At 42.9% G+C, this 72,089-nt stretch overlaps 1 protein-coding gene and 3 pseudogenes across 1 annotated transcript; 3 read left to right on the top strand and 1 right to left on the bottom strand.

Annotated features, from left to right (window-relative positions):
• LOC129493039 (sperm-associated antigen 11B-like) overlaps positions 1–9,813 on the top strand; it is a 15,595-nt pseudogene extending 5,782 nt beyond the window's left edge.
• Positions 9,814–29,335: 19,522 nt separating this feature from the next.
• On the top strand, positions 29,336–30,459 carry LOC129457643 (beta-defensin 103A-like). The gene is made up of 3 exons (XM_055233037.1): positions 29,336–29,392; position 29,810; positions 30,338–30,459. Exons 1-3 carry the CDS (start codon positions 29,336–29,338, stop codon positions 30,457–30,459), a joined length of 180 nt encoding a protein of 59 aa, XP_055089012.1.
• A 9,620-nt stretch (positions 30,460–40,079) lies between these two features.
• On the top strand, positions 40,080–42,390 carry LOC129457531 (defensin beta 4A-like; annotated as a pseudogene).
• Positions 42,391–69,242: 26,852 nt separating this feature from the next.
• On the bottom strand, positions 69,243–69,621 carry LOC134731771 (10 kDa heat shock protein, mitochondrial-like; annotated as a pseudogene).
• Positions 69,622–72,089: the final 2,468 nt, after the last annotated feature.

The following is a 72,089-nucleotide window of genomic DNA, read 5'->3' as shown; positions in this document are numbered from 1 at the left end:
ATATATGGGCACACTCACATGGGGCTGATACCCACGGATAACGAAGGTGTATGAAACTAGTCCTCACATACAAAACCAGAAGCACTGGTAACTTAAATAACCTCTTTGTAAAGCAATCTTAATATGTATGTAAGACATAAAATACTTGTTCTCATTGTTTCAGTTATTCTGCTCAGAAATTATCCTAGGAAATAAAAAAACACTTTGAGAAACCAAAAAAAACTCTAAAAAGTTCAAAATGGAGCACTATATTAGCAAACTATAATACATCTACTCAGAGATATTTCATATTCCTTAGGTATAATAAATATAACACAGTGAAAAACCATTAAAATGCATAACATTTTCAAAATAATTATCTGTCCTAAAAATTATGATACCAATGTTCACATATTTGATATAAAATTAACTGTGAAAAGTATGCTTAAAAACAATAAGGTTTCTAATATTAAAATTGTTGGCGATTCTTAGATATTTGTACCTTTAAAAATACCATCAAGTTATTGCATTAGTCTTAAATGTTAATATACATTTGTAAGAACAAAATTAATGTGCCTAAAAATAAATATATATGTATATACAAAAATATCACTTAATTATAATCACAGACATTCTGTTGTAGACTTAAGTTGCACCCAGAAACTCACAGAGTTAACATAAGAAAGCGCTTCCTAGGCAGTAAGATGATAAGACTCCTTGTTTGTATAGTGGTGAGTAAAAAATAAATAAAAATTTTATAAAAAGATGGTATGACATTAAAGCATGTTACCCAGGGAGATTTTGAAGCCTACCTTGGATTCATAAAAAACAAGTAGAAACTGATTTTTTTCCCTCTCATTCTTTGGTATTATAATATTTGCAGTGCTGGGTTGGGGACAAGGGGAGGGAGAGCATTAGCACAAATACCTAATGCATGCGGGGCTTAGAACATAGATGATGGGTTGATGGGTGCAGCAAACCACCATGGCACATGCATATCTACGTAACAAACCTGCACGTTCTGCACATGTATCCCAGAACTTAAAGTAAAATAAAATAAAAATAAATAAAAATTACAGACATTAAAAAAAAAATGTGCCATCCTGCTTGGAGACAACTGAGTAAATATAATGGGTTCTCAAGGTCAATCTTGAGCCAGCAATTCCATTAGTTATGCATTCTTTGTTCTCACAGCAGCTGTTTAGTACAGGCCCCTGAGGCCTGATGAGGTTTTATGGCCACCAGTCGTACTGCGGTGGGAAGAGGTCCTTAGACAGGAGCTTGCTGGAGGCTGTCTCAGAATCCACTGCAGCACACCTGACTGCCTTGTGTTCCACTCTGCACGCCCACCTTCCGCGCAGTGTCCTTCCCTCCCCTGCACCCCAGCAGCTTTCCCCGGGATTAAATCCTTCTGACTCATCCATTGCTCAGAGAGTCCCTGTCATCAGGAAGCCCGTCTTCTCTTCAATGCCTGAGGTCTGCAGGGCAAGGGACAGGTGGGCAGGCTCAGTCAATTCTACCCCATTGCACCTCGTGTGACATAAGTAATGGGCGCTTCTAATCTTTTCTTCCTGTCCCTACATGTGGTGGTCACCACAACCCTGCAGGCTTGACCTGCTCTCACCTGGCTTATTCTTACCTCTTTGGGTCATGGGAAACGACCTTCTGCACCCAGGGAATCTCCCTTAGTTGATAAGACCAAAATGGAAATAAATAATAAGACCAAAATGGAAAGTTAGTATGCCATCATAAAGAGAGATTAAATTCATGAACACAAACCCTGCCTCTTTCTTGAAAGACCAAGATAAATAAATAAATAAAATCTGTGGAGCAAGAGGAGTAACATTAGCATTGTCCATGAGGATAAAAAAGTGGGGAGAACCCCCAGCTGACTTTTTCATCATCCCAAAAGGAGACACCAGTAAGTAGCCACTGGATTTGCCAGCTGTGCACATTTCATATATATGGAATCATACAATATGTGGTGTTTTGTGCCTGGCTTATTTTACTTAATCTGAGATTTTCAAGGTTCCTCCATGTTGGAGAATGTGGCAGTACTTCTTTTCCTTTCGTGACCAAATAATATCGCATTGTATGGATGCGCCACACTTTGCTTATACATTCATCAACTGATGCACATTTGCATTGCTTCCACCGTGGACTGTTGTGACTAATTCTGCTATGAACACTACACTCATGTACAGGTTGCTGTTTGAACACCTATTTTCACCGCTTGTATGTATACACCTAGGAGTTGAATTGCTAGGCCATATTGGTAACTCATATTGTTTAACTTTCTGAGGAACTGCCAGACTTTTCCACAGCAGCTGCACCACTGTACATTGCCACCAGCAACATATGAAGGTTACAATTTCTCCACATCCTCACCAACACTTGCTGTTTTCAGAAATTTTGTTTTGTTTTGTTCCATTTTGAGATGGAGTCTTGCTCTGGTGCCCAGGCTGGAGTGCAGTGGCATGATCTCGGTTCACTGCAACTTCTGCCTCCTGGGTTCAAGCGATTCTCCTGCCTCAGCCCCTGAGTAGCTGGAATTACAAGCTCCCACCAGCATGCCTGGCTAATTGCCTGGCTAATTTTTCTATTTTTAGTAGAGATGGGGTTTCACCATATTGGCCAGGCTGTTCTCAAACTCCTGACCTTGTGATCCACCCACCTTGGCCTCCCAAAGTGCTGGGATTACAGGTGTGAGCCACTGCTTCTGAAGTTTTATTTTTTTATGACCATCGTAGTAGATGTGAAGTGATATCTCATTGTGGTTTTGATTTGCGTTTTTCTAACGATTAATGACAGTGGGCATCTTTCGTGTGCTTGCTGGCCATTTGAATTTCTTCTTTGGAAAAATCTATTTAAGTCTTTTGTCCATTTTTAAATGTGTTGTTTCTCTTTTTGTTGTTGAATTGTATCAATATTTTTTAAAACACAGAAACATTTTTTCTACTATCAAATGTTTGCAAACCCAAAGGTATCTTTCCTCTCTTCTCCTTACACTCTTCTTTTCCATTCATGAGTATGATGCACATCAGAATAATTATCTTGTGTGTTGGGACAAATTGAACTCTATTTCATTTCAAATCTGCAATTAGATGAACCTATGAACCTGTGACCAGATATTAACAGAATTAGCCAATAAGCTTGATTTCTTAGTTTGATTTCTTTGAAATGATATGCCTTATTCTTCAGAATTATCCACGAAATAGTTCCTTGGGGATTGTTTTCTGGGTCTGTGGTTTGGAAATGGATTCAAGTCTGGAGGAGAAGGTACATGATAAAATTTGATACTATTAATTTATTTATCCCCCAAATGAATTTATTTTCCAACATAGTTTATTGTTTCCAAACTATACAGAAATTTTCTTAACTATAATTTCACAATGATTTGATTAGTGACTGTACTGCTAGAAAAAATATGCCATCCACCTTTACCTTGGATCCTTTCCAAATAAGGTGTAGTGTAAATAGAAAGAATGAATGTAAAGCATAAAATATGCATTTTATTGTTTTATCTATAAGTCATCTTAGTGACTTTTAAAAAATGACTCAAATGTTTGAATATCCAAACTCAGTGTTTTTATCAAACAATTATTCATGTATCATACAGCCACTTTGTCCATGCACAGGATACATTCAGAATTATCATTATTCCTTGGGACCCTTGAAGTTAGGGTATCAACTTGGTGTGGAAGGCAATTTCCCTAAGGGGCAAATGAAACTGCTTTCCTTTCTTTTTTTTTTTAATGAGAGATTTCAGAGATGTCTTCAGAACAAATGATCCACAGAGAAAAAATTTCACATTTTAATCAATTTTTTAAAGTACTGAGTTGGACCCTCACAAATATTCAAAACTACATTACAGTTACTTAGTACATGGCTAACATTTAAGGTAATTTTTTTTTTTTTTTTTTTTTGGCAGAGGATCAAAAGCAGCTTGGAGTGCCCAATTTCCAAGTCCTAACTTCAAAGGTGCTTTTGCAAGGTACAGAAAGGTCTGTGAGTCAGAGAGTCCCTGCCAGGGCACATTGTCCTGCTTAATCTCTCCAAACGTGGAAAGTTCAAAATGAACACCCAGCCCCTGCCTCTTTGAGATGCTCGCACTGTTCACCCATGCAGAAAGTCCAAGGCCACTGATTGATGTCTCTTTTTCAAAATCCATGTCTAGGTAAGACTCATGGTGACATATGGTTGTTGTAGACGGGTTAAATAAGGCAGAAGACAGCTTGCAGAAAATGTGATGAAGCTGCTCTGAAGAATAACAAAGCTCTGCAAGATATAACAAGTAATATAGGCAAGTCCAGAATAATATCCAGAGTCTGTAATTACTTACATAAAAATGGGGTATGGATTCATCTCTGCTTCCATACACATGGGGCACCTCTGGAAGGATTAATAAGAAGCTAACAGCAATTGTTATGAAGCCTAGGGGGATAGGAGAGAAGACATCCTTCTCACTTGCCCCTTTTGCTTAAGAGAATTTTAAGGGAAATAAATCTAAGTGATCCCGGGACTAAAATCAAATAGGGGCAAAATGTGCAGCTTTATCAACTGTGTGTTTTAATACCACACATTATACAAACCCACACACAAAAATATCGTGTCCTTGCAGACTCTGTTTTCCCAACCCCCGGCATCCCAGAGCCCACAAAGCTCCCTCCGGCCCAGGATGACACAGCCCTACGGTTGCCGGGGGATCTCTGCATCCCTCACTAGACTGTCAGCTCCAACAGTGGATAACTTCATCAAATGAGAGAAGAGCCTGTCATCTTCCCCCAAAGTGGACAACATCCTGGCTCTTCATAAATAGATGCATTTTGCCAAATTTTTGGAATAATGTGGTATGTTGTCTCTGTTTTTTTTTTTTTTCAGCATAGCATTTGTGAGATTCATCCACGTTGTTGTACACATCTTCTTGTTTTTCTCTTCTTGTTGTGGTGTGGAAATACATTATGTGTTTTATTGTTGTCATAATCACTATTTGGTTGCATTCTCTTGGCTGCAAGGAACTGTGCTGCAGTGAACATTTGTGCACGTGTCTCCTAATGCACATGGGCCTATGTTTCTGTTGGTAGATGGGAGTCATGTTGCTGGGAAATAAGCTATTTATCTGCTCAACTGTGGTGGACACCACAGCTTTCTGAAGGCAGAAAATATATCTTTACACAACCATGTCTCTAGCACCTAGCACAGCGCTTGGCACTAAGTAGCCACATCTCAACGTTGGTTCACTTTCCTCTTCAGTATTTGTGTATGGAATTATTGGTTGATCCCTGCTTCTCTGCATATCAGGAAGCCAGTCTATTTTTAGGCAGAAAGGGAAGAGTAGTCAGTAACCTTCTGCCCACAGCCTTACTCAGTAGAGAAGATAAATATGCTCATGCTGATCAGTATTCCCAAAAACCTATAAATGTCCTATTTTGTGCCTTCTCCGCTCCATTTCATTCCGTCATTCATCATATTTGCTCTCCTTCATGGGAGAGCAGGGAGGCTCAATCTACCTTAAAACATGAAAGTCTTTTTTTCTGTTTGCTGTTCTCTTTTGTTTGGTCCAAACAAACTCAGGTAAATGTCTCCTGGTTAGCCCTGGGGAAGGTCGTGCAGGAATTCCATTTATGTGTGTGTCTGTATGGACAGCGTGTAAGTGTGTCTGTATGTTGTTAGTGGGTGCAGGTGGGCCACGTGGGGCTCAGCCTTGGACAATTTTGATCTCCCCTGTGGAGTTTTTTAAAAGCTAAATAAGTGTTATAAAGGTCTTGACACAAGACAAAGGGGTATGCTTGCTCTGATACAAGTGGCAAGCACTCACTGCAGTCTGAGAAAAGTTTTCAGAAGAAAGTTATAGTCATATGAATGTCAGAGCTGGAAGGGAATCAGAGATTGTCTATAGCAGCCCCATACTCTACAAAAAGAAATCCAAAGTCCAGAGAAAGTGTTAATTTAACACTGTGCAATGAATCTTTATGGTCATAGTAGGTCTTCAGACTTATAATATTCCCCCTGCTTGCACATATAACACATTTTACAGATGGGCAAGCTGAAGTGTAACCAGTTAAATGAGTTGTCTAAGGAGACATGATGAGATATTGGAAGAAGTAAGACCAGAATCCGGGTCTCCACGCTTCCAGGCTGGGGGCTCTTCTGTCTTGACTAAAGGTGGACCCCCCACCTTCTTCACTTTGCTGTCTCCTCCAAGCTGTGACAGGGCTGAGATGATACAGAATCAGAGATTAGACCCCATTTGGAGGTTGGATGCTGTGCAAGAGTGCTTTCATAATCATGCAAGACCCACACTGTGTTGTTGCTGTTGTTGCTGCTGTTGTTGTTGTTGTTTAAAGTCATTGTATGTGGCGTTTGCAGATCTGACATAAGTAATATCTTTCTTTCAACCATCTCTTGCCCAATGTCCTGTTGTTATAAAAAATTTAGGTGGTCATTCGTGACTTACAAGCCCACAGGTCCTGGTGAGGAGAGAGGTTTTATTTTCTCCTTTTCATTGTAGGACATAAAACTAAAAATTGGGCCATAAGCTGAGAATGGGCTAATACTTCTAATTTCCTTAGAGACCAAGACCTGTCCCATTCTGGACCACTTCTGTTTTCCAAAACTCCCTTTGCTTCCTTCTAGTGCACATCTCTCACCAGGAGGCTCGAGGACCCTGATTTAAGATCTGCATGGGCTTTTTAGGGCCTAGATGGGCCAGGTGAGCATCCATAAAACACACCCTATCATCCTCCTGGCAATATTTCAGATATAAATTATCGTTCCTGTTTTAAAGCTAAGAAGTCAAAGTTTGGTGAAACTGGGACTTGTCCAAAAGTACTTAGCATTATCAGAACAAACAACCCTTGGCTGTGGGCTAGGGTCATCTTCTATTCTCTGCACTATATGAGTTAAATGTCAGCTCTCTTCTGTTGTATCCATAGGGGATGTTCCACCGGGAATTAGAAATACCATCTGCCATATGCAGCAAGGGACCTGCAGACATTTTTTCTGCCATTCTGGTGAGAAAAAGCGTGACATTTGCTCTGATCCCTGGAATAGGTGTTGCGTATCAAATACAGATGAAGAAGGAAAAGAGAAACCAGAGAAGGATGGCAGATCTGGGATCTAAAATATAAGCTCCTGGAAGGCAGGGATCTTGAAGTATCCCAAGGGCTTTAAAGGAATGTGTGGCTTGTAGTAGGTGTTCAATAAATATTTGTTGAATGAATTTAGCACCAAAGGTGAAGAGCTGATAAAAGCCTTTTTTTAACTTCCTTACTTCTCCATGTACTGCCTTTTCAAAGGGATCTCAGAAGTTTGTGATATTCCACTTTCCTTTCCTAGTCAAGGGAATGTCTCCTAAGTATCTGGAGATGGGAATAGACTAGAAACCAAGCTCCAAACTGATTTTCAGAGGGACATAAATGCAGCCAATCTGCTGCTCTGCTTTCCACCTGACGACTTCTTTCTTACCACACCCAGCACTAGCCTCCTCTTGCTTATTCACCTAGATGGTAATGCACCTTATCCCTTTTCCCTTTACGCCTCGTCAAGCAATAACACCAACAGGTCACATTTCAGTAGGACAGTATTGTTTTCAAGCATTTACTCTTACGCTATTTCAATTGATTAATACAACAAGCTGACAATGTGTATAATAAGGCGCAAGCGGGTCTATTTTAGGAATGAAAGAAAAATGAAAATCATCAGGTGAAGCACATTTCCCCCAGGCTAGCAATTCATAAATGGCATTCTTGATATGCTTATCAGCCCACACTCATTCTTCTATGATCCTTCTAAAAAACATATTTCTGTGCAACTGGAGCAAGGCAGGGCCCCTGTTCATGGAGATTCCTGAATGCTTAGCTGCCTTTTGCCTTTCCCTGGATTCTGCTTGAATTTGTTGAATACTAATTCCAAGAGTAGTGAGTGTTAATTACAGGTAATAAATGTAAAAAATAATAAAAACAAAAGTGCTGAGAGATAGAGACCACATGCCAAGCTTTTTCCCAACTGACAGGTGGCTTGGGAAGATGCTCTGTGTCCCTGTTTCTGTCGCTGCCTGAATCCAGTGTGCTCCTGAATGAGCTGAGCTGCTTTAAAGAGCCCCCCAGAATGTACACTTTGGGGCTCCAGTCTCAATTCCCAGCTCAAGTTGCAATGAATATTTGGCATCACGCCTTTGGCCTCTCGCAGCCTCTTCTAAACTCACTCTTGTTTTTTACTTTTCTAAATACAATCAGACAGACCCCTGGAAGTGCACAGAGTAAGTCTCTCTTAGGCACAGGCACCTCTGCAGGGCTCTCTGTCATGGCTCTAGAGGGGAGGGCCATTGTTCCATCCCTGAAGGGAATGACTTCCTGAAGGGCATTGGCCCCTATTAGCCTTGGCTCCGAGTGAAACGCAGTAAATGTCCATGCCTCAGAACCGGCAGACACATTCTCAGCCAGGAGTGCCACCAACCCACAGCAGGAGATCTGTGTACCAGAAACACAAAATAACATGAAGGGCCACTGGGGGGCTGGAGCCTGGTTCCATAAGGATGGGACTTCAGGGCAGGTGCCGTTAGACAGCAGCCCCTTCTTTTGGCCTCATGTTCCTCAGAAATGAAATGAAGGAGCTGGGCTTGATCTCAGACCCCATCAGAGCACAGCAGCCTGGGGGTGTGGAAGCAGAGCCTCACCCAAGGACCAAGGGGTCTCCAGCAGGTGAGGTGGGGAGGATGGGAACCCCGTCCCTCCCTGCCAGGGTGGTGCAGGTGAGAACCCCCAGGGAGCCCTTCGCAGAGCCCAGGGCCGGCCAGGAGGGCGCTCGCATGGGCCCTAGGCTCTGTTATTTAATATTTTTAAGGCGGACCCTGGGCCTGGGCTGATCTAAATTGTGGAAAATGTTATCTCCCTCTTATGTAAAATTGCTCCAAAGAAAGTGTTTGTCCACCTGTAAAGCATGGTAAAAAAAAAAAAAACTGGTACCTGTGGCATTGCCCAGCACAAAACAGGCTGCCTGGGAGTGTTTGCTGAGCCTTTCGGGAAGCAAACATGGAAGGGAAGGGAAGGGAAGGGGAGGGGAGGGGAAAGGAGAGGAGGGGAGGGGAGGGGAGGGGAGGGGAGGGGAGGGGAGGGGAGGGGAGGCGGTGCAGGCTCCTGGAGTCCTCAGTGGCGAGCTCCGGAGTTGCTCTGATCCCTTTTTAATTTTTCTTTACTTTTTGACTGTTTTTTGTTCTTCTTTATTTTCAATGTAAAGTATCTCTGTGAGGCCTGAGAATGAATCTGACTGGATCAGCCCAGAGACAAAATGAGCCCCCAAAACTGGGGCTTACATTCTTGTTCCGCCCCTCTGGGATATTGGGCAGATCTCCATAGCATCCCTGTCCCCGTCTGTAAAGTGACAGGATTGAACTCAGTCCTAAAATGTCCTGGCGTGCTTCTAAGACAGAATCCCCAAAACGCTCTTTTTCAAAGCCTGAAAGGCCTGGGCCAGGCAGGCATCTCGGCAATACCAAAACCTAAAACGCGGGGGCGCGCTGCCCCCCAGTGCCTGCAGATAGGATTTTTTTGACCACTTGTTCTGAAGCTGGGCACTGGGCTAAGGACAGGAGCAGCTGAGGTCACAGCAGAGAGCCAGGGGCCCAGGTTACCAACGCTTCTGGCCTGAATGTCATGGCACTGATTACAGTGCCTCATTCGTCTCTGCCCTGCACAGGGTACCACTCATGCCAGGGGTGTGGAAATGAATTAAGTTCAGACTGAATCCGCCGGGATATTTATTGAGGCATTGTCGTGCATCTGCTCTTATTTGGGAACAGGGACAGGCCAGCAGCACAGACAACGCTGTGGATAAGGAGAGTAGAGCTTCCCTCTTCCCGCCTCCTGTCTTCTGGAGTTGTGACTGCAGGGTGGCCCAGGCGGATCGGCCTCAGAGGCCAGAAGGCAGCTCTCTGCAGCAGAAGAGCAGGAGCCTCACCCACGGTCTGTGGCTCTGACTAAGCCTGGGCTGCCTCTCGGCTGTGCTCCGTGGACGGGCTCCCCCGGAGATCCATGTGGGAGACCGGAGTATGATCCTCAGTGTGAGGACAAATAAAAGTAGTGATTGTGTCCACCCCATCCTGCCCTCAGTCCAGATCTGTTTTCAACTTGAGGATTCACCTGCCTTGTCCTTGCTAAGACACCTTCAGCCTGTGGTCAGGGGAAGCTGGGAAGAGGTGCTGGGAGACGCAGGACATTGCAAGTTGCTTCCCTGGCTGGCACTCAGAGGTGCGTGAACCCTCTGCCCACCCCAGGAAGGGCAGAAGGGTGCCTGGTGGTGGGCCGGAGCTCCAGCCAGTCGGCAGGGGCGGAAGGACTAGATCTGGTCCAATGGGGGCCCAGGATGTTTTTCTTGGCAAATCCTCATACTTGCCACGTGGCTCTTTCTTCTGAGATAAGTATGATCATCTCCACTGTATCTCTAAGGAATCCGCTTCCTGAGATGACACAGTAACCAGAAATGACAGAGCTCTTCCCTCCTCCTACTCAAATCGGCTCGAATTTCAACCCCACTCTGAAGCTTTCCTGGCCCTCTCCCCGCATTCCTGCCTGGCATTATCAATTGCTCTACATCTCTGCCCCTCAGACACTTTGGTGCATCCTATCATAGGGTCTTGTCACTCTGTTACCATCATTTATTTACATATTTATAGTCCTCCCACTAGACCTTGAGCTCCTCAAGGACAGGACTGGTACTCATAAATACTCATATTTACATCTTTAGTAACCAGTGAAGAACAATAAATATGAAATAGAGGAATGAATGAGTGAATTAACCTAAGCCTCAAACACTGGTCTTCTTCAGTGCACCACTACTGTGCTTTTTAATCCAAGCTCTGGGGCAGATTTCACCAGGGGATGCCGGGAAATCCCACTGTGACCACGGCCACATCCTAGTCAGAGCCTGAAGCCTGCATCCCTGTCTTATCTCTCACAATCCCCTGGTTTCACCGCCTTTTTCCTCTCCTCATTCCAGCCACTCCCCCTCCCATTGGGGTACTGGTCTCTAAAATCCGATCAGAAGGTGGGGAGAAGCCTTTATTAGCTCTCCTTTATTATAGGGCCTCACAAAAGAACTTGCAACCCCTTCATTTTCAGGGGCTTAACACTTACCCCACGGGAGGCGGCAGAGCTAACAGGGAGGTTCAACGTGTGGGGGCTGGAGAAGTGAAGAGCCCCCTGGCCCCTGAGTCTCCACACTGAGCATCGGCCTCTGACAGCATGACAAGTGCACCCTCTGTCCCTCCCTCATGGAATCATAGACAGAAAAGGGACCCAGGATGTCATTAAATAAAGCCATGCCCCAGTGAGCCTCATGGCATCCTGGAAAAAGCCCTGAACTAGGAATGAACATGCCTGCATCCTTGTCCCATGTCTGCCGTCCTTGACCTCACTGAGCTTTGGCCCTTCCTTGGTAATTTGAACACATGTTGTGTGCTCTTTGATTCTGAAAACAAAGGATGCATGAAATTCCCTGTGAATCATACAGTATTGGGACTGTACAGGTGATTCATTTCATTATCTAATATTTGAATCTTCTTGATTCAAATAAGACACAGCTGGAGGCATCATGCTACCTGACTTCAAACTATACTACAAGGCTACAGTAACCAAAACAGCATGGTACTGGTACCACAACAGAGACATAGATCAATGGATCAGAACAGAGACCTCAGAAATAATGCCACATATCTACAACTATCTGATCTTTGACAAACCTGACAAAAACAAGCAATGGGAAAAGGATTCCCTATTTAATAAATGGTGCTGGGGAAACTGGCTAGCCATATGTAGAAAGCTGAAACTGGATCCCTTTCTTACACCTTATACAAAAATTAATTCAAGATGGATTAAAGACTTACATGTTAGACCTAAAACCATAAAAACCCTAGAAGAAAACCTAGGCAATACCATTCAGGACATAGGCATGGGCAAGGACTTCATGTCTAAAACACCAAAAGCAATGGCAACAAAAGCCAGAATTGACAAATGGGATCTAATTAAACTAAAGAGCTTCTGCACAGCAAAACAAACTACCATCAGAGGGAACAGGCAACTTACAAAATGGGAGAAAATTTTCGCAACCTACTCATCTGACAAAGGGCTAATATCCAGAATCTACAATGAACTCAAACAAATTTACAAGAAAAAAACAAACAACCCCATCAAAAAGTGGGCAAAGGACATGAACAGACACTTCTCAAAAGAAGACATTTATGCAGCCAAAAAACACATGAAAAAATGCTCATCATCACTGGCCATCAGAGAAATGCAAATCAAAACCACAGTGAGATACCATCTCACACCAGTTAGAATGGCCATCATTAAAAAATCAGGAAACAACAGGTGCTGGAGAGGATGTGGAGAAATAGGAACACTTTTACACTGTTGGTGGGACTGTAAACTAGTTCAACCATTGTGGAAGTCAGTGTGGCAATTCCTCAGGGATCTAGAACTAGAAATACCATTTGACCCAGCCATCCCATTACTGGGTATATACCCAAAGGACTATAAATCATGCTGCTATAAAGACACATGCACACGTATGTTTATTGCGGCATTATTCACAATAGCAAAGACTTGGAACCAACCCAAATGTCCAACAACGATAGACTGGATTAAGAAAATGTGGCACATATACACCATGGAATACTATGCAGCCATAAAAAATGATGAGTTCATGTCCTTTGTAGGGACATGGATGAAACTGGAAACAATCATTCTCAGTAAACTATCACAAGGACAAAAAACCAAACACCGCATGTTCTCACTCATAGATGGGAATTGAACAATGAGAACACATGGACACAGGAAGGGGAACATCACACTCTGGGGACGGTTGTAGGGTGGGGGGAGGGGAGAGGGACAGCATTAGGAGATATACCTAATGCTAAACGACGAGTTAATGGGTGCAGCACACCAACATGGCACATGGATACATATGTAACAAACCTGCACATTGTGCACATGTACCCTAAAACTTAAAGTATAATAATAATAATAAAAGAAATAAATAAAAATCAAATTAAAAAAAAGGAACAGCAAATGTGATTTTAGATTGTTGTCAACATGGAAAGAGTACATATTGCATTGTGACATCATACAGGTGGAGTAATTTAGTGACTAAACTACACACATGCAGATACATGTACACATTTACACTTAGTGTCTCACTATGCAATTATAGACAGAATGGATTTTTTGTTTGTTTGTTTTTTGAGACTGAGTCTCACTCTGTCACCCAGGCTGGAGTGCAATGGTGCGATCTCGGCTCACTGCAACCTCCGCCTCCCAGTTTCAAGTGGTACTCCTGCCTCAGCCTTCCCAAGTAGCTGGAATTATAGGTGTGCACCACTGCACTTGGCTAATTTTTATATTTTTAGTAGGGACAGGGTTTTGCCATGTTGGCCAGCTGGTCTCAAACTCCTGACCTCAGGTGATCCACCCTCCTTGGCCTCCCAAACTGCTGGGATTACAGGCGTCACCCACTGCGCCCGGCCTAGAATGGATTTTTAAACCACCCATGCATGAGCCAATCTCCCACATAAGCTCAATGTCTAAACCTTTTAGAGTTGGTCTGGGCTCTTCAGATCAGGGCAGTCAGGCCTCTCCTGCCACCTTTTGGGACACTTGAATGCGAATAATTGTCACAGAAAGGTGAGGCTCTTGTCCTGCCACCCATCTCTGAAGGTGATTTATTACCACCAAATCCCACCCCCATGACAATGCTGTACTGGGGGAGATGAGCAGGTCCATCCCACTGAAACTCCTCCAAGCCCCTTTCCTTCCTCACATGAGGCAGAGACGGGCAGCATAGCTCTCCCAGGCTGATTATCGACCACCTGAAAATGGCTGTCTGCTAAGATACTGCAACAATAAAAGGATAAGATGGATTTTTAACAAAACAAAGAAGGAAACCTTTCAAAATACTACTCTTGCAGGGCCATAGGCTATGTGTTTTAACAATAACACTGCAATAACTCAGAATACTAAAATTCCTCTCTTGGAATTGCCTTCCACATGCCCCGCTATGCACACAAATAATGTCATCTGCTTGGAATGAACCTAGTCTACTATTTCTCAGCCAAAGACACCTGGACATTAAGAAATTCACCCAAAATTATAAAAGAAATTCACCCAAGGTCCTCAGCTTCCTCCCTCGCTCTGGGGAGAAGCAAGGGTCTGCCACACTGAGAAGACCATAAACAGCATCTCTAAAATCCTGATGGTCCTCTGGATGGTGGGATGCCAGAGCTTCAAGCTGTTTCCAGGATTCCTCCCCATGGGATGCCACGTGTGTGTTAGATCACCTGCAGGTGACTTCACTGGAAGCTTAGTCACAGGTCTCACCTGCAAGTAAACATGTGCCTGTCCTGCCTAAATCTGAGAATGCACACAAAGGAGTAGCCCACCTCATAAACAGGCAGGCAAGGGCTTGGTGGTCACTGTGGTTACCCAGAGGGAGGCCCCTGGGATGGGACAGAAGCACCAGTAGAGACAAGGCCCAGGCAGATGCAGAGCTCAGACCAGATCTGTCCAGAATACAGGTATGGAAGAACTCTGCTGCTAAACTCCCAGGGGCCCAAGCACCTCCTGCAGGTAGACCTAGCAACACCACCTCTCCCAGCTCCTTGGAGCTTACTGAATGCTTTCTCCACTCCAGCTTCTATGCCGAGCACTGCCCATGCGTTGATCCCAGGTCATCTATGGAGTGGCATGAATATGCCTACACTGCAGATGAGATACTTAAGACTCAGAAATGTGAAGTCACTTACCCAGAGCCACACAGCCAGGAGCCAGCAGACTTTTACTATGTCTATTCTGAGGTTCAAGAGGCATGTCTGCACGGAGCAAGTCAATGGTGGACACAGATGGGCCCCCAACCTGGTGCACTTTCCCTTATGCCACATGGTTCCTGTGCCATCAAATATAGGAAACATGCTGTTCACCCACAATGTCACTTCTAGCTCTCCCTCTCTTAATAAATAGTCCTTGTGACAACTACTGTGGTCATAGCAATGTTAACAGAAGACCATGCATTAAGAATTGCCTTTTATATTTTGCACTTGATCTGCAATGAAATGGTTATTACTTGGACATGAAGAAATGGAAACTCACCCAAGTTAAGAAACTTGCCCAAAAGCACACAGCTGGTGAAGTGGAAGAAAGGGGCAGAGTCTCCTGTTCTCGCTGTGGTGGGAATGTGTGAAAGGAGTTTGGGGTTTCTGCCAAATGCGTGTATTCCTGGATTTGGGCAAGGTGGAAAATGACTTGTGGGCTTTGCTCCATGCTGCTCTGGGAAGCCGTCTCAAGGTATTTCAGAGCTCACCTCAAGATTAAGAGACAAGGGACCGCTGCCCTGTCTCAGGAGAACGGAAGCAGACAGGAGCCTGGCAAGATGGTCCTGGAAGGAGGGAGATTTGTGTCTGTCCAAGCAGTGGGTATTGGGAGAAGCTGGTGGATGATTTTACACTCAAAAGTCTCCATCCCTTTGATCCATGTTAGGATAGCAGGCTTCTCCTCCTGTCATTTGAACTTCCAAGGAGAAGTTTGAATCCATTGTTCATATTTCCTACTCAAAAAAATAAATGGAACTAGAGGCACAGTTCCATGCCTCTAGACACTGGCTTAAGCCTGCTGTCAGGCCTTTAATTGCCAGCTTCTCATATCCCAGGACTCCAATGCAGGGCTGCAGGGTGAGAGAAGGGTCAGGCTGAGGCATGAGACCCATCAGTACAACAGGCTCCCCTAGTCCCTGAGAGGGTCTGCGTGGTGCAGAAAAGCAACAGAGAAGCATAAACTCGATGTAGCAGAGTGAACTGGCTTCCTTCCTATGGTGGGATCCTGGGTACAGCATGGAAGCTGAAAATGACAAGTGGGAAAGACTCGATGAGCAAGCACAGGGAGGCCAGCAGAGAGCAAAGCCAGGTCCCAGGCCCTGAGCATGGATTCAGCAACTGGTTTTGGTCTAAAAGCAAGACGGAGACATCACAACCGAAGCCAGGTGGCCCGTAAAGGGGCGATGAGCACCAGACAGGAAGGAATTCAGGAGCCTCCCTGACGCTGAGCCTGGTGCTCCCAGGCCTCCCTAGGTAACAGGCTGACTTTCCTGAAGCCTAGTCTGACCCCCGCATTGACTGCCTAAACCCCATCACAAGCTGCTCACTGTCCTCCTGGTTAGCCCCAAACTTCCCAATAGAGTCTCCAAGACCCCTTGTACAGAAGCCCCTGCTAAACTCCCCAGCCAGAACTGCTACTTTGTTCATCTCCAACCAGCCCAAAGTATTTTTTCTTGTTGTTGTTTTTTGAAACAGGGTCTCACTCTGTTGCCCAGGCTGGAGTGCAGTGGCACTATTACCGCTTATTGCAGCCTCCACCTCCTGGGCTCAAGTGCTCCTCCCGCCTTAGCCTCCCAAATACCTGGGACCACAGGCATGCACCATTGCACACTGCTAGTTTTTTTAGGTGTTGAGCCACCACTTCCAGCCCCAAGGTATTTTAAATTCCTGAACTCATATGCTTTTTTATTTTCCAGTTTTGTACCCTCTGGTTCCTACACCTGGGGCGTTGCTCACATTTTCCCCTATTTACCCTTTAGGTTGCAGCTCTGACTACACTTTCTCTGGGAAGCTGACGCTCAGGCCCGAATGTGGCTGGCTGCCCCTCCTGTGACTCCTCCACTGCTGGGCCCACTTGGAGCTGGAGTCTGTCACCATGCAACTACCTCCTGTGTCTGCTGTCCTCTACAGACTCCTGTGCTACCCAGAGCCTGTGACCTGTGCACCATTTATTTTCCTGAATATTTAGCTCGATGCCTATGTTTGTGGAAAGAAGGAGGAAACAGAGGGAGGAATGAAAGTGGGAGGAAGGAAGGAAGAAATGAAGGAAGGAAGTTAAGGACTAGCCCAGTGGCTGGCACCCGGAACAGTGACAGATCAGCCCCACCAGAATGTGGGGAGAATCAAAGGGACTCTGTCCTCCCTTCCTGCCTCCCAGTTGACTCAGCACCTAGATCCTGGGTGGGGGAGCCCATGGAGGGAAGCATCAGCTGCAAGGCCGGGTAGAGGGGCAGCAACAGGGGGACCAGGTGACAAAGAGACTCTCAGCCTCTCTGTAGGATTGACCAGGCATGTGGTAGTGCCTGGAAGTGGGGAAAGTTGCTACAGCTGAAGAAGTCCTGGAAGGCAGCATTTTGGCATCATTGTGCTTCTCCATCCTTCTTCCTCTAAAGGGGGGTATGTATCTATCCAATTCCTCCCACAGGACTCATGTGTCCTCCTCCAGGTGAGGAAAGCCTGGCAGACTCTAGCATGACTGGGAGTAAAGGTGACCGGGCAATCTCAGCACCAGGAATGCACATTCACACCACGAGACAGGGCAGGGGCTAGGTCCATTCCTGGCAGGGGGATGCACCAGCCTCAGGCTTCCTGGAATTCACATCTGCCTGACCAGCTGATGGCAGAGAGTCACGGCGACTCACAGGACTGAATATTCAGCTGCAATGTCTGATGCTAGGTGTGATGCACGTCATAGGTGAGCAAAACCAAAGGAACTGGAAAAGCTTCACATTTGAGTTTAGCGTTATCACTGAGTTGTTGTTACAGGCAGGAGCCTGAGGTGTAGATGTTATCAGCTACAGGCCAGGTTGTGTCTCTAAGCCAGATGAGCGTCCTCATCCTTAAGGAGTCATCTTCCTCTAATCCTGTGGTTCTCAGCCCCATCTCGGCTGCTTTTGAAAATAAAATATTACGCCAAGGAACCTCCTGCGGTGACCTGACTTCCTTGTCTGGGGTGGATCTTTAGCTCTTTCTATTAAGATACCTCATTGTGCTCATTCTGCGTCCAGAGCTCAGAACCATTGCTTGAAGTACAGAGTTGTGGTTCTTCCTGAGCAAAGTGTTTCTGAGTCCTCCTATGTGTTGTGAGCATTGCCCGGAACTGAGGCCCTGCTGCGGGTCATGGTCTTCTGCTGTGGTCACCTCCATGTAAAAGGTGATGCCCTCTCTCCAGGAGCTCACAGGAGGGTTGCCGTGGACCACAGTGACCCTCCCCTGACCACAAGTTCCTTCAAACTCCCTCACACTTTTGTACGAGATCTATGCAGTACAAACAGAACATTTTACCAAAGTTTCTGGAGATTTCATATAAGAAGGGCAACAAATTAAAGTCTGGAAAATTTATGCTTTTCTCAGATTCCAAAAGGGAAGCTCCTTTGCTTAGGTCCTTTAAAAGACCAGTGGGCTCTTACATGTTCCAGCCTCAGTCTCTTGACCCCAAATTGTCCCCCTCCTTCATTCACCCTCCTTCTCTCCTTCACTGCTTGGGAGTGCAGTCTTGCTTCACTGCTCTCCTTCACTACCTCCCTCCCACCTGCCAGCAGTGAGGACACCACTTTATTGTTCCAGCACCTCTTTCCCTTCGCTTAAACAGGCTGAAGCAGTCATTGAGAACAGCAGCAGGAATATCATGGGTATCTAGTGACACCCAAGCTCCAGAGAACATTAAGCCTGAGGGGCTGAGCTCTCCAAAATGCCTTGTCTACTGGGTACTGGTACAACCCTCAGGCTGTCTCCATGCCTGCCCACCAGGGTGAGTGCAGACAAGCTTATTTCTTAGCTCATGAACCTATTAGATAGAACATCTGTAAAACTCCCCAGGACAAATGTTAGGTTCTGAGGACTGTATAGTCTCAACCCCAAGTGAAGAAAGAAATATTTCCCGATTACTGAGATGCTTCTCACTTCCCCAAGAGCTAGGATCTCATTGTTCACCAAAGTGGCATTTGATTTCTTTCCTGCTCCACCTCATGCCTTCTTGGATCATTAAGGCACACTGTCACCCTCTTTTTGTATCTCATGAGGTGTTGAGCCTGGATTCTTCAAGTTAGGATCAAATTAAATATTTTTTTCTGCCTGGAAAAAAGCAAAAAAAGGTAAGAAGAAGTTGGAACCTTGAAAAAAGAATAAATAGAATGCAGGCTGGGGGAATAAACAGCTGTCTCATTTATTTGGCTGAGTAGCCTTTATGGAAATAAAAAGAGAGGAAAAGACTTCCTTTGCAAAGAGGCTGTCCCCAGAAAATGGAGAAATGCCAAAAACCACCTCTGTGCACATGCTTATATCAGAGATGAATAGAGAAGAGGAGGGTATTGATTTCCACTCCTATAATCTTCCATCTCCAAAAACTAGATAAAGAGATTTCAATATGTTTTGGAGACAAACTAAAACACATTTTTGGTTTGCCATTGCACAGAATGGCATGAGGAACTCATAGCTTGACTTAAAGAAGATGCCCAGTTTTGAGGTTGAATTAATGGGCAACTGCTCAAAGATGTGATATTCTTAAATATACTCTGAGATCTGAAGTTAAGAAAGAGAAAAAAATAGTACATTGATTTTATAAGCAAAGGAACTACAAACACTAAAGAAAAACAATTAACAACATGACAATCGTAAGTCATTACCTATCACTTTGAATGTAAATGGATTAAATTTTCTAATCAAAACATGTAAAGTGGTTGAATGTATCAAAAAGCAAGGTCCAATTGTATGCTGTCTACAAGAGACTCACTTTAGCTAGAAGGCCTCACATAGGCTGAAAGTAAAGGGATGGGAAAAATATTCCATGCAATTGGTAACCAAAAAGAGCAAGAGTGGCTGTTCCTACATCAGATAAAAGAGACTTTAAGTCAAAAACTGTAACAAGAGACAAATAAAGTTATTATATAATGATAAAGTGGTCAATTCATCAAGAAAATAATACAATTATAAATACATACAGCAAAGATTTACAGAACTGAAAGGAGTAACAGCAATTCAGTAATAGCAGAGACTTCAACACCCCACTTTCAACATTGGATAGGTCATCTAGAAAGAAGCACAGTAAAGAAACAATGGATTTGAACAACACTAAAGACCAAATGGACCTGACAGATGTATACTGAACATTCTATTCAACAGCAGAATATACATTTTTCTCAAGGGCACATAGAATATTCTCCAGAGTAGATAACATGTTAGGCCACAAAACAAGTTAATAAACTTAAGAAGATTAACATCATATGAAGTATGTTTTACCAACCACAATTGTGTGAAACTAGAAATGTGTGTATGTATGTAGAAGTGTGTGTCTTTTTCTGTAAAGATGGAGGGATAAGATGTATTCTAGATGTGAGGAAGAGAGAGAAGAACATAAGAGCTCTAATGTTCTAACATAAGAATATGTGGCTCTGATCTGGGATTTCCCTGAAGTTTGTGTCAGTGGGACTTGTGGATCTAGATATTATGACATCACAGAACTTCGCAAAGGCCGTATTGAACTAAAAATTGTCCAGTGTCCTGGACCCAAGATACAACCAGATGGTAAAAGAACATAATTTCTCTGTTTTAGGGAAGATCTCAAAATAAAATCAAGCATCATTCAAGTGGTTCCCCAAAGTCCATCAGAGCCAGGCCAGTGAGAGATAGTAAGGAATTGGGTACTGCAGTGCATTAGAGCACTCATATTCTATGTAAAGAAGCTGTCCCCAACCTTTTTGGCACCAGGGACTAGCTTTGTAGAAGACAATTTTTCCATGGACCAAGGTGGGGGAGATGGTTTTGGAATGATTCAAGTGCATTACATTTATTGTGCACTTTATTATTACATTGTAAGATACAGTGAAATAATTATACAACTCATCATAGTGTAGAATCAGTGGGAGCCCTGAGCTTGTTTTCCTGCAACTAAAGAGCTCTATCTGGGGGTGATAGGAGAGAGTGACAGATCATCAGGCATTAGATTCTTATAAGAAACATGCAACCTAGATCCCTGGCACACACAGTTCACAATAGGGTTCACACTCCTATGATAATCTAATGCTGCCACTTATCTGACAGGAAGTGGGGCTTAGGTGGCAAAGCAAGTGATGAGAAGCAGCTGTAAATACAGATGAAGGTTTGCTCACTTGCCTGTCGCCCACCTCATGCTGTGTGGCATGGTTCCTAACAGTCCAGGGACTGGTACTGGTCCATGGACCAGAGGTTGGGGACCTGTGATATAATGGGACAAGAGATTTTTGGATAAATCTTAGTGTTACATGTAGAAATGTGAGCCCTGGTGGTTTAATCATTGAATTTTTCTGAAGAAGTCAGAAAACTGGATTTTTATACAAAATTTTTAATTTTTTAAATGTTGACACCTAATATCAAAATACATTGATGGACTATATTTTACTCATGGGTTTCCAATTCAAGACTCTGGTTTAGATGCAGGAATCAGCTTGACTCAATTCAATGAACCATGAAGACTTAGACCTGTAATGACCTCAGAAATCCATGATTCCTTTCTCTTTTGTAGGCAGAATAAAAAATGGAAGGGCTAGACTTGGTCAACAGTTAGCCTAAATTTACATAGTAATTTTTAAAAAAAAAACTGGGACTGAAACATAGGTCTCTAAATCTCTTCCATTCTTTGCACTATACCTCACTATATTAGTTATTCATTGCTACATAACAAATTATCCCAAAACTTAGTGGATGAAAACAAGAAACATTGTTACCTCACACATTCTGTGGATTGTAGAAACCAGGCATGGCTCAGCTGGGTGCTTCTAAATCAAGCTCAGTCATGAAGTTGCAGTTAAGCTGTCAGCCAGGGCTGCAGTTTTATCTGAAGTCTACACAGGGAAGGATCTACTTCCCTAAACTCACTCACATGGTTATTGGAGGGAGTTAGTTCCCTGTGGGCTGGTATATTAAGAGCCTTAGCGACTCCATAGCTGTTGGCCAGAGAACCCCCTCAGTTCATTGCCTTGTAGGTCTCTCCATAGGGCAACTCAAAACATGGCAGCTGGCTTCCATAAGAGCAAGAAGAGTGAGAAGGCATCCAAAACTGAACCCACAGCCTTTTTATAGCTTACTCTCATGACTTCTGAGATTAGATTATAATCTATTGCTTCATAGACTTATAATCTATTTATTAGAAATGAGTGAATGAGGTCAGCTCATAATCAAAAGGAGTCGCTTACACCAGAGCACGAATAATAGCATTTCACAAAGACAGTATCCCTGGCAGCCATCATAGAGGCTGCCTGCCACACTCAGTGTCTCACAAATTTATGCCAGGGGTCAGAAAACTATGGACTACTGGCTAGATCCAGTTGCCACCCAGTTTTATAAATAAATTTTTATTGGAACAAAGCCATGCCCATTTGTTTATGTATTGTTTATGACTGTTTCTCTATTACACCTGCAGAATTAAGTAGTTGCAACAGAAGCCACATGGCCAGCAATGCCTAGAAATATTTACTGTCTAGCCCTTTACAGAAAAGGTTTGCTGGCTCCTAACATAGGCAATCATAAAACCTCTTGAAAAATATGGAAGAGGAGATTGAGTCAGAGATGTCAAATGCATCATTTTATTGAATTTTTCTTGGTGCTCTAGCACCATAAATACCATGCCATGTAATTTTATAAGGCAGTTAGCTGGACATTCTCAAAACAGGAGTAGCCCTGTGGTCTGAGCCAACTGGGTGAGGTGTAGCTTCCATTCCCCAAGCCCTCACTCATTTATTCTCCACCACATATAATCATTTACCTTTCCACTGGGAAACCCCACACCGAAAACCTTTGACAGAAACATGGATATAAAATATAACTACAATAACCTGAATAATAAAGCAAGTAGTTAGCATAATCTGTGAGCCTGATGGTCCTGGGCTTCAAATTTTAGAACGGTATTTCATTTGTCTTAGCCTTAGTTTCCTAATCTTTTTTTTGTTTGTTTGTTTTTTTTTGTTGTTTTTTTGTTTTTGTTTTTTTTTTTTTTGAAACAGAGTTTTGCTGTCACCCAGGCTGGAGTGCAATGGCATGATCTCGGCTCACTGCAACCTCCACCTCCAAGGTTCAAGCAACCTTTCTGCCTCAGCCTCCCAAGTAGCTAAGATTACAGGTGCCTGCCACCACTTCTAGCTAATTTTTGTATTTTCAGTAGACACAGGGTTTCACCATGTTGGCCAGGCTTGTCTCAAACTCCTGACCTCAGGTGATCCACCCACCTTGACCTTCCAAAGTGCTAGGATTACAGGTGTGAGCCACTGTGCCTCTTCCTTATCCTTAAGTAAAAATTATGATACCATGATACCTACTTTATGCCTTTTTTTGTCAGAGAAATGCATTAAAGCACCAGCTGCCATGCCAGGTACATAATAACAGCTCCATAGATACCAGCCACCATGTGCAAATCATTTAATAGTCATCCATGGCCTATTACCACATCAGTCAATAGGTTCATTTCAATTACCAGTTCTGAAGAAAGGATAGTGGCAGATGACCTGTTTTAACAAAAAAATCCCCTGGGTCACACCTTTTGCCTTGGATGCATCATTTCCCCACCTCGGCTGGCAGCCCATTGATGAGTTGACTTCATGATTGTTTTGTAAGGGCCACTTGTACCCTAAAAGTCCTCCCTGAGGAAGCAGCCAGCAGAACTGTGTAGGCTGGTGGTCAGAGGTAGTATAGGATGTGTTTTTACTGGGACAGGGCTATGATTAAATAGAAAGAACCTGGTTGGAGTATCACAGTGTAAACAGAAGATGAGGCACTATTATGCACTTAATTCTATTTGTGGTGAAAATATTGCTGCCAAATGGGTAGAAAAATGTCTTTAGGGTAGCTCTATATGAATTTCTCATACACTTACCCCTCCTTGATTTTGCCCATAGGAATTAGGAGAGTCAGCCCCCATCTTGTCAGGCATGATTTTAGAAACTCTGGGAAAGGCATGCAACCCCACATCACTGCTAAGCCTATAAATTCCTAAACTAGTTTGAGCCTGTTTAAAAAAGATGCCATATGTTAAGCCTGGCTCTCTCTCCATAGCATGTCTCCCTCAGTGCCTGCTGGTATCACCACTTTAATTCTAATTAATGGGACCGCCACCTACCCTGTCCCCTGAAGAGTATCCCTAGCCTGCCTCTTCTCTTAATTCCTTCTCTCATGCTCAACCATTGTATTAACTCTTGATGCCTTCTTCTAGATGGCTCTGGCACTCAGGTCTGCCTCTTTCTCCCACTGGCATCCGAAACACAGCAGCCCTGAGTTCAGCTCTTGGTCTTCTGGCCTTCAGTCTTATAAGCCTCTGCTCCACCCTCCATATCATATTTGCACCAAAGCACAATACCAGCATTCCTAAAGGCAAGGGTTACTGGGGGCCATTGCAGTGGCTGCCTGCCACACTCAGTATCTCACGAATTTATTTATGTTTTGTTAAACCATAAGTGTGTTCAGATTGTTCTCACATTGTAAGTCATTTGTTGTCTTTGCATTAGCTGCTAGTGTTCTCTCCCTATTTCCTTGCTCTTCTGGAATTATTTCTTCCTTGTGATATTCATCCTGAGCATCCTAGGAGATACTCTAGGATTTGAAAATAATTCTTATTATCTAAAGGGTGAAAGCAACATAGGACTTGAGTATGTACTTTCTCATTAACATAAGGACATAAATGAAAAGATACCATCTATTAAAGATAATAAGAAATGTTCACAAATAGTATATGGCATTCATTATGGAACTTGGTAGAGGCTCCAAGTGTCATGCAAAATGTGCTCTGCAGAACTGCAGAGGAGGGAGGGATCACTTTCAACTGGGGTGATTGGGATAATGAGGAGCTGGTATTTGGGTTGGTCTATGAAAATTATGCAAACTACTTTGTAGAAAGAATTGGCTGATGCCTAGCCAGGCATGGTGACTCATGCCTGTAAACCCAGCACTTTGGGAGCCCGAGGAGGGCAAGTCCCTGGACGTCAGGAGTTCAAGACCAGCCTGGCCAACATGGTGAAACACTGTCTCTACTAAAAATACAAAAATTAGCTGGGCATGGTGGCTCAAACTTATAGTCCCAGCTATTTGGGAGGCTGAGGTGGGAGAATCGCTTGAACCCAAGAGGTGAAGGTTGCAGTGAGCCGAGATTGCACCACTTCACTCCAGCCTGGGAGACAGGGTGAGATTCTGTCTCAAAAAAAAAAAAAAAAAAAGAAGAATCAGAAAGAATCTAGTTTCCAGCCTCTATCACCAAGCAATTTGGAGAGTGAAGTTGATATTTACAGAAAAAGAGAAGAGATACAAGTTACTAATGTTATCAAGATGGTAAAGATCTTCAAGTGATGTAAAGATTGGTTCAGAACATTGGGGAAATGGTCCAGACTAGAGATGAAGATGGAAGGTAGCCTCATGCAGGCATAGATAACCACATCCCAAAGATTGTTTGAAGCCAGCAGAGGCCCATGAGTAAGCATCTGGAATACAGTTAGGAGCATGGGAGCATTAACTGGCCTTTCCCCATTTCTGAAATGCAGATAAGTGTATCAACATTATTAAATTACTGCATGATTCAAAAGACATAAATGCAAGTAAATTGCTTAGCACAGTGTTTAGAACATAATATGTGCTCAATAAATCTGTTACGATTACGTGATGATGATCGTGAGGAGGAGGATCATTATCATCATCCTCATTATGATGGCCATGAAAATGTTAAATTTTTGAAGATGCTCCCATTTGGGGAATTCAGGGGCAGGAGAAGGAAGAAAAGTTCCATGAAGAATCAAAGGCAGTAATGGGAAGGATAGGAGGAGAAAATGGAAAGCTGATGTCTGTTATATCGTGTTACTGTCAGCTTGCATCTTTTTCCATTGGACTGGGAAATAGTGAAAATTCAGAGACTAGAGAGTAAATACTGTTTATCTTTCTCTTTCCTGCACAGCACCAGGTCCTAAAGCCCTAATACAGAGCAGATGTCCATGAAGTTCTCTGGACGTTGAATTGAAATGGAGGAATAGGTTTCTAAAAGTGGCCTTACAAGGCACATATTGCAAAGTGGTCAGGTTGGAAGACTACAGACAAAAAACTCATTGAGCTGGGGATGTAAAAGGTTTGATTGAACTTAGGAAGAGTAGTTTGGACAGATTTCCTGAGATGCTAGGATGCAATGAGTTTGGGGACAATGGGGTGATGGAAAAGGGTACACACCTAAGTATAGACCACTACACGTGAGTGTAGACCACCAGCAGGCAAGGGATGGCTCTGAGAGCAGACAGAGGAATGACTGGCCATGCTGGCTTCAGGTCACAATGCTGCCATTCACTACAGCATGTCACTCAACATCTCTGAGCCTCAGTGTCCTCATCTATAAAATTGGAAAAATCTCTGCCTTTATTGTATAACTTATTTAATGGTGGTTGTGACAAGATTAAAGGCTGCAAAGGAGAATGGTTGAGCCAACTTCATCTTAGACTATGTTAAGATGAAGAAGAGTTGACACCCTGGATTCCCGTGCTGGGAACTCATGCCAGAGTCTTGATATTGTTAACCGAGGGTCACGTGGGTGATACTTGGGTGATACATGGGTCACATGGTAATTTACAATGTACAAGTCAATTTCACACCATTAACTCATAGGGCTTTCACTGTGACCTAAACAGGAAATGTACTGCTTTCTGTGCTTTGTTGCTTAGTTACAGATGCTCACAGAGCTTAGGTAATTCATTCAGGTAAGCCCATGCCATACATGGTAGGGTGAGCGATAGCCCAGTGAGACCTCACTTCAGACCTGGTGTTTGTCTTCCACATAGCTCTGTCCTTAAGCCAAAAACTTGGGCCAATCACATCTCTGCTCCACATTTTAAGAACAGGATTTAAAAACTAATAATTAAAGGAAAGTCTGACATGAACAGAGGTGATAAATAACTAAAGTTTCTCTTCCTCACTCAACCTAATCAAAATTGTAGAAATGCTGGCTGTGAGAGCTACAAGGAAACCAAGCACATGGGTACAAAAATTTGTAGGATCTGCGGTTCCAAGTGCTGTGACTCAGAGCCCAGGGGCAGGGAGTGACAAGACTCAGCTCTTGTTAGTGCTGTAAGGCTACAGACACATGAATCTATTCACCCAACTATTAGACAGTACATGTGTAATTGTTATCATTTGAGAGGCTAAAAGTATTTATGACATAAAAAGGATTATAAAGAGATTAAAAAGAGGGCAACTCACAGTTATCAGTGGCTTCCTGGTGTAGAGAAGTAAATTACACAGTCTCTCTCTTTTATTATTTGAAATTTTACCATAAAAATGCATTACTTTTATAATTTTCTTAAAACACATAAGTCCCCCCCAAAACTGATTTTGTGAATGAGGAGTATGTCCAAACTTGAAAAGGCTGATTGTCACAGCCCAATCTCTGATTCCCAGGACCCAAATTAGTTGACAAGAAAATGTGGTGCTTTTTCCTCCCCAAGGAACCTTTATGAAATAGTGGTGTTGTCATAAAAATGCCTCCCAGTCTGTGAAGGAACAGGTTAGACCAGGGGTTCACCTGTGGAAGTCTATTCTCCATGTGGAAAAGCAAGTCATCTCCAGCATCTGACTGTCTGCACTCCAGGCAGAGAGCTGGTGCGAATCCTCTACAACACCCAATGCCATCGTTATCTCTGACATAGTAAGACTGTGAAGTCAGCACCCATCCCACCCACACTCACCTCCTTCCCCCATTTATGAATATCTCCAATTGCTTTGCCTCAAATCATGAACTTAAGAGGAAAGTTAGATTTTAAAAAGAAGCATCTACATATCTAAAGTCTTAAATCTGCTGATTGATCTCCACTCTTGGCTCAGAGAGTTATCTTTGAGTTATGATGAGTTATCTTTCTTCTACATTTCTGCAGCCCTGTGCTTGAACTCTTCCTATGACTACCATTAGAATCCATCCTAAATTTATCATTTGACTGTCTGCCCATCTACCTGGCCCTACATGAGCTTCTGGAGAGAAAGAACCAAGACTGATCCCTCTTGATATCTCATCCACTTCACCCTCACCTACACTGAAAACATGATACTTGTCCCTTCCTATAGTATGTGTTCAGAGTTTGCTTACTGAATCTGACAGGTGTGGTGAACCCTAATTCTGAACACACACTGCCAGAACTAACACACCCTTGATCCTTAGTGGATCCGTTATAATTGCATTCAAATGAAGCAGCAGCTAGGAGACATCACGGTGACTTCAACTCCCAATTGAATTGTCATTGACTTACTTAGCTCCCAATTGATAGTCAACCAAATACAACCCATCCATTGGATTCCTGAACATTTAAGTTTAATAGCTGTTTTTTTTTTTCTTTTTTAGCATTTTCCCTCTAAACATTGAATCTATATCCAGGGGAAATTATCTGGCCCCTGGACTGCCTTGAATGCTCCTGAGTCAAGAGTAACTTGAGGTCTTAAATGTCTATTCTGAAGCCCCTTTTTTGCACAGGGACAGTCATTGACCAGCAGGAGATGCCAGTCTATTAAATCTATCATCCCAGCATCCCCTTTCTCTGATGAAGTAAAATTAAACACCATCTTTACTCATAAATTTGGTAGGTTTTAGACAATGATGAAGAATCTGACATGGGCCACACACAGTGGCTCATACCAGTAATCCCAGCAATTTAGGAGGCTGAAGCAGGAGGATTGCTTGAGCCCAGGAGTTCACATCTGGGCTCAAAACCATTCTGGGCAGCATAGACCCCACTTTATTTTCTACAGCAAATTTAAAATTTAACCATGTGTGGAGGCATGCATTTGTGGTCCCAGCTATTCAGGGGGCTGAAGTGGGAGGACCTCTTGAGCCTGACAGCTCAAGCTGCTGTGAGCTGTAATCATGCCACTGCACTCCAGCCTGCACAACAAAGTGAGACTCTGTCTCTCAAAAAGAAAAAAAAAATGAAAGAATGAGACACGTTTCACTCAAATTATAGCACCCCATCATAGACCAAGGGCCAGGCGGTCAGCTAACCTTGAATGTAGCCCATTTTCCTCCCTTACCTCACTACCAAAAAGCCAGTCCTATTGCCAGATATTGAATATGTCCAGGGCTGGATTTATTTGGTCCCCAGGAGGGTCTTAGACTCTCTCAGCATTTTAGGAAGAGGAAAAAAGCTCCAAAGTAGCAAAGTATGGACAAGTTAGCCCCCAGCCACATGCCCTGAGACTACTCCCCAAAGGGGGCATTCTTGCCCACGCCAGCCCTATCCGTACTCACAACCCAATCCGACCCACACCCAGAGAAGCCCCTGGAGCCCAGAGAGCACCCGGACAGCCACACATCCAAAGGGAGCTCTGCCTCACCATTGGGTTCCTAATTAACTGAATGAGTGGGTTTGTTCTGCATGATGAGAGGTATTGGTATGATGCATCAGGAAACACGTCATGATGTCATCACTGTAACATGACAAGAATTGCAGCCATGGCTGGAACCTTTATAAAGTGACCAAGCACACCTTCCCATCCAGTCTCAGCGTGGGGTGAAGCCTGGCAGCTATGAAGGTCCATTATCTTCTGTTTGCTTCACTCTTCCTGTTTTTGGTGCCTGTTCCAGTAAGATGGGCTGGGAAATCTAAGGATTGAGCTAATTGAGAATATATAATTCAGAGTCAGTATTTCTCCATCCTTCAGAGTGCTTTAGACCAAGCAGGTTTGTTGTATGGGAACTAGACATCACTATTTTTTTTTTCAGACAAGAATCATTAAGAGGCCAGGCGTGGTGGCTGAGCCTGTAATTCCAACACTTTGGGAGGCTGAGGTGGGCGGAATACGAGGTCAAGAGTTCAAGACCAGGCTGGCCAAGATGGTGAAACCCTGTCTTTACTAAAAATACAAAAATTAGCTGGGCACGGTGGCGGGCATCTGTAATCCCAGCTACTCAGGAGGCTGAGGCAGAGAATTGCTTGAACCTGGCAGGCGGAGGTTGCAGTAAGCAGACATCACGCCACTGCACTCTAGCCTGGGAGACAGGGTGAGAGTCCATCTCAAAAAAAAAAAAAAAAAAGAATCATTAAGAAACTAAATATCTCCCCAAAGCTATCTATCTCTTTCCCCAGCTCTTCAAGGGAAGATTGTTATACCTGCTGATGAGGCATGAATCAGACATAAAATTTTAATACAGCAGGGAAGATTGATTTACTCTGAGAATAGAAGCACAGGCTCCTGTTTTACTAAGTGCAGTGGTTGGAGGTGGACTGTTTGGGCTGCCTCTGAGGACACCACAGCCTCAGCAACCCCACTGTTCCTGCGGCAGTCACAGGGTCACGCTACTTCCCCTGCGCCACTGTGGGTCCACAGCTGAGCTGTAGCCTTAGAAACATGGTCTATGGGTTTTTTAGTCATACCTTTATTTTCCTCCTGATTTTATAGAAAAAGGAAAAAGAAACAAAAGAATACAAGAAAAGCAACAGATGAGTTATTTGAGGAATTCCAGAAGCCTTGTACATGTACCAAAAGCCTTCCTAAAACTTTTCCGTGTGTGCTATTTTGTCATTGCAGGTCATGGAGGACTCATGAACACATTACAGAAATATTATTGCAGAGTCAGAGGCGGCTGGTGTGCTGTGCTCAGCTGCCTTCCAAAGGAGGAACAGATTGGCAAGTGCTCGATGTGTGGCTGAAAATGCTGCTGAAGAAAGAAATAAAAACCCTGAAACATGATGAGATTGTTTTAAAGTGTGGAAATGCCTTCTTAAAAGTTTATAAAAGTAAAATCAAATTAATTTTTTTTCAAAAAGAATTAGGAGCTTGATTTTTTTTTTAATCTGGTTATTTTGGTAGTTGTTTCCAAACAGGCAACTTAGAAAGTCTTAAGGACTCACCTTTCATTCAAAGAAAGTAGAATCTCTGAAGAAATCTAGAATGGAGCCCGACCTTATTATCTAAGGGTTACCAGGTTCTATTCCTCCTTTGTGAACGTTATGCCCCAGTGAAGTTGGACTCTTCACTCTCTTGAAATATGCCCTTTGCTTTCATGTCACCCAAGCCTTGGGCCTTTTCAGTCCCTCTACCCAAAATGGCATCTCTCCACCAAATATATCTCTAAGGTTTTCATGCATCCCTCAGGGGTTATCCCAGTTCCTTCCAAAAACTTTGTCTTCAGAGAAATAAGGAAACTGGCTCTACCTCAGATATTCACTTTGCTTTCTCTCACCCATGCCTCTGCTCTGGTTAACCTTATGTCTGCCTCACTCCTCTAACTTCATCTTTAAACTTTAACCTGTCCTGCAGGGACGGTCTCACATTTTATTTCCATCTTAAAAACACAGGTGATTTCCCAAATGCTTACAGTCTTTCCTCTGGTTCACCACAGGGTTCTGACTTGAGTCCTCCATCTACAGCCCTTGCTTGGTTTTTACACTGTGTACAGTGACATATTGCCAATCTCCATACTAGATTTTGTGAGCCTTAAAAGCAAGGAGTTTGTCTTAATTCTTCTTGGACTGCTTGTAAAGTGCCCTGAGCATGAAGGCTGCTCAACAAGTATTTATTGAATTGAAGTACATTCAAATGATTTATTGATTGAAGTATCTTTAATCATTCAAATGATTTGGAGGTACTGCAGTTTAACTATCTAGTACTCTCTCAATGTTGATGTGGAAGGATTCCAGCAGATGGAGTGCGTGGTCCTTCAAACCTGACACGAGGCCCCAGTCATGGCGCTATGTATGGAGAAAAGACAATACAACAAGGCTCTTAGGAAGAAAGGCTCAAGGACCCAAAAAGACGAGACTGCTCCTCACTTTCCATCCAAATGGATTCACTGCTATGGGAATCTCCTTCTCACAGTAGACAAAAGGGAACCTGTCAAGAGGTGTGACAGCTGTGTTCAGACATTGGATAATAAGCAGTGCAAGAGACCAATGAAGTAAGACTTTTGATTGCCCCCAGCTCACTACAGCAGCAGGGTCCAGTCCACAGCACACAGAGGAAGACTCAAACGTAGTCCAGCAATCCTGAGGCATTGAAGAGACTGAAATCAAACTTCCCAAAGCACAAGACACTCCCACTTCCAGGGCAGAATAGCAGAGAGAGGGTACCTAGAAGGAAGCAAGGCCCTCAAGTGTTGGCAGTAGGGGCAGGGACACATGGTAAATCTTCAGTCCTGGGCTGTGTTTTCATGTGAGCACCCTTGGGGTAAGACTTCACAAGGCCAGAGGCAAACAAAAACACCCAAAAGGGATTGGATAACAATTTGAGGAGCACTAAAGTCTGGAAATGTTTTCATTCCCACCAGCAAAGTGCAGAGACTGCAGAGTCCTCGGGCAACTAACACATTAGTAGTGGTGCTATTTGGCTCTAGATTAAATTGTTCTGCAACTACTCTAACAAATTTTTTTCTAAACCATTCTTGAAAGGACCAGACTGATCTATAAGAAACTTAAATGTGGGACAGAATAAAGGCTAACATTCTTCAAGGAAAATCAACGAAATCCATCACTCAACAATTTGTGCTTTATAACTCACTGAATCCAGTAAAAAATTAGCTGCTATGCAGGAAAATATGGTCATAACCAAGAGAAAAATCATTCAGTAAAAATAGATCCAAAAACGACAAGGATACTAGGATCAGCAAAAAAAGATATAAATGAGCTATTATAAATGTTATAAATGTGTCCAAGGTTGAAGAGAAAAACTGTTCATGATGAGTGAGAGATATAAAGAAACAAATGGAATTTCCAGAGATTAAAAATAAACATCTGAGTGAAAGATACTATGAATTGGATTGTGGCATATATTCCAACATAAAGATCAGCAAACCCGAGTTTATATTACTACAAATGAGTGAAGAAATAACGCAAAGAGAGGAGAAAAAGGCAGGAAAATAATAAGCAGTGATCTGTGCAGAAAGAGCAAGCAATCTAGCAACTGTGTGTGTTTAGACAGCCAGGCGCGGTGGCTCAAGCCTGTAATCCCAGCACTTTGAGAGGCTGAGGAGGGTGGATCACAAGGTCAGGAGTTCAAGACCAGCCTGGCCAATATGGTGAAACCCCATCTCTACTAAAAATACAAAAATTAGCTGGGTGTGTGGCATGCACCTGTAATCCCAGCTACTCTGGAGGCTGAAGCAGGAGAACCTATTTAACCAGGGAGGCAGAGGTTGCAGTGAGCCGAGATCACGCCACTGCACTCCAGCCTGGGCGACAGAACAAGACTCCGTCTCGAATAAAAAAAAAAAAAGTTTTGGGAGAGAGGATAGAGCTAAGGAAGGAATGGCCTATTGTTTTCCAAATTTGGTGAGTCTATAAACACACAAATTTACCACACAAAGACATCCAAACTGAACAAACATGAAGAAAACCACAGAAAACATATCATAATCAAATTATTCTAAATCAGTAATAAAAAGAAAATTTTAAAAGCAGTCTGAGGGCGGGCACAGTGGCTTATGCCTGTAATCCCAGCATTTTGGGAGGCCAAGGCGAGCGGATCACCTGAGGTCAGGAGTTTGAGACCAGCCTGGCCAACATGGTGAAACCCTGTCTCTACTAAGAAATAATACAAAAATTAGTCAGGCATGGTGGCACGCACCTATAATCCTAGCTACTCGAGAGGCTGAGGCAGGAGAATCTCTTGAACCCAGGAGGTGGAGATGGCAGTGAGCCAAGATCACCCTATTGCACTCCAGCCTGAGCAACAGAGAGAGACTCCGTCTCAAAAACAAAAATAAAACTAAAAAGCAGCCTGAAAGGAGACATATGACTTACAGAAGAACAAACCATAAGTGATATCTTCAACTGCCGAAAGAAAAAAAAAGTTATCTTAGAAATCCGTCCCAGCAAAAGTATATTTCTAAAAAAAGGGTAAACACATAATCAAATAATAAGTAAAGGCATTTTCCAGTAACAACAATAAAAGCTAAGAGAATTCCTCACCACCAAGTTCGTACTATAAAATGCAAAAATGATTTTTTTGGCAGAAAGGGAAGATGCCAGTTAGAAATGTAATTCCATATGATGAAAAGAAAGTGCTGTGAACATTCTAGAAGCTCCTTAGAGAGATTGCCAGTTAAGTAAAAAACAAGACCCAACTACATGCTGTCTATAAAAACCCACTTTATATATAAACTGTAAGATCAAACTTAGAGTAAAAATAAAAGGATGGAAAGAGACATAGTATGAAAACATTACTATAAAGAAAATAGGATTGGCTATATTGGCTCATTGACATAAATTAGGGTAGATTTTAGAGCAAGGGGTATTATCAGTAAAACGGAGAGATATTTTTCCTAGTGATAAAGTGGTTACATCACCAAGAACAGACATTAATTTTAAATCAGTGTGTACCTAATAACAGAATTTTGAAATTCTTAAAGAAAAATCAATAGACATTAAAGAAATAGACAAATTAACAATTACAATTAGACAAATCAACACTTCTCTTCCTGTAATAGATTTTTTTAAAGCAGACAAAATATTAGTAAAGGTAGAGACAACTTGAACAATGCTATCATCCAGCACAACCTATTTGAGATTTATACAACATTCTATCAAATAACAGCGGAATGCATTAAAATGTTACCCAATAGAGCTCATACTGACCTATGAAACGTCTCAAAAATCAACATAGTTTAAAATTATACGAAAGACAGTGTCTATCTACAGTGGAATTTACAAAGCTATCAATACAGAAAGTCATCTGGAAAAATCTCCATATACTGGGACATCAATGAACATGTTTCTAAATGGTCAAAGGAGAAATCACAAGATACGTTAGAAAATATGTTGAACTGATAGAAAATGAAACCATAACATACCCAAATTTGCGGAAGTACCACTAAAGTGGCTCTTGGAGACAAATTTATAATTAAATGCTATTGTGATAGAAAGCAGAAAAGCTCACAAATAGACAATTTAAGTTTCCACTGTAAGAAACGGTAAGGGAAAAGGGAACAAACTAAACCCAAAGTAAATAAGAAAAAGAAAAGAAAAGAGAAAAAGAAAAAGTGAATAAAAAGAAACTGAACACAAAAAAGCATTAAAAATAAATAAATAAAAGCTGATTCCTTGAGAGGATCCATACAATTGTGAGAACTCTCAATAGGTTCATTAAGGGGCAAAGAAATGACAAGAAGTCTCAGGTGCACAACTTGGCTTCAGGCAGGCAGGAAACTGAGATTAGATCTGCGTTTTAGGGTCATATAGACGAGCCGCCACGAGGTGGCAGTAACTGCAGGCTCATTCCCTCACCTCCTGCAAGGCCAGGCCAGGCTCTCAACTCACCACTCAGCTCAGAAGATGGGTGAGAATGACAGTAGCTCCATGGACTCTGGCCTTAGGCAGAGCATTACTGTAGCTTTGGGGTTGTAGGAAGAGGAAGAGGGGAGGTCATCAGGACACCATGTGGTGGTGGTTAGGAACATGGGCTTTGAAGAGAGAGGGATTTTATTTCAAATTGCCTCGCTGTCACTTAGTAGCCAGGTGACCTTGAACATGTCCTCTAACCTTTCTTGGCCCCAGGACCTGCCTCTGTAAGCTTGGGTAATACCCCCCTGGCAGGTTTCTTTCTGGGGATTAAATGAGATAACTTGTATAAAAAGGGCCACGGCAGGGCTGGCTGCAAAATTCCCAAGGCTCAGTGCAAAATGGAAATGCAGGGCGCCTTGTTCAAAGAGCAGCAGAAGAAAGTGTCATGAAAGGCAGGAGGATATTCAGCTTTCTCAAGCCAATATTTTCCATTATTTTAAAAATGTAATAGAGATAGTAATTGTACAGGAGTAATGACAGAGTCATACAAATCTCTCCACAAAATGAGTGTCATGATTATAATAGAATAAATAATAATGTCTTACTAATGGGATATGTGGGTAAATCACACAATTTTTCTGGCCCACTGGTCTGTCAATTAATTTGTTTGATCATCAAACTTTATACCTGCTGCAACTTCATTTTTTCTTTTGAGAAGACTCTGCTGAAGCAAATGTTTCTGGAATATTTTCTAAGCTGTGACAATATAGGATGAATTATTTTGACATACGAACGAATTTTAGTATATCTGGAGCTAGTGATTCTTTTACAATTTTTTGTTTGTTTCTTTGTTTTTGTTTCTTTGTTTGAGATGGAATCTCCCTCTATCTCCCAGGCTGCAGTGCAGTGGCACAATCTTGGCTTACTGCAACCTCTGCCTCCCAGGCTCAAGCAATTCTCCTGCCTCAGCCTCCTGAGTAGCTGGAATCACAGGCATGTGCCACCACATCCGGCTAATTTTTGTATTTTTAGTAGAGACGGGGTTTCGCCATGTTGTCCATGCTGGTCTCCAACTCCTGAACTCACGTGATTTGCCCTCCTCGGCCTCCCAAAGTGCTGGGATTACAGGGGTGAGCCACCATAAAATGGATTCTTTTAAAATGGTTTAAACAAACCATTTTCATATAAGTTTGAACTGAATTTTAAATGTGAACTTATCCAATGGAATTTTGACACCTCTTCATATAATTCCTGTAATTTGCAGAGGCCTATGCCAGACCCAAAGTGGCATCATAATTTGTAGTTTATTGAAAATGCCTGCTTATGCATTCCATTTCTGTATCTTTAATAACAAGAAGAAAAACTATTTAAAAATTGCCCTCCTTATTAAGATTTGATTTATCTGAAAGTTTATATAAAAGTAGCACTCTTCTCTGTTGAACATGATTATCTTCATACATTTAATTTCCATTTTTTAGGCCATGATAACTCCTTGAAGAATTCTAAACTCTCTGAGGAACTCTAACTCCCTGGCCTTCTTTATTGCAATGTCCATATGCACATTTTATCTTGCAATAATTTACTGATAGTTTGCTGCCTGAGCATCTACGGTTCGCGTCCCAGTGCTCAGGCAAGGAGGTTAATATTTGTGCAGAAGCTCCAAGAGTGACTGGGGATGAACAGGCCCAGAGGTGTCGGTGCCGCCCCAATACAAAGACCCTCCTTTGACCCCAGGGCTGAGAACACTGCAGCTGCTGCCCCTGCCACCTCCCGTCCCAGCCCCCGGGTGTCTGGGCTGCTCCAGGGATGTGCGTGCTAAGGGCAGCTAGACCAGCTATCTCCAGTCATGTGCCCGTGGTGCCTCAAGGCCTGTTCCTGTCCACCTTGTGTCCCAGTGTATCCATTCTGCCCGTGCGCAGGCTCCACTGTCTCACAGGACTGCACTTACAAAACATAGGTTCAAATAAAAAATTGTTCAGAATGTCGATAGGATGGATTTCTTACACCAGGCCCCAGCCCTCTGAAAGCAGGTCCCTATGGGACTGCTCTGCCCTGGGGCCCAAGAAGCTGGCCATTCCACAGAAATAAAAATGAATACAACTGCTTCTGTTACTTAACACTGAGGACTTAGTGCTGAGAAACTTTGTTTTCTAAAATCACAAATAGGAGAGACTTTGCTTTCTGGGAGCCTATCTACAGGAATGAGGCTTCCCCCTCTTGCCTGGGGAGCTGAACCATTTTGCCACAAAGAAACAGCCTGAAAGTTCCTCCTCAGTTACAGGAAAGAGGTTTGGGGACACAGCATGGGTCTCACATTCCATTAAAAACAGGCCGTGAGTCTCTCAGTCAGGCTTGATGGTTCCCCTTTTACATGGCTATGTTTTGAGCTCATAAAAATGAATTAAATTAGATTTTACCTAAGCTTGGCATGCCCTCAAATCCTATAATAGCTACGTTTTGAGTTTTTGGGAAGAACCTCATGTCTGTGCTGGTGGATGGTCTTCCTTGCTGAAGCAAGATCGTATCTGTGCCTTTGAAAGACAGAAGTGATACTCTGGTGGACTTTATCAGACAAACTTTATGACCAGGACAAACATGGCTGTGAAGAGGTCACACTGGGCTGTGCCAGGAAAAAAGAAGCAGCTGCAACCATAGGGATCTTCATGGAAAGAGTCAGCCCAGCTGTCCTTGAGCAACCAGGCCCATGTTACCTAAGCCTTGGTGGCTTCTTCCCCAGGGACACAGAGGTGCTGCATTTCACAGTGACTTTGCTATTTCAGATCAATTTCACCTCCTTCTCTAACAAGGCCTCACAAATGTACTGAGAGCTAGAGAGGACAAGTATAAAACCACAATGCTATCGGTGGTTCCTGGGATTGGAACAGGTGTGTAGGAAAAATTCACTGTCTTCTATGGGTGACTTTTTAAATGTGAGTGTATTACTTTTATAATAATCATGTTAAGAAGGTCTCAATCAGGAGTGACGCCACACAGGAAAAAGATGGGAACCACTCTCTTAACTCAAACTCTTATTTACATGTAAGAGTCATGTAGTAACTCCAGTAAGACCCCTTGCCGTGTACCTTGGCATTTCCTTAAGTATATTTACTCAGCGAAGAAAGAGGCGTGATAACCTAATTCGATGTGTGAATCTGGATTGAACATGTACCCAGAAAACTCAACAGCCACGAAGCTATCCTTGGAACAATTTCAGTGTCCATGGACACACTTTAGTTTTGCAATAATTTACTGACACTTTGCTTCCTGAGCACCTATGGCTCCTGTCCATTCAGGCCAGGGAGTTATTCTTGTTAATTTGTGTAAATGGTACCGTGATTGGTGTGAGAATTCTCCTTCATTAGTAAGAGATCCATGCTGAGATAAGCAGGTGAAGTGTCACGATGTCTGCCTCTTTCTAGAGGTGACAGAGACATATGTATTTTTAAAACATGATTATTAATTTAGACAAAGCACATAAAGGCTTTATTTCACATTCCGTTTCTTTATATGCTTTCTTCACCAGGAGGAAATCACCTCAGTGTCAGGAATGAATGAGTCTGCCCCTCAATTCCAGCTTGCTCAACACACAGGGAAACAAAGTCCTGACAAAGGGAATGACTCTCTGGAGACTGAGCTGCAGCCCTGGGTGTATGTTCGTTTAGCAGTTCTGATGGCACCTGACCCAGCCCTCTCTTTGCATACCCCATCAGAAACTCCCTTTTATGAAAAAAATCATTGAGGATCTTGGCCATGCAATGTCCTCACCAGCTTCCTTTAAATCCACTTCTGGCCCGCCAAGAACAAGAGTTCTTCAGAACCTGGCATTTTAAATGAAGAGGTCAGGCAGGTCACGAGGAAAGTCTCATTGTCCCCATTGCTCTGTCACTGCTGCATCTCTGAGACATCACAGACATGGACACCAGGCCTGCTTGTCTCTCAAACTGCCCTTAGATCCAAAGAGGGAGGAACCAGGATAAAGGGCTCTTATTTTCCTGAGAAAAGCCTGGCCCCTGAGCACCTGGCTTGGGGCTCTATTCATTGTTTATGACAGCCAATGACTTCTCTGGGTTACAGAGGAAGGACAGGGTCCTGAGAGACCCATCACCGACAGGGAGACCACTTCGAGGCTTTGCAGCCCCAGTCCGTGCTTCTCCACCAAACCCCAACAGCAGTGAACTCCCTTTGCGCTGACATCTGTGGAAAGCAGGGAAAGCCCTGGCTCGCAAAGCCCTGAAGTCCTATGGAGCTGACGTTCCCTGAGTGATGGTGTGAGCTGAAGGAACTCAAGTATGGGCCATAGGCCACAACCTGACCTGGGCCTGGGTGGACACTTAGGGGACACATGTAGTCACAATCCCACCCTCCCATTCTCCTTCTCAGAGGAAGGAAGCGGGCACCCATCTGCCTCATCTCTGTCCCGTGGTGAAGATGGGGAGTTTCGGAGGACCTTTTGTGTAAATTTCACCAGCTCAGATCTCCTGCAGGGATGGGGCCCACCATGCTCCCGGTGCTGCCAGAAGCCCTGAGCCCCTCCAGGGTTCCTGGGTTTGAGCCAGCCCTGTGTCATCCGCAGGAGCTGAATATCCCAGCAATGGATAGAATTAGATGGAAAGAGCTCTCAATTTGGCCTGAGACTGTCCCCAGATACTCAGGAAAAACAAGATGTCCCACACAGTGGGTGGCAGGTGAGTGGCAGGTTATAGGCCCTGAGTTTGAGTTTGTTTCCCTGTGAGACAGGCCCAGCCCCTCACTCCATTTATACACTGGATTTTAAATGATGCAAGATAAGAGGAATTTTCTGGTCCCAAGAGCAGGAGGAAGGGATTTTCTGGGGTTTCCTGAGTCCAGATTTGCATAAGATCTCCTGCGTGTGCATTGTTCTTTGAGGACCATTCTCTGACTCACCAGGTAAGTGGTTGAATTCTAATCTCTGTAATGAGCCTTGCAGCCAATACCAGTTCTGAACTCTACGTGGTGACCAGGGGCCAGGACCTTTATAAGGTGGAAAGCTTGATGTCCTCCCCAGACTCAGCTCCTGGTGAAGCTCCCAGCCATCAGCCATGAGGGTCCTGTATCTCCTCTTCTCATTCCCCTTCATATTCCTGATGCCTCTTCCAGGTGAGATGGGCCAGGGAAATAGGAGAGTTGGAAAAACGAAAGAATGGGGTAGAGGCTGTCCATATCCTCTCTAATTTCCCCTAACCTTCCCTCCCTTTCTCTCTCCTTCCCTCCTCTATCTCTATCTCTCTCCTGCCTCTCTCTCACTCCTCTACCTCTCCTGCCTCTCTCTCACTCCTCTACCTCTCCTGCCTCTCTCTCTCTCCTGCCTCTGTCTCTCTCCCTCCATCTTTCTCTCTCCTGCCCCTGGCTCTCTCTCTCCTGCCTCTCTCTCCTGCCTGACTTTCTTTCCCTCCTCTGTCTGTCTCTCTCCTACCTTTCTCTCTCTCTCTCCTGTACCTCACTCTTTCTTTCTCTATTTCTCTTTCTCCTGCCTCTCTCTCCCTCCTCGCTCTCTCCTACCTCTCTCTCTCCTGACTCTCTCTCCTATATCTCTCTCTCCTGCCTCTCTCTCCCTTCTCTATCTCTCTCCTGCCTCTCTCTCTCTATCTCTCTCTGCCTTGACCCTTGCTCTCTCCCTCTCTCGCTCCTGTCCCCTCTCTATCTCTCTCTCCTGCCTCTCTCTCCCCACTCCCTCCTGCCTCTTTCTCTGTTTCCCTCTGTCTCTCTGTTTTCACTATCTCTCTCTCTCCCTCTCTCCCCCAGTGCTGGTCTTTCTTTCTCTTTCTCTTTCTTCTACACACACTTTTAGACTGAGTAGACCACATATCTTACTTAATTTAACCAAGCATTGGTTCAATATAGGAGGAGTTTGAGAACCCAGTGGACACCCCACTCTCTCTTTTAGGCCAATATGAAGGGGCCCAGTAGCTTGTAAACCTCATCTCCTCACTGCTTTCCACTCTGTGACTGCTAAGATTATGGTTGAAACCTGTTAGGTGACTTTTTAAAAATAAAAGTCAGAAATGTTATTTTATTCAAAGAAAGAAGTACAGAATGTCACTTTCTAAATTTTTATATTTAAAGGGTAGATATTGCAACCTAGAGAATTCCAGAAAATCACAAGCCCCAGCCTATACTGTGGGAACTACTGCTGCAGACACTCTGCCCCTAGGACTTTTCCTATCAGAGGCCCTGAGAACAGTCCCTGCCACGAGGCCACTGCAGGTTCACAGGACAGGGACGGCCCATGGAAAGCAACTTTTAAACCTGGATGCCTAACCTTCATTTTCTCCTTGATATTATGGAAAAAAACAGAAAACACGAAAGGATAAAAGAGGGAGAGTGGAAGGGAAAGATGGAGAGAGAGGGAAAAAGAAAATCTGAGACTGAAACCTAAAGTAACTGATGAGATAGATGCTATATTGTAAAAGCCTCATTTTATCAATTTTGTTTAAGGATCCTGGGTTACAAGGGAACCATGGGGCTCTGAGAGGCACCAGAGTCCTTGATATTTTCCAACACGTAGGAGAGTACCAGGAAAAAAGGAAGGAAGGAATGAAGGAAGGAAGGAAGGGAGGGAGGGAGGGAGGAAGGAAGGAAGGAAGGAAGGAATGGAGGGAGGGAAGATGGAAGGAAGGAGGGAGGAAAGAACAAAAAAAGAAGGGTAACGTTAGGACGGGGACTTAGATATAAGAAATAAGCCATTTCAAAAGCTTATTACTACAGTTAATTGTGGTTTTCAATTGTAAGTTGCTCCATGTTAAGTTCATATTAGACAGCTCCAGCCCAGTGAGTTTCATGATTTTATTCCATCTCAGTTCAAATACTTAACAGACTAAATGATTTGGGAAGCAAAAGTTACTGGCCTATGTGTTAAAATGGAGGTAGAGTGCCTTTTAGGCTATCTACTTGCGGTGGAGCTTCAATTCATAAGGGATCCTTGAGAAGCTCCTACCAGACCCCACCTGGAGGTCCCGGTTACTCAGGAGAGATCAGGGTCTTTCACATGCAAGTTTTACAAAACTAAGCATCCCCCAAACCACAGCAGTGCCAGTTTCGGTGTCAGAAACTTAGATCCAAATGATTAACTCACATCTCATTATCACGATGGAAAAGCCCAGGCTTGGGAAAGAAGCCCGCTGCGGATTTACTCAAGGCGATAATGACACAGGGTTTGTGTCTTTCCAACATGGGTTTTGAGTTCTAACACGCTGTTTGCTCTTTTTGTGTGTTTTTGGTGATATAAGGAATCCTGTTACCTGCATTAGGAGTGGTGCCATATGTCATCCAGTCTTTTGCCCTAGAAGGTATAAATAAATCAGCACCTGTGGTCTCCCTGGAACAAAGTGCTGCAAAAAGCCATGAGGAGGCCAAGAAGCTGCTGTGGCTGATGTGGATTCAGAAAGGGCTCCTTCAGCAGAGACATGCAACATGTAAACCAAATTAAACTGCGGTGTTCAAAGACACAGAATCTAGATTCTAGTAATTGTGGCCATTTCGTGGTGTTGGTTTGGGCAGGCCAATCTGACATCCTGGGAATGTCCTTCTCTGCTCTTCAGATCAGTCCAGTGATCAGGGACACCACAGTGGGGCTTGGAGTGCTTTCCAGGGTCACAGGCATCTGTTCCAGTTGTGTCCCTTGACATTCCCAAGTTATTCCTGGCATTTTCCTAGAATGGGTGCTTTGTTCCTCCTGAATCCTCTCCTTGCATGCCCTCACCTACCCCACACCTTCTGTAAAAAAAGCCAGCCCAACTCAAAGACAACTTCCCTCATGGAATCATAGTGGATCTGCCAAAGGAGGGGATGCCCAGTCCTGTTCTTAGCATCCTTCTTCTGGTTAAGGTTTCTTATGCAATTATGTCTCCTACAGAGGTGCATGAATTTTTAATCCTTCATTTAGCTATGAGATTTCTACTAGTGTGGACTTTGTCTTATTCATTCATGTGCTGGCCATTCCTAAACTATTTTATAAATTGGATGTGAAAATGGAGTTGTACAAGGGTTTCCTTACATACTCGCTTCTTCCGGTTAAAGGTTCTTATGCAATTATGCCTCCTACAGAGGTGCATGAATTTTTAATTCTTCAATTAGCTATGAGATTTATTTCTTTTTCTTTTTTTTTTTTTTTTTTTGAGATGGAGTCTCCCTCTGTTACCCAGACTGGAGTGCAGTGACACAATCTTGGCTCACTGCAACCTGGGCCTCCTAGGTTCAAGCAATTTTCCTGCCTCAGACTCCTGAGTAGCTGGGACTACAGGCGCATGCCAGCACACCCAGTTAATCTTTGTATTTTTAGTAGAGATGGGGTTTCACCATGTTGGCCAGGATGGTCTCGATCTCCTGGCCTTGTGGTCTGCCCGCCTCAGCCTTCCAAAGTGCTGGGATTACACGTGTGAGCCACCGTGCCCGGCCGAGATTTTTACTAGTTTGGACTTTGTCTTATTCATTTATGTGCTGGTCATTCATAATCTATTTCATAAATTGGATGGCAAAATGCAGTTGTACAAGGGTTTCCTTACATACAAACATAATAAGATCCAAGTAAATGCTGTTAAAAACAAGTCTTTTTGAGGGCACAATTAAATGAGGACAATATAGCATGGGACACAAGCAGAGGGGAGCAAACCTCAAGAAGAAAGATGGATTGACTCTAACGGGAAACATCAAGAGAGCTCCCTGGCCCTGCTCTCTCTCCTTGGGAGAGTTTGGTCCTTAAATCATGAACTCTGCGGGTGTATCCTACATGCATAAGAAGCTCTCTATTTCTTCACATTAACTCTGCACTATAATTTCACATTAACTCTGCATTATAGCTAAATCTTATTAAATGTGATATCACCTTCCTCTGGGAAAATGTGCTTCAGTTCCAAAATAATCCATCGTCTTTCGTAGTCTCAAGATTGAAAAAAGGTAATCAGACCTTGTTAGAGTAAAAGCATTTTATTATTATTATTACACTTTAAGTTTTAGGGTACATGTGCACAATGTGCAGGTTTGTTACATATGTATCCATGTGCCATGTTGGTGTGCTGCACACGTTAACTCATCATTTAGCATTAGGTATATCTCCTAATGCTGTCCCTCACCCCTCCACCCACCCCACAACAGTCCCTGGAGTGTGATGTTCCCCTTCCTGTGTACATGTGTTCTCATTGTTCAATTCCCATCTATGAGTGAGAACATGCAGTGTTTGGTTTTTTGTCCTTGCGATAGTTTACTGAGAATGATGTTTTCCAGTTTCATCCATGTCCCTACAAAGGACATGAGCTTGTCATTTTTTATGGCTGCATAGTATTCCATGGTGTATATGTGCCACATTTTCTTAATCCAGTCTATTGTTGTTGGACATTTGGGTTGGTTCCAAGTCTTTGCTATTGTGAATAGTGCCGCAATAAACATACGTGTGCATGTGTCTTTATAGCAGCATGATTTATAGTCCTTTGGGTATATACCCAGTAATGGGATGGCTGGGTCAAGTGGTATTTCTAGTTCTAGATCCCTGAGGAATTGCCACACTGACTTCCACAATGGTTGAACTAGTTTACAGTCCCACCAACAGTGTAAAAGTGTTCCTATTTCTCCACATCCTCTCCAGCACCTGTTGTTTCCTGACTTTTTAATGATGGCCATTCTAACTGGTGTGAGATGGTATCTCATTGTGGTTTTGATTTGCATTTCTCTGATGGCCAGTGATGATGAGCATTTTTTCATGTGTTTTTTGGCTGCATAAATGTCTTCTTTTGACAAGTGTCTGTTCATGTCCTTCGCCCACTTTTTGATGGGGTTGTTTGTTTTTTTCCTGTAAATTTGTTTGAGTTCATTGTAGATTCTGGATATTAGCCCTTTGTCAGATGAGTAGGTTGCAAAAATTTTCTCCCATTCTGTAGGTTGCCTGTTCACTCTGATGGTAGTTTCTTTTGCTGTGCAGAAGCTGTTTAGTTTAATTAGATCCCATTTGTCAATTTTGGCTTTTGTTGCCATTGCTTTTGGTGTTTTAGACATGAAGTCCTTGCCCACACCTATGTCCTGAATGGTATTGCCTAGGTTTTCTTGTAGGATTTTAATGGTTTTAGGTCTAACATTTAAGACTTTAATCCATCTTGAATTAATTTTTGTATAAGGTGTAAGGAAGGGATCCAGTTTCAGCTTTCTACATATGGCTAGCCAGTTTTCTCAGCACCATTTATTAAATAGGGAATCCTTTCCCCATTGCTTGTTTTTGTCAGGTTTGTCAAAGATCAGATAGTTGTAGATATGCGGCATCATTTCTGAGGGTTCTGTTCTGTTCCATTGATCTATGTCTCTGTTGTGGTACCAGTACCATGCTGTTTTGGTTATTACTGTAGCCTTGTAGTATAGTTTGAAGTCAGGTAGCGTGATGCCTCCAGCTTTGTTCTTTTGGCTTAGGATTGACTTGTTGATGCAGGCTCTTTTTTGGTTCTATATGAACTTTAAAGTAGTTTTTTCCAATTCTGTGAAGATAGTCATTGGTAGCTTGATGGGGATGGCATTGAATCTATAAATTACCTTGGGCAGTATGGCCATTTTCACAATATTGATTCTTCCAACCCATGATCATGGAAAGTTCTTCCATTTGTTTGTATCCTCTTTTATTTCATTGAGCAGTGGTTTGTAGTTCTCCTTGAAGAGGTCCTTCACATCCCTTGTAAGTTGGATTCCTAGGTATTTTATTCTCTTTGAAGCAATTATGAATGGGACTTCACTCATGATTTGGCTCTCTGTTTGTCTGTGATTGGTGTACAAGAATGCTTGTGATTTTTGTACATTGATTTTGTATCCTGAGACTTTGCTGAAGTTGCTAATCAGCTTAAGGAGATTTTGGGCTGAGACGATGGGGTTTTCTAGATATACAATCATGTCATCTGCAAAGAGGGACAATTTGACTTCCTCTTTTCCTAATTGAATACCCTTTATTTCCTTCTCCTGCCTGATTGCCCTGGCCAGAACTTCCAGCACTATGTTGAATAGTAGTGGTGAGAGAGGGCGTCCCTGTCTTGTGCCAGTTTTCAAAGGGAATGCCCATTCAGTATGATATTGGCTGTGGGCTTGTCATAGATAGCTCTTATTATTTTGAGATACGTCCCATGAATACCTAATTTATTGAGAGTTTTTAGCATGAAGGTTGTTGAATTTTGTCAAAGGCCTTTTCTGCATCTATTGAGATAATCATGTGGTTTTTGTCTTTGGTTCTGTTTATATGCTGGATCTTTCAAAGCATGTAACAGATCAGGCCACTTCCCGGGTCAAAAGCCTCCAATGACTCCTCCTGTCTCTCAGAAGAGTCAAAGTCCTTCGTGTATTTCTCAAAGCCTTACATGATATGGATGTGTCCCAGGCCCACTCATTCTCTAACCCCTCTCACCACTCTCCTGTGGCTTCCTCTGCTCCATCCACATGGTCCTCCTCATTGTCCCTCAGCTGTGTCAAGCTCAGCCCTCTGGATCTGCCATCCCAGTGCCTGGAATCCTCTTCCCCGATTGCCCCTGTGGTGAGTTCTCAGCTCCTTCAGCTCTGCACTCATGATGCCTTCTCTGACTCAACTAAAGAAGGAGAACCCTATTCCCAAGCAGTATTTTCCTTCCACTTTCCCTGTATTATTGTCCCCAATAACACTTGTCATCACACTGTGCATTTTGCTTGCTGATTTGTATACTGCCTATCTAGACAGACTAGAATAAAATCACAAGGACCTGTGTCTGTTTCCCCACTGTAGCCCCAGCACCTGAGTCTATAGCCCTCACAACTGTACTGCAAGCACCTAGAAGGGTCCTGAACTCAGAGTCTCAGAGTAGGCATTTCCCTAATGTTGAGTAAATGAATGCCTGCATGCCCACACCCCTGAGCCTCTGCTCATGGGCCCTCTCTACCTAGGATGACAGCATCCACTTCTCCAATGGTTCCTTTTTAAAAAAAATTATGTATGTATGTATGTATGTACGTATGTATGTATGTATTTATTTATTTATTTATTTTTGAGACGGACTCTCACCCTGTTGCCCAGACTGGAGTGCAGTGGTGCGATCTCGGCTTACTGTAAGCTCCGCCTCCCGGGTTCATGCCATTTTCCTGCCTCAGCCTCCCGAGTAGCTGGGACTACAGGCACCCGCCACCATGCCCGGCTAATTTTTTGTATTTTTAGTAGAGACGGGGTTTCACCATGTTAGCCAGGATGGTCTCGATCTCCTGACCTCGTGATCGGCCTGCCTCAGCCTCCCAAAGTGCTGGAATTACAGGCATGAGCCACCCCGCCCAGCCTGGTTCTTACTTCAAGGACTAGCTCAGTGTTGCCTGATCTCGGTGACATCAGAGATAAGGCAACACTTTTTACTTTATCTCCATCTGACATCGCTTTTTGTCCATCTCACCCCAGCAGAATTCTACACCTTCTTTTGGGTACTGCCATCATATTTTACATGCACTTCTGTAATAATGCTCACCCTATTAAATTACTGTCCTGTTTTTTTTAAAATGTGTATAAGAAGTACATGAATACATTCACAATATTAAACATAGGTAAAGTGAAGACGTCTATTACACTCTAAATCTATCTTTCCTTCCCAGAAGGAATCTTGCCTAGGAATTTACATACATATATAGAAATAAAAATGTAAAGTTTTGTTTTGAGTGTGTATGTGTACTTTTTTATATATACATTTTATATTAGTATTTGCAACTTTTCCATGAAATACTTTGGACAACTGTCCATTTAATTTTATTTAATTTTTATTTTGTGTAGGTACATAGTAGGTGTATATATTTGTGGTGTGCATGAGATGTTTTGAAACAGGCATGCAATGCGTAATAACCACATCAGGGAGAATGGAGTATCCTTTCCCTCAATCATTTATCCTTTGTGTTACAAACAATCCAATTACATTATTTTAATTATGAAATATACAATTAAGTTATTATTGACTAGAGTCACCCTGTCATTGTATAAAATAGTAGGTGTTATTCATTCTGTCTATTTTTTTGTACTCATTAACCATCTCCACCTCCCCTCACCCTTCCACTACCCTTCCCATCCTCTGGTAACCATCCTTCCAGTCTCTATGTACATGAGTTCAATTCAACTCATGGACACTTTATACCTGTATATATTCTCCATTTCAAAAAACTTCAGCATTGAATAACATAGACTTGCATGGTGGTTTAGTTAGCTATTCTCCATCTTATAGATATTTAGATGGTTTTCATTATTGCAACAATGCCTCAGTGAATGTTCTTATACTGGTCTCTTAGTGCAGATATATTTTTGTAGACTAGATACCTAAATGGGAAATAGAGGCTCTGAAAAGAGTACAGATTTTAATCTACCAATTTGCCCTCTAAAAAGCCTGCAGAAACAACACTTCCATGAAAACAGAATATTTCCAGTGTTTTTAATGTCTGCATATTTACTGGGAGAAAATGTCTCATTTAAGTTTTATTTTTTATTTCTCTGATTATTACTGAAGTTGAAAATGTTTGTGTCTATTTACTGGAAATTAGATTCTCTTCCCCTTTGACTTGTCTGTCCATATTTGGAGGCTCATTTTTCTTTCCTACTGCTGTCAGTTTCTTTCTTTCTTTCTTTCTTTCTTTCTTTCTTTCTTTCTTTCTTTCTTTCTTTCTTTCTTTCTTTCTTTTTTTTTTGAGACGGAGTTTCACTCTTGTCTCTTGTTGCCCAGGCTGGAGTGCAGTGGCATGATCTCTTCTCACTGCAACGTCTGCTTACTGTGTTCAAGTGATTCTCCTGCCTCAGCCTCCTGAGTAGCTGGGATTACAGGCGCATGCCAACATGCCCAGCTAATTTTTTGTATTTTTAGTAGAGATGAGGTTTCATCATATTGGCCAGGGTGGTCTCGAGCTCCTGACCTCAGGTGATCCACCCGCCTCAGCCTCCCAAAGTGCAGGGATTACAGGGGTGAGCCCCCGCGTTCGGCCTGCTGTCAGTATGTTTCTATGTCTCTGCTTGTCTTACTTGACTGTGAACACTTGTGGGGTGTTCATCACATTAACCTCAGGTTCTCCCTTCCAAGACACATAGCTGGTGCTTAATGAATGTTTATTCAGTTGCGTTATGGAAGTCATAAATATTACCCTTAACATAGTTGTCACTGTCATCTTCATCATCATCACTATTCATTTAAACTTACTGTATGCTAAGCACTGCCTTAAGAGGTATGCATCCATTGTCCCTAATTTTCATATTACCTCACCCAACATGGTCACTATTGATATCTCTGTTTTATAGATAAGCAGATGAGATGGAAACTACCTAGGCTGTCCAAGTACACTGAGCACACTCAGCTCTGGGGAGGTGAGCTTATGAAACTAGTGCTTCTCCTTCACAGCTGTGGTCTTCATCCTGGCTACACGTTGGAATCATCTAAACAGGCTAGGCTTGGTGATTCATGCCTATAATCCCACTATTTTGGGAGGCTGAGGTGGGAGCATCACTTGAGGCCAGGAGTTTGAGACCAGTCTGGGCAACATAGTGAGACCTCGTCTCTATAAAAGCATTTTTAAAAAATCACCCAGGTGTGGTGGTGCATGCCTGTGGTCCCAGCTGCTCCGGAGGCTGAGGTGGGAGGATTGATTGAGCCCAAGAGTCAAGGCTGCAGTGAGCTATGATCATGCACTGCACTCCAGCTTGGGCAATAGAGTGAGGCTATGTCTTTAAAAATAATAATAATGATGTTAATAATAATAATAAAATTTTCAAAATAGAATTACATAAACATTATTTTAAAAGATTCCTTTATTCCAGCCCTACTCTAGGCCAATCAATTCAGAATCTCAGGGAATGGGTCTGGAGAAGTAACATTAAAAAACAAACAAACGAAAAAAAACCCTCAAAGCCTGTAGGTGATTCTGATGCACTGAAATAATGGGAGCCATTGGTCTACATCAGAAGTACAGAAACTTTTTCTGTGAAAGACCAAATAGTAAATATTTTAGATTTTGCAGGCCGTGAAGTCTCTGTGGCAACTACTCAACTTGGCTGTCGAGACACAGAAAAAAAAATGAGCATGGTTGTGTTTCAGTAAAACCTTATTCACAAAAACAAATGGCAGCCACATTGGGCCCATGGACTGCAATATTGGCCACTGAGCCAATAGCACCCAAGAGTTTCTATCATAATACCTTGACAAGCCTGCAATTTAAGACTGTCCCAGTCAAACCATGATCTCTGATCACATTAAGCATCATGGTCATTCTCCATGGATGATGGCTTAAGAATCCTTGCCCGATCTCGAGAGAGTCTGCTTCAGTGGGTCTGGGCCTGGGAGTCTGCATTATAATACAGGTCATTATGATGTAGGTAGTAGACCTTATGGATCACACTGGAAGAATCACTGATCTACTGAAGCATAATTGTTCCTGGCAAGCAGCAAAAGCTTGGCTGAAGAAGCAGAACTGGCTCTTATTCAAAAATCCTTTAAGATCACAGATAGACATTCTGTGCCCCCCACCTGCCTTATGTTCCAGCATCCTGCCTCCAGTGTTCTGAAACCTTTCACGCCCCAGCATCAAACCCTCCCAGACTGAATGTTGACAGAGAAGAAAGAAAGCTATCCCTCCTCTTTAACTCTGAAATTAGTCAAAGACCAAAGTCCTTGTTTATTTCAAAATATTGAAAAAGAAAGTGACTGTTTAACCACCTACATAATAAAACTGATGCTGATATTTATCTCTCTCTCTCTCTCTCTCTCTCTCTCTCTCGTGTGTGTGTGTGTGTGTGTGTGTTTCAGCAGTTGTAAAATGGAGCGTCCATTCTCCTGTCATCAGCTTTAAAGCTATGTGGCAGTTGAATGCAATCATTTCTGTTTCCCGACCTCTTTAACATCCATTATTTCTCTGTTGTCTGCATCTAATAGTCACAATCCTTTTAGTTGTTGATGGCTTGGCGATTACCCGGGCTACCGCTTTAGGATTACATCCAAATGCATCTGAACAGTTGAATTTACTTACTGTTTTCCTCCTAAAAGCTTTTTAACATGATCCAGCTGGGACGGTTGCATCAGGAGAATCATTATTTGCAGCTCTCTTTTTTGAGAGATGGAAATAAATTTCCCAAAAGATGAAAGCAAACTGTTCAGAGTAGATCTGCAGTGTGACTTTTTGTTCTCTCTCCTTTTTACATTCCATTTTCACAATTTTCCTCAGGAATGACTCTTCTCCTGGGAAATAGGAATGTTTTAAATTGCACAATTGGGTCAAATCAATATTTAGAGTGGTTTGAACTTTCAGCCTTTTGCTGGATTTTGGCAGTATCATTTTACACTATAAATCTCTTTTCCCAGGTAACCTATAATATTAATATTAAACATTATTCACAGCTTTCTAACACCCCCCTATTTCACTCAGCTATCAGCAAAACAAATAGTACCCAAGAGTTAAAAAGTTGCTATTCTTCTAAAGCGCAAGCACTTTTATGTTAAAATGGTATTGCTGTGTGTTCTCAATATCTATATACCTACCTACCTGTGCATGTAGTAGCTTTCAACATTGTAATTAGACATTGAAACTGCACCGTGCAAGCATAATGCACACACAGAGATTTGTAAAGCAGCTGTGACAAGTGCATGGTATGGTAAAGCAACTTTACAATAGCTAGGACAAATTCTACCATCTATTCATGGAGGGTTTCAAATAAAAAATTAGATAGAAGAATCTAAACCCTTTCATGCAGGAGGATTGCACGGATGATGAAATCTGTCATACCTCTCCTCCCTCGTAGAGTTATTTGAAGATGGCATTTAATACTGGAAGGCTTATAGCATGGGGAAGCCAATCTTCCTGGGTTGAAATCCCAGCCTAGCTGCTGTGTGATCTGGGGCAAGTTGCTTTACCTCTCTGAGGCTCAGTGACTCTGTTACATTATAGGAATAATAGGAAGACATTCACATCATGACGTTCTAGTGAGGATTAAGTGAGGTCCCAGATGTCAGGCTTCAGACATAGCTTCCTCATGTGAGAATTATAACCAGAGTGTAATGATGAGAAGGAAAAGAGATAAGTAATTATTACCAGGGAGACTGTCTGAAACACACACAGCAATTACAATCTTCTCTAATGAACTGGCTTGGTTAATAGCATCTACATCCACTCAGCTATGCTAGTAAAAAATTGAGAAGCTGTACTTTAAACCCCTGCCCTTCTTGTACCCCCACCTTCCATGATTAATTGGTCCCCAAATTGTGCCATTCACCCTCCCAAGTAACTTTCAAATTCTGCCTCCCCGTCTTCATCCTCCCTGCCGCTACCTCAGCCCAGGCCCTTACTAGCATTTATCCAGATGAATGCAAGAACCTCTTAACCAGTTTCACTGTCTTCAGCTAGGATCCTCCATGAATCATCACTAGCCATATTTTGCAGAATAGGAAATTGAGGCACAGAAAAGTTTGACAAATAGCCACAAATCACACAGCTGGTAAGTGGTGTTGCTGGAATCCCAACCCAGGCAGTCTGGTCTCAGAATTTTCTGCTCTATTTGGAATACTGGGTTCACTGCGTCATGTGGATAAACCCAGCGGTGGCTTTAAGCCTCATGTTTGTACCTCTGGTGAGTCTGATTTCTACATTGACAAATCTTTCATCAGAGCTGTTACTTGATTCTGCAAGAGCTTCAAGGAGTAGCCAAGGGACCACTGCACAGGAAGAGAGAGGGAGGAGGAAAAGAGGGAAGCCGTGGAGCTTTCAGCCCCACATCCCCATTCTCTGGAGAGGGAAGAGGGGCTGATAGTGGAATTAATCATTGATCATTCCTATGTGATGAAGCCGTTACAAAAATCCCTGAACTATGAAGGTTGGCGGAGCTTCTGGGTTGGTGAACACATCTGAGTGCCTGGGTTATGCACCCCAACTCCATGGGGATGGAAGCTCCTGCACTTGGGTCTTTTCCAGACCTTGCCCCATGCATCTTTTCATCTGGCTATTCCTCCCTTTCCTTTATTGTATCTCTTGTTAATTACATGGTAAATGTAAGTTAAAAAAAATAGGAGGGATCTAGATTAGGGATGGGCAAGCTAGGGATCCACATCCATTTCAACATTCCAGGAGTCTACTGGATGGGGCCAGGCAGGGGGCATTTCCAGGTTGGGATGATGCTTGGATTCTGCTAGGAAGCAGGCTGCTTGCTCAGGCAGATGTGATGTTGTAGGACCACAGTGTCAATCATCCACGTCCCATTGAAGGATACAACCTGACGGAAGCTGGGACCGAGAGCTTTATCATGTCCTGTGGTCACCGGCACCAGAGTGGCAGGGAAGGTGAACTGAGACACTTAAGACCCAGGACAGGATTGATTGCTGACCAGTCTATAAATCTCAACGCTGTCCTGGGAGACTGACTGTCGTCTGTGCAACCATGATTCTGCAAAAGACACTGAGAGCCCATGCGGCTATGTAATTTGTATATCAACCTGCTCTAAAGGCTGTGGGTGTAGCACTAAGAACACATCTAGAGAGCCTGACATATTACAATCCTGGCATTTGCTTGCTCAGGGCCTACCGTGGCATTTCTCAACTGTGTCTGAGAGATGTCAGTAGCTGTTACAAGAGATGAAAAAGAAATGCAGGGGGTAGCATCATAGTGAAAAGTATCAGAAAAAAATTGATCTCTACCCTTTCTGAATTTAAAAAGGCAGCATGATATCACTGTCTTTGGGATTCATAATGCATCTTAGCATTAACATTCTGGGGTAAAGAATTCTTCTTTAGTTTAGTTTAATATATTCTTGCCTGTATTTATTTGACCAAAGAACTGCTTTTGCCCGGAAGAGCCAGAATATATTGAAAACATTATCCCTTGGGATTTGGTTTGGGAAATACTAATTTAGTTGAACGTAGCGCTAGAACACGCAGTACACAAGAAGGCGGAAAATGAGCAGGCTCATCGGTGTAGACTGTCCACACTGGTGGATTTTACCTGATTCCCAGGATTCTCCACACTAGATTCTGAGCTCTACTAATGTGGGCACCATGTCTATCTTGTTCACTACTCACTCTTACTAAGCCCTTGATGGCTGATGTTTTTGGTATATCCGACACCTTCTTTAAGAACAACTATTGTTCACGAATTTTCCATCTCTCTGACATTTTCATCTTCTTTACTGTTTTCCTGCACTTTCATAACATCCCAAGTTCTCTCTCACATGGATTATATTTTTATGTGTTGAAGTTGACCTTTTCCTTGACCACATTTAATGCATATTTTAACTCTATTTCATTTTTGTTTTCTACACAATCTAGCTTACCACAAACAACCATTTATTCATTTCAGTTCATTTTTTATCATTTCAGCTTTATTTTACATTACATCAAAATTACATTTTTGAAACTTTATGGAGACCATAAAATATTTGCTTTCAAAAAATTACCCTTTTTGCCTATAGTATCTTCTCCATAGGCATGTTCTACCTGTGTTTTATGATTTCTATAGCCTTCTTTCTTGCTGCACAAGTTTTGGCTGTGCTTATATTTCCTCATGTAAGGACAGGATTTTTTTTTTTTTTTTTTTTTGAGACTGAGTATCACACTGTCGCCCAGGCTGGAGTGCAATGATGTGATCTCAGCTCACTGCAACCTTCGCCTCCCAGCTTCAAGAGATTCTCTTGCCTCAGCCTCCTGAGTAGCTGGGATTACAGGCACTCGCCACCACGCCCAACTAATTTTTGTGTTTTTAGTACAGACAGGGTTCACCATGTTGGCCAGGCTGGTCTCGAACTCTTGACCTCAGGCGATCCACCTGTCTTGGCCTCCCAAAGTGCTGTTATTACAGGCATGAGCCACGGTACCCGGACCAGGAAAAAGTTTTATTCAATCCTGCTGTTTGTCCATGTTAGTGTCTGTAGATCCATCTTTATTTCCCTTCTTTATTTACTTGTGGACCCTTCACTTCTGATTGCTGTTAGTACCTGTCTCTTATATCAGTGATATTCACCACCCTGAATCAGATTTTTGGCGTCTTGGAAGATGTTTAGCCAGTGTGGCTCTTTAAGACTCAGGAGGAATTTCCTATCTCAGCTTCATGTACAGAAATTTATATATATATATATATATATATATATGTGTGTGTATATATATATGTGTGTGTGTGTGTGTGTGTAAATATTACACAATACTTACTGGGGTGCTAGGCACTGTTCCAAAGCCTTTTACATTCATTTAATCTGCACGGTAACCCTCTGAGATTGGTACTGTTACTATTCCCATTTGACAGATGAAGAAATGAGTCACTTTAATTCATCCAACATTGCACAACTAGTAAGTGTCTAAGTCAAAATTCAAATGTAAGCAAACTGGTGCTGAAGTCTGTGCTGTTAACTAGTACAATATGTTTCCTCTTCGTTCCTTTCTTGTAAAAAAAAGAGTAAAAAGCTATAGCTGCCTTGATTTACCTGTTTCTGTGCTTTCCTGATTAAAAGAATACATGTGATTGCTATTTTCCACAACTGGGCATCATAGTCCTGCATAAGTGTAGGAAGTACTCATTGGCTAATTAGAGGAATGGAGGGCTAAGTTGCCATGAGCATCTCCTAACAGAGTTCTTGCATGATGGGGAAGGCTTCCTGCCTCTGGCTGGCACAGGGTACTCATCTCTAAGCCCCTGTAGGTCAGAAGTTGTAGCAGAAGTGCCTGGCCTTATTTTTCTGCATCAGGGACTCTTCCCTTCTTTGGTTAGTGAAAATTCCTTGAGGGCCCAGAAGATTTCGATCAAAATTGTTTTGTTCCCAAGACTGCAGCAACTTTTCATTTATTGGTGTGTGTATATGTTCATGAATATTCTAGTGGGAAGTTGGTGGAAAGGGAAGCTAGTCATTTGGCAGTTGATGTCTTGCCCAGGATGTCTCCCTTATCTAGTTTAATCCTTAAAACAACCTTGAAGGATGCTGTTATCAACCCTGCTTTCCAGGTGAGAAGATGAGAGCTCAGAGTGCTTAAGAAATCACCCAGGTCACACAGCTAATGAATGAAAGAGGCAGAATGCAAGCCGTGATCTCATCTCCAAAGCCCTGTTTTCTTAGCTATTACTCACTTCCTTCAGTTTCCAGTCAGTTCATTTTAATTCCTTGTACTTAATTCAATCTTAACGAAGATTCTTTTGCGGAACTCCTTTTATATGAGTAAGAACTGGACTTAGACTCAAGAAGTTCATGATGAGAAGCCAAAGGTAGAAGGCAGTGATGATGGACCATGAGCGGTGTAACAGAGACTGCAGGATTTGGGCAAAAGTGGAATTTCTACTTTTGTGCATGGTTTGAAAATGTCTGATGATGAGGGCACTCAGAGCAATGCTTGAGGAGAGGCATGACTCTTGCTCCAACCAGATGTGAGGCAATCACCTGAGCTGTGGCAGCGCCGCAGAGCCTGGAAGTCCAAGATCAAGGTGTCGGCAGGGCTGGTATGTCCTGAGACCTTTCTCCAGGCTGTTAGATGGCTGCTTTATCCTTGTGTCTTTCCATCCTCTTCCCTTTGGGTGTCTGTGTCTTCATGTCCTCTTCTGTAAGGACACTGTTCAGATTGAATTAGGCATAGTCTAATGATCTCATTTGAACTTAATTACCACTTTAAAGGCCCTATCTCCAAATACAATCACAACAAATGAATGTAGGAACAAACTTCAACAAATGAATGTTAGGGAGGAAGCAATTCAGTCTGTAATAGTCTAGAGCCAATGGCAGGTCCAAGTGGCAACATGAAAAAGGATAGATTGTCGACCATATAGCACAACTCTTGGAATGTTACTTAAAGGACTTGGGACATAATTCTTCCTCTAGGCCACCTTTTCTGTGCTTGGAACATGCGCCACTGAATATGTGTGTGGTTGTATGTGTGACACAGTTTTAAGTGGTACTAGGACACAGCATTCAACAACATTGAATCCCAGCTTGGTGCAGTGGCTCATGCCTAGAATCCCAGCACTTTGGGAGGCCCAGGTGAGAGGATCCTGGGCCTTGAGAGGATCCCGGGAGTTTGAGACCAGCCTGGGCAACATAGTGAGACCCCCATCTCTATTAAAAATAATAAAAAAAAATAGCCAGGTGTGGTGGTGCATAACTATAGTTTCAGCTACTTGGGAAGCTGAGGTGGGAAGATCACTTGAGCCCAAGAGTTCAAGGCTGTAGTGAGCTATGTTCACACCATTACACTCTAGCCTGGGTGACAGAGTGAGACCCTGTCTAAAAAATAAAAAAAAAAAAATTGAATCTCGCAGCAAGAAAGTCATTCTCTTTCCATTTTTCTTGCAATTCTTTAAGGAGAATGTTTTAGTTGATCATACTACATCTCTCATACCTCTCTGCCCTTTGTTAATGTCCCTTATTGAGAAAAAACAGAGAGAAGAAGCCTTGAGAAATAATGATATCTAGCTAAAATTGGAGACTACTCTTTTGTTTTCATCTTATTTAATTTTTATGATTGCCTTTTATTTGTGGCAAATGATTCTGGGCTTCTACTTGTGATATTGACATCATAATTATTATCTTATTATTTCCTTATTTTCTAAAGGTAGTCATGTGTTTAAAAAGTGAGTTAAAGAAAATATTGAAAAAAACACAATAAGTCCTACAAGTAATGACACATATTAGGAAGGTGGAATGAAAAGCTAGAAAACTGGGAAGTGCTGCTGTGGGTGAAGGCAAGGTGAGGGGAGAGGAAAATGGTGGATCTGCTGAGAAGTCATCCGGAGAATGATGTAGCTGTGAGTGGATGTGCCCGTGCATTTGTACTGGTTGCAGTGGGGAATGTGTGCCTGTGTGTGTGTGTGTGTGTCCTTGAGTGGAAAAACACAGTTTTTCCTCTGCTTTTACATCACAGGTCTGTGATCCCATGTGTGGATTTTCCCACACACACCAAGCAAGCAAGCAGTTCTGCCGTGGACACCAACTGCACAGCCACCAATTCCATTCTGACACCATCTACCCAGAGATAGCGTCAGCTTCCACAGCTTGAGGCTGAGCTCAATCCCCAGGTCATTTTACCTGTGCCTCTAACTGGTTGGCTATAAATTGGGCTTCTCACAACCCCCTCCTTTAAGTTTAATTAATTTGCAGGAGCAGCTCACAGAACTTAGGGGAGTACTTAGGTTTACTGGTTTATTATAAAGGATGTTACAAAGGATACAGATGAAGAGGCGCACAGGGCAAAGCATGTGGGAAGGAGTGAGGAGCTTCCGTGCCCTCCCTGGGTGCACCGTCCTCCAGGAGCCTCCCCCTGTCCAGCTGTCCATGAGCCTCCTGAACCCTGCCTTTGGGTTTTAAAAGAGGCTGTATTATGTAGGCATAATTGATTAAACCATTGTCCATTGGTGATCAACTCAATCTTCTGCCCTCTCCCCCCTGGAGACTGGGAAGCGGGGCTGAAAGTTCAACCCTCTAATCCTGCCTTGGTCTTTCCAGTAACCAGCCCCATCCTGAAGCTACCTAGGGGCTGCCAGCCACCAGTCCTCTCATTAATATACAAAAAGATATCACTTTGGAGATCCTAAGAATTTTAGGAGTCATATGCCAAGGAAGAAGTAGAAGACTCTCTCTCTCTCTCTCTATCTCTCTCTCTCTATATATATATTAGTATGTATTTTTTTACAGTGTCACAGTCCTCATACCCTGAAATCATCCCATAAGCTGAGATGAATTAGTAGGATTAGATATGCCTTCATTTTCATTCTATAAACAGGATTGAACATGTCCACACACTCTTAGGTATGAATTACATAATGGCATGAATTCTCATTTCCCCAGAAGCAAATAGCGAATGATAAATAGTCATTGAGCACATTTCATATGCCAGGCACTGTGGAAAGTACTGCAGCTACCACATGGATTAAGACAGACAGGGTCCCAGCTAAGGGGTCAAAGACCCGCATGTGAATCCTTCCGCACCACTCACTAACCAGGCACCCTCTGCCGAGCAATTTGAGCTCCTTGAGCCTCAGCATTCTTGTGCATCCAGCGGACAGAGGCGTAACCCGTGCGTATTGCTCTGGTGATAAATGAGCTGAGGTGTATGAAGGCACTGCCAATTGTGTGAAGGCATGCATCCAGTGTTATTACCGTGAGCCTTACATTCTGAGTTTCAAAAGTGCCATTCAGAGAATCCTTGCCTTTATGGCCCCCAGCAGCATATGAAAGATAGAGCTTCTACTCAGAAGGCCTAATTGCATAACTTGAGCAATTTAGCTGGAAATGTTAAACACTGTCTGCATCCCAGAGCTGGAATGGAGGGAACCACGTGGATAGGAGGTCGGGGATCTCCTTTAGGGAGCATTGGGTTTAAGGAGACTGGCACCCTCTGTGTTCATCCAGAGGTGTGGTGGATTAATACAATGCAGACCCTGAGTTTTAATAATGAGCCCAACAAACGTGCAAGGCTCCAGGGAAAATAATTGAAAGGAAACTCTCTTAAGTCAGATTTGGTTCCTCCAAACGCATTTGCAATCTCCCTTCATGTGGGGGTGGGGAGTGGGGAGAAAACTTTAGGTTAACAAGTTAATGACACCTGCCTACTGTGCCTTTAATTACCCTGCAAACCTCAGGCAGAGACTGACAACTGCAAGAGCCATATGCAGATTTCAGAGCTGTCTACACACAGATAACACAGCCTCCTTCCACAAGCTTTCCTGACAAAGATGAGCGTGATTCCAGGAAGCCCACCTTCACAGGGCAAGTGAAACTAATAATTTTTTTTTCACAAGGTGTCTCTTTTAATCTTCAGAACAGACCCTGAGAGGTCAATATTATTGTGTTTATTTACCCAGGGGGAAACTGACGCTTAAAGGTATTAAATATGTCAAAGATCAGACAGACCAGAAGTAAGACAGTTGGGAGGAGAGCTCCGGTCTCTCTGGCCAAGAACCTGGGTTCACGCAAGGATTTCATGCAGCTTCGGAGGGCTCCACTCACTCTCCCCTCCCTCCCTCCCTCCTCTTATCTTCCCTCCCTCTCTTTTGGTCTTTCTCTAATCTCTTTTATTGCCTCCCTCTCTGTTTTCTGTTTTCCCTCCTTCCTCCCCACCCCACACACTTTTTTCCTCTCTTTCTTTTTCTTCTCTCCTTTTCTTTCCATTCTCCCTCCCTCCCGTCTCTTTCTCTCTTTTCTCCCTTCCTTCCTTCCTTCCTTCCTTCCTTCCTTCCTTCCTTCCTTCCTCTTCCCCAAGGCAGGTCATAGAAATCAGAACTCCTCTTTGCTAAAGCCAGCCATGAAATCTAAAAATATTATTCTGACCTGCTGGGTAAACTAATGGCCATAAAGAAATGACCTGACCTACATTGACTGTAGATCATAAGACCCCCATTCCAGAGAGGGTTGTGTCCCACACCCAGAAGGAAGGAACAGTGCTCAGAGAGGCCAAGAAAAATCTACACAGAGAGGCCTTGCTGTGTGTCCCCATTCAGTCTATTGGCATTCCATCAGACCCTTTTTGTCCAATCCTATTTCTACTCAGCTGTCTACCCTTTGCTGAATCTAGCATGAAAATGGACAACTTCTTCTGTATCTTTGAGTCTTCATTCTGAATACTCCAATGTAAAAAAGTTATTCTTATTACTTGTTAATTATTATTATTTTCTTTTGCAACAGAGTCTCATTCTGTCACCCAGGCTGGAGTACAGTGCCACAATTTTGGCTCACTGCAATCTCTGCCTCCTGGGTTCAAGTGATTCTCCTGCCTCAGCCTCCTGAGTAGTTGGGATTACAAATGCCCACCACCACACCTGGCTAATTTTTGTATTTTTAGTAAAGATGAGGTTTCACCATGTTGGCCAGGCTGGTCTTGAACTCTAGTCCTCAAGTGATCTGCCTGCCTCAGCCTCCCAAAGTGCTCGGATTACAGGCATGAGCTACCACGCCTGGTTCCCATGTATACATGTTAAATGAATATGTTGCCTTTTCTCCTAGGAATCTGCCTCATATCTGAGAACCTTTAGGGAGCCAAGGGCTTTGCCCCCAACAGTCCTCACCAACTCATGCTTCTTGGACTCTGAGCTGGGATATATTTCTGTGCTCTTTTTTGCTCTCTGTGCTCCTTTGCTCTCATGTGGAGACCTTTATTTCTGCAGATCACTCCTGGTTTAAGGTGAGAATTTCCAATTTACTAAATGTCTGCTTTGTCTAGCTTCTTTAACACTGCTCATCTTACATAACATATGTTGCTAGCTGTCTTCAGACAATTCCATGAAGTTTATTGAAAAAAGTGAAGTAAACCACAGGACAGGACATCTAGTGTAAGTCCTGGGTCTCTAGTTTGCTGTGTTACCTTGGGCAAGCCCTTTCCTCTCTCTAAACTTCAGAGTTCCCAGCTGTAAAAGATATTCTCCTGAGATGCTTTCAGCTCTTCCATATGCATGTAAATCCTGATACATAAGACGCTCCCCTCAACAATCCACGATGACCATGCGGTCTTTCTACAATGATCTGTGAGAGCAGGTGGAAGTCTGGGGTCTCCAAATTTACAAGAATTAAGTGACATAAGTCATTCTGAATGCTTATCACAGCACTTGGAAAAACTAATTAATGTTAATACTTGCTGCAATTATTATTTAGCATGCACCTCCAATGTCCTAAAAACATCACACAGAGAAAAATAAACAGCAATGTCTAGAAGATTTAAGCAATAAGGTCTGAGGAAAAAGCAGATCCTATGATGATGTATATAACATCCTGATGGAGAATTTCAGAATTAAGTTCAGAATGAAGGGGATTGTTCTTTCTCAGAAAGACCAAATTTGAGACTTCAGGAAGCATAGTTCTGATCATCTGGGGACAAGGAGATCTTGATTTTTGGTTTGGGACTTTCATGTATGTTCCTGTGCATGACACTGGTCAAATATTCACCACTCTGGACACAATTAACTTGCTTGGAAACCTCAAAACAGTCTCTAACATGTATATGCGATTTACCAATATATATATAAAAAATACAACAGAGTCTAGTATTTATTTTCTTATTTATTCATTACTTGTATTACCATTTACTATGGATGTTTTATGCAAGTGTAACAATACCACCATTTTGTGGTGGTTGCGGTAACAACTACCATAAAATCTCCATAATTTTAAATGATTTCTCACTCATAAAACATTCCTATCATGTGACAGCAGAAGTGCACTGCTCCACAGAGGCATTCAGGGATCTACACCAGGGGAAGCTCCTTTGTAACACAGACTTCTACCACCACAAAAACAAGGAAAAGGAATGCTTGGCAGAAAATGCACCTGCTCTTAGAGTGATACATATCACTTCCTCCTACATGTCATTGGTCAAAGCAGGTCATATGGCCGTGCCTGAGATTTAGTAGGTGGAGACCATCCTACCAGGTGCCCTGGGCAAGAGAAACAAATATTTGTGAAGAGTTTCTCCTCAGGGTATAAACACAACACCATACCTGACTGGTTGGATTTACATCATAATGTATCCTCACTTCCATGAGAAAGAGACAGAGAGAGAGAGAAAAGAAGAAGAAGAAGAGGAAGAAGAAGAAGAAGGAGAAGGAGAAGGAGAAGGAGAAGAAGAAAAAGAAGAAGAAGAAGAATGCATTAAGATTCCTTGTTTTTTACAAGGAAGAAAACTCTCCTCCATTTGAATTAACTCACCCTCCCAATTTACTCAGTTTACCTAACAAGGCAAGAGCAAAACATCTGTTTCCCATGAATCCTTGTCAATTTCCATCCAGGGGCCAGGGAAGTAGGTGGTTCAGTGTCAGAACCAGTGGCCAGTAGACCAGGTTGGAAGTTTTTGAGAACGATTGGTCAGAAAACCATTGGTGCAAGAGGAATGGCTATCTTCAGCAAAATGAAATGGAAAGATGAGAACTGGGTACTGGAGTGGGTCAGCACCAGGTCATTATTTTGGTGGTAATTACCCCATCAGAGTCCAAAGTTTCAAGACAGTCTCTGAGCTGAGGACTGGGATTGTGGCTGTGTGCTCCACCAACCCATAGTCAGGAGCAGGGGGCACAGAAGTGCTCTGAGAGCCATTGCAAGGCAGCAAAGCTGTGTATTTAGACAGTGCTCTTCCCTCTAGCGTGAGGTGGATGTTTCTGACTGATCTTTACCTAATGTGTGCACGCTGGTGGGTGCTATTAGTGGCCTCTTATTCAGTAGACAGAGCGTCTCCCTGCCACTGCCCTGCTCCCAACCTCCTAAAAAATCACAAAGGACATCATTGTGTTTCCCACAATAATGAACCATGACACATAGGCATTTATTTATCTGTTGCTTCTTAAAAATTTTTCATGATAATGCAGATCAACGTATACTCAGCTCAGCATTCTCTGTCATGTAAATATCCTAGCAATGACAAGTTCAACATCTGTATCATTATTAGTATTATAAAATGTATACATATTTATAATTGGATAGGTATACTTTGTGGAGTAGTTCACATTATATTGTCGTATTTAATCTTCACTGTGACCTTGTAAAATTGGTCCAGGTTGAGCATTCCAAATCCCCGAATTCAAAATCCCAAATGCCCCCAGATCTGAAACTCTGAGTGTCAACGTGATGCTCAAAGGAAGTGCTCATTAGAGCATTTTTGGATTTTGGATTTTCAGATTTCAGGTGCTCAGCCAGTAAGTACTTGATGGAAACATTCCAAAATTTGAAAATATCCAAAATCAGAAACACTTCTGGTTGCAAGCATTTTGGATAAGGGGTACTCAACCCGCACTTGATAGGTGGGAAAACTAAGGCTCAGGGAGGTTGGGTAACTTATCCAAGCTTATCCAAGAATCTCTGCTAAAGAGGAGAGCAAACACCTTTCTGTGGCCAAAGGTACGGCACTTCACAGGTACTTGCTTCTCTTGCCCAGGGTACATAGTAGGATCATCCCCACCTACTGAAACTCAGGTGTGGCCATATGACTTGTTTTCACCAAAGGCATGTAGAAAGAAGTGACTTGTATCACTCTAAAAGCTGGTGCAGGCTGGGTGCGGTGGCTCATGCCTGTAATCTCAGCACTGTGGGAGGCTGAGGTGGGCAGATCATGAGGTCAAGAGATCAAGACCATCCTGGCCAACGTGGTGAAACTCCGTCTCTGATAAAAATACAAAAATTAGCTGAGTGTGGTGGTGCGCACCTGTAGTCCCAGCTACTCAGGAGGCTGAGGCAGGAGAATTGCTTGAACCCAGGAGGCAGAGGTTGCAGTGAGCTGAGATCACTCCACTACACTCTAGCCTGGTGACAGAATGAGGCTCCATCTCAAAAGATAAAGAAAGAAAGAAATAAGCTAGTGCATTTCTTGCCAAGCATTCCTTTTCCTTGCCTTTGTGGTGGTCATGCAGGTAGAGCTGAACCTGCATCTGTCTGTGTGAAGAAGAGAGATGCAGGTCTGGGCTAGGTAAAGCCTCCATCTTACTGTGGAGTGTATTACAGGAGTTTCAGGAAACATCTCACTGGGGCCAGGGTAGAAGGCCACAGTCCTACTCAGAAAAGGTGAGAGAGAATTAAAATCGAGTTTGATGGCAATCTGAGAAGTCCTCTCTGAGATTTAATCAGGTCCTGATGGAGTAGTCAGATTGAATGGTGCCAATTAAGAGGCAACACAAGTTGTTGCAAGGAAAACAGCCCCATTAGAACTTTGCATTATGCATGTTCTCCGAGCTATGTAATTGTGGCTGTGTGATTCCTAGCAAGTGACCAAGCCTTTCTGAAATTTAATTTCCTCATCTGTTGGAGAAAGGGGCTGAACCAGGGGCTGCACCACTGCCTGTTATTTGTGCAGTATCTGGGCATCAGCTCAGAACAACCCCTGGGGATTTTCCATTTGTCAAAAGAAGAAAAAGAAATCAGGTCCCAAAGTGTTGGTAATATTTTTAGATGCATTTCTTCCTGCAGGCTTTTTGGTTGACTTAAATGTGGGCTTTGGGGCAGGGCAGCAACACGAGTGAGTTAGAGGCCAGCAGGAGAGAGCTCCTTAGCTGAGAACACTGGGGGTGACATGGCTCACAGGCACAGCAGAAGGTGAACGGCTCTGTGGAGGCTGTGGCTAAAAGGTCTTAATGGATTGTGCTCTCTCCTGCCTCATGATTACAGGATTCTTTCCTGTCCATCATGTCTTGGCCAGTGCTAAAGAATTGCTGAATTTCTGCTGCACCCTCTCACTCCCCAGGGCAGAGGCGAATCTACTCGGCTAGAAATTGGTTCTGTTGTATCCTTTGCCTCTACTTTGTTCCACAGGGAAGCAGATATTCTGGAATCATGGCTTTGGAAGCATCATCAGAACATCTGACTCAGTCCCTTTCTGGTGCAGATGGGGAAACAAGCCCAGAGAGGGAAAGGGAATAGGTGCGGTCCTAGAAGTAGAACTGCTGAATTGGCTCTTGGTGTCCTGACGATCAGTTCAAATAAGCAAATTTCAAGGAAGGATGATTTTCCTGGCCCCATTCATTGTCCCAGTTCCAACCTGGGGGCTGGGAGGAAGGTGGGTTCTGACTTTGAAGCCTTGGACTGAGGTGGGAGGCCTGAGGGTCACACCTTGCCAAGGGAGGTGGAAAGAATGTGATTCAAAAGATGAGTTCAAGTTATGATCAAGCAGAGAAACCCAAAGAAGCGATCCTAAGCCTCAGGTTCAAAGAATGAGACACAGACAGAACCTGGGACCTGGAAAAAGGCCATGGCAGAGTGGAGGAGAGGGAGAGGCCTTGTCAGAGTGGCAGGTTCAGGGGTTCAGGACAGCAAATGAGGTGGGGCTGTATTTGGGCTGTTTTTCCCTTCATCCTTCCTTTCCTTCCCCTTGTCCCCCTTCTTTCTCTTCTTCCCCCCACCCGTCTCCTTGCCTCTCTCTCTTTTTCTTGAATATTGATTACAGAGTGTGATATTTGATTTGCTTACAGAAATTCACCAAGCCAGAAAAGGCAAAACCATTTCCACAAAACATTATCTTTTATGCCTAAGAATGAAATAAACTAGAGTGGAAAGGGTCCTTTAGCTACTTATACTGGAAAAATAGGCATGGTACAAAAACTTGGGTGAGAAAACCCAAATTAATCAACCAAGTCATTCATTAATGCATTGATTGAACAGTGTGACTAATAGTTGCCAGGTTTCTATCTCCATCCTCCTCTGACCCTGTGAAGCAGGCAGAACACATAAACCCTCTTAGCCTGATCTGTGAAGATCATGATAACACCTCACTGGGATTTGATAGGATTAAATTGGTTACTCTAAGAAGGTGAACACATTTTAATATCTTTTAAACGCTCTAGTATTATTATTACTATTATTATTTTATTTTATTTTTATTTTTTTGAGACGGAGTCTTGCTGTGTTGCCTGGGCTAGCATGCAGTGGCACAATCTTGGCTTGCTGCAACCTCCGCCTCCTGGGTTCAAGCAATTCTCTTGCCTCATCCTCCTGAGTAGCTGGGATTACAGGTGCCTGCCACCACGCCCAGCTAATTTTTTTGTATATTTAGTAGAGATGGGGTTTCACTATGTTGGCCAGGCTGGTCTCAAACTCCTGACCTCATGATCTGCCCGCCCTGGCCTCTCAACGTGCTGGGATTACAGGCGTGAGCCACTGTGCCCAGCCTATTACTATTATTTTTACTTGTGATTGTTTTGATTGTTGTCAGAACCCTGAGTCTGTGCATTAGAGGTTTCCTTATGGCTAAATCAGAGAAACCCAGCCCTGCTCTGAAGAAAGACTGGATGACTGCTCAAGCTTCCTAAAACATGAGAGCACTCAGGACACCCATGATGCAGGTGCAGTCATTCGAGCTTGACCTATGTTGTCCTTTTATTGGAGTCTTTAGGGTGTCCACGGCTGGTAAGGTGGGAAGAACAGTAAGGATACATTAATTGAAATGTATCCTTTGCCACCAGATTAACTTCAACTCTACATCAGCTCGTCTTACTCCCTTGCTCCAGGGACTTCCTGGTGGCCATTGAGTCGCTGAAGTACACTGCTGTCTGACTTCCTTGCTTCCTGCTCTCCAACAGCTCAACATTTTACAGTCTTCAGATACTCGTCATCTTTTCACTGCCCTCTGCTTGTTTTTCCATAGCAGACATTGCTCATCAATCTTTGCACTGACACTTAGCTGTGACAGGGACTGGGACTGTTTCTCAGCATAGTTCTGCAATCTCCCATTAAGGTGGGAGATAGCCAAGGTCATCTGAAATCTGGTATTAAAAACTTTTATAATGATGGAGCACCTCATATGTGTTTGGTGTTCTCCCAGACACCATAATGAAGCATAAAGCAGCAGCTTTTAGTTCTCTTTGGTCTAGAAATGCCCACAACAGCAGGATAATTTCAAGTACCACCCTGCGATCAATTGGCTGGGATTTTGTAATTAACTCATCAGTCATTAATTACTGATTGGCTGGGGATTCCAGTTCCTCTGGCTTCTCACTAACTGGAAGAATTCACTGTTATCCACATATTGAGGTTTTTTACTCTACAGTGAGTCCTCAGTATTTTATAAAGATGTTTAGTAAGACAAATGCTGTCTTTGATCTTTGAAGAATCTCACTTATTACACGTTCCCATCTTCTAAAGGGCTTGTTTATTTCTTCTCTACTACTGCTTTCTGAGCAAATTCATGGCAAAATTCACACACATCCCAACCTCATGGTGATGCAGTGTTTTGAACAGTGTTTCATGTAGAAACTTGTCAAAGTTCTTCTTATCTTTCTTCTTATTTTTTTAATCTAATTAAATCATTTCCACAGACTACTTTAGCCAGATGCCTTTTTGCCATCTTAAAAAGCACTAATAAATTAGTTGAGCATGACTGTGGAAAACACGTTGTCTTCCTTTAACAGGAGATTGCTCATTATACAGCATGTACTTATTGCTGAACGGCATGGTCCTGGCTTACAGTGCAGTGTTAGTCATGGCAGAGAATAGCCAGGATTACCAAGTTCCAAGTCTCCACATCTCTTCTTTCTTCAAACTCTCCTTGACCTCCACCACCATCTTGGCTACACATGAGCACCAGGAACAATTATGATCAGGAGGAGGCTAGATTTAAGAATCCTGGCCAGAAACTGTGGAACTTGGCCTACTTTTGACTTTACTGTTTGTCCAGAATTAATGTAGAACTTTTATTGGAAGTGATGCAAAACGTGACCAAACTAGTCTAAGTGGCTGGGAGTTTCTTAGCTCAGGAATAGGAAAAGGATAAGCTATTCCATCTCTAAGTGTAGCTTGACTCAGGGGCCCAAATAATGTCATCAGGCTTTGTTTCTCAGTCTCTCTTTCTTTATTCATCTCAGGGCTCAGATATCTGTGTCAACTCCATTCTCCAACCAAATATAATCTCATGGTGGCAAGATGGAAACAGTAACTTTATCTTCAAATTGTCCCATTCAAGTTCCATAGGGGAAAGGGAAAAGAAGCTTGCTTTTTTCATTTTTGTTTTTGTTTTCTCCTTCTGGCTCCTATAAAAGTCAAAATTCACCCCAGTTGGACTGATTTAGGTCACATGCTCATCCTGAAATGAATCACTCTGTGGCCAGGGTGATGACATATTCTGGATAGGCTACATCATGTGTTCTACCATCTGGAGTTGCTGATGGAGTTCTACCTGAAGTATGTGGGCTAAAAATGGACAAAAAGATTAATAAGCTTTGAGTGGGTAAAACAGCACATGCCCATTATTCAGCCATTACATTTCTATCTCAGGGCTGCATTCCCTAAGTCCAAATTCAATCCAATTTCTTCCAACTCAGAGCATTTAGAGAAAGACACACTGGAGTCAGACAGAGCTGGTTCAACTTGTGGATCCAGTTCTAATGTGCTGTTTAATGTCCTCTGGGCATTAGTCTTCTCATCTGTAAAATGGGGTAGTCATAACTTTGTCAACAGTGCTTGGCACTGTGACTGGGGCACATTAAACTTTAATCAATGGGATTCTTGCCTGTTCTTCTCATCTAGATTTCTGCCATGATAACATATTGGGTGCTGTCAATCAAATGGGGACCTACTTTGCCTTACTCATCCATTTTTGATCCCAGGGATAAGACAGTTGTACCTGAACCTTGGCCCGATGCCTGCATCCTTGCCCACCTTCCTCTGTTTCGGAATCATCTTCATTGCCATGCATCATGGACTATTGGTATAGTTTTTGTTTGTTTGTTTGTTTAGATATAATTCATTTATTATAAAAGGGAGGCATGAAAATTGTTTACATGATGAAAGATTTCAGAACTTCAGTGGAATGCACGAGCTCATGTTGATACTATTTCAATGGTGATCTATTTTAGTCTACATACTTCCCAAGAATGTCACCGTCTCTAAATAAGAAATAATTCCTGTCACCTAGTACCACTTTGGTGCCTGCATATTCTTGGAGAAGAACTTTATCTCCAACTTTCACTGCATATTCTGGCACCAAAGTTGGAGAAGAACTTTATCACCAACTTTCATGCTAACTGGGTGAATCTCTTCAACCTTCACTTTAAAGCCCAATCCAACAGCTACTACTGTTACTTGCAATATTTTTTCTTGAGATATTTCTGGAAACATATGCCTTCGTTGGTTACAGTTTTAACTGCTTTCCTTTTAACCAATACTTGGTCAAAGAGCAGAATAAACTTTCTAAATGCTTGCCTGCCATGATTCCTGCTGTCGAGGCTCATACTTTGTTCTCATGCTCCTGATGCCAGGACACTCTGGTATCCAGTGCTGAGCTCATCCCATGAATCTCTCCATACTTCCCAGAGTTTCTGGGAAAGTATGACTTTCTCTTGTAACCCAGAGCTGGATCTAAGCATTTCTATCATCCTCAACATCTTCTTCCCCAACCCCTTCCATTGGTTGAATTATAGCTTCTGTCTGTTTCCTGCTGTCCTATCCATTTTCAGCTAATGAGACCATGCTCAGCCTTGTCATGGATGTGTGATAAGGAGAAAATGAGTCTGGGCATGGTAGTTTACACCTGTAAACCCAGCACTTGGGGAGGCTGAGGTGAGAGAATCATTTGAAGCCAGGAGTTTGAGACCAGCCTGGGCACATAGAGAGACCTTTTCTCTACTGAAAAAAAAAATTAAAAATTAGCTAGGTGTGGTGGTGTGCACCTATAGTCCTAGATACTTGGGAGGTTCAGTGGGAGGAGTGCTTGAGCCCAGGAGTTTGAGGCTGCAGTGAGCTATGATTGCACCACTGCACTAGGTGAGATGCTCACAGAACTATATTAAGCTGAGTTGGCAGTCATGTTAAAGGGCATCTGATACAACCTTTCTCTTGTGGGGAACGTCCTAGCTGATTGCGTGGGCCAGGGACACAGAGTGTTGTTTGGATGCCAGTCATGAACCTCCAGATACCACAAAGCCGTGGGTAACTAGTAAACTCCAGTAAATTAGGACATTCATGTTGGTAATTAACATCCCTTACTCCCTTGGAGAAACAACTAAAACAATGTCAGGATCCACTTTCTGGAGGAAATGGCCTTAAATTAGATCTTAGGGAGTCGATTAGCTTCATGACTAAAATATATAAGAAGCTAGGTAGGTAACATAAACAGGTGAATGGGGCTAGTGTCCACATATGTGCTGTCTGCGTGGTGGGGACTACGGTGAGCCAGACAGCACAGACCCTCTTTAAGAAACCAGCAATTGTTCATCTCTCTCCAATAGATGTCATACAGGAGGGAATGCCCAGTGTAGCCAAATCTTCCACCCTTGCAAGAGATGATGGAAATCTTTTAAACTAAACTCAGCTTTTAAATGTTAGTTACCTTTAATCCCTATCCAAAAAAAATTTCCAATGGTGTCCTAATGTTTAGCAAGATGCTTAGGGTATAGAGGGTAGAAGGGAGGCTTGCTAGGTGTGGGGTAGACCACGAGCAAAGGCCCAGAGGGAGGACTGAGCATCGTGCAGAAGCCACAGTGAAGCACGTAGATGTCATGGAGGATTTAGGGACTGGTTGGAAAAACACAGGGTACATAGGACCAGATTAAGGAGAGACTTGAAGTCAGCCAGAGTAGTTCAGATATGATTTATGGCATAGGCCAGGACTGGGAAGGCCTAGGAGCAGAGACAGCAGCTAGGATTGTAGTCTTTTAAAAGTCTTTTTTTTTTTTTTTTTTTGAGACAGAGTTTCACTCTTGTTGCCTGGGCTGAAGTGCAATGGCGTGATCTTGGCTCACCACAACCTCTGCCTCCCAGGTTCAAGTGATTCTCCTGCCTCAGGCTCCCCAGTAGCTGGGATCACAGGCATGCGCCACCACACTGGGCTGATTTTGTATTTTTCTTGGAGACGAGGTTTCCCCATGTTGGTCAGGTTGGTCTCGAACTCCCAACCTCAGGTGATCTGCCTGCCGTGGCCTCCCAAAGTGTTGGGATTACAGGCATGAGCCACTGTGCCCAGCAGAATTGTAGTCTTAATTATGTGGCTGTTCATACCATGACCACCAGTAAAGTTAATTTGAGGTTGAATTAAAATACATTCCAGATAGTATCTCATTGTGGCTTTCATTTACATTTCTTAATGATCAATGATGTTGAGCTTTTATTCATATGATTCCTCAAAGACCTAAAGACAGAAAAACCATTTGACCCAACAATCCCATTACTGGGTATATACCCAAAGGAATATAAAACATAATATTATAAAGACTCATGCATGCATATATTCATTGCAGCAGTATTCACAATAGCAAAGACATGGAATCAACCTGAATGCCCATCAATGATAGACTGCATAAAGAAAATGTGGTACATATACACCATGGAATACTATGCAGCCATAGAAAAGAATGAGGTCATGTCCTTTGCAGGGACATGGATGGAGCTGTAGGCCATTATCACTAGCAAAATAACACAGGGCAGAAAACCAAATACCACATGTTCTCACTCATAAGTGGGAGCTAAATGATGAAAACGCATGGACACATAGAGGGGAATGACACACACTGGGGCCTTTCAGAGGCTGGAGGGTGGGAGGAGGGAAAGGATAAGGAAAAATAGCTAATGGGTACTGGGCTTAATACATGGGTGATGAAATAATCTGTACAACAGACCTGCATAACACGTTTACCTTTGTAACAAATCTGCACTTGTACCCCTGAACTCAAAATAAAAGTAAAAAAAAAGATAAAAATAAAAT

This window comes from Symphalangus syndactylus, chromosome 11 (assembly GCF_028878055.3).
Source record: "Symphalangus syndactylus isolate Jambi chromosome 11, NHGRI_mSymSyn1-v2.1_pri, whole genome shotgun sequence".
NCBI classification, from domain to species: Eukaryota; Metazoa; Chordata; class Mammalia; order Primates; family Hylobatidae; genus Symphalangus; species Symphalangus syndactylus.
Note: the sequence above shows the minus strand (reverse complement) of the source record. Positions and strands in the feature narration are given on the sequence as shown.

Excerpts from the sequence above, each read along its gene's own strand:
- LOC129457643 (XM_055233037.1), top strand. The coding sequence starts at position 29,336 with ATGAAGGTCCATTATCTTCTGTTTGCTTCACTCTTCCTGTTTTTGGTG.